The sequence below is a fragment of the Rattus norvegicus genome, chromosome 4 (genome assembly GCF_021556685.1).
Source record: "Rattus norvegicus strain SHRSP/BbbUtx chromosome 4, alternate assembly SHRSP_T2T, whole genome shotgun sequence".
In the NCBI taxonomy this organism is placed as follows: domain Eukaryota; kingdom Metazoa; phylum Chordata; class Mammalia; order Rodentia; family Muridae; genus Rattus; species Rattus norvegicus.
This window is the reverse complement of record NC_141537.1, coordinates 143,458,446-143,530,534: the sequence shown is the minus strand read 5'-3', so window position 1 is coordinate 143,530,534 and position 72,089 is coordinate 143,458,446. Positions and strand designations below refer to the sequence as shown.

At 38.3% G+C, this 72,089-nt stretch overlaps 1 pseudogene; it reads left to right on the top strand.

Moving 5' to 3' along the window:
* Window positions 1-44,890: 44,890 nt before the first annotated feature.
* On the top strand, window positions 44,891-45,099 carry LOC120102762 (U2 spliceosomal RNA; annotated as a pseudogene).
* The last annotated feature ends 26,990 nt before the right edge of the window (window positions 45,100-72,089 follow it).

Below are 72,089 nucleotides of genomic sequence, written 5' to 3'. Positions count from 1 at the left end.
GTGTGAGGTGAAATCTCAGGGTTGTTTTGATTTGCATTTCCCTTATGACTAAAGATGTTGAACATTTCTTTAGGTGTTTCTCAGCCATTTGGCATTCCTAAGTTGTGAATTCTTTGTTTAGCTCTGAACCCCATTTTTTAATAGGGTTATTTGTTCCCCTGCGGTCTAACTTCTTGAGTTCTTTGTATATTTTGGATATAAGGCCTCTATCTGTTGTAGGATTGGTAAAGATCTTTTCCCAATCTGTTGGTTGCCCTTTTGTCCTAACCACAGTGTCCTTTGCCTTACAGAAGCATTGCAGTTTTAAGAGATCCCATTTGTCGATTCTTGATCTTAGAGCGTAAGCCATTGGTGTTTTGTTCAGGAAATGTTTTCCAGTGCCCATGTGTTCCAGATGCTTCCCTAGTTTTTCTTCTATTAGTTTGAGTGTGTCTGGTTTGATGTGGAGGTCCTTGATCCACTTGGACTTAAGCTTTGTACAGGGTGATAAGCATGGATCGATCTGCATTCTTCTACATGTTGACCTCCAGTTGAACCAGCACCATTTGCTGAAAATGCTATCTTTTTTCCATTGGATGGTTTTGGCTCCTTTGTCAAAAATCAAGTGACCATAGGTGTGTGGGTTCTTTTTTGGGTCTTCAATTCTATTCCATTGGTCTATCTGTCTGTCTCTGTACCAATACCATGCAGTTTAATTTCTGTTTAATTTCTGTTTCCATGATCTGTCCATTGATGAGAGTGGGGTGTTGAAATCTCCCACTATTATTGAGTGAGGTGCAATGTGTGTTTTGAGCTTTAGTAAGGTTTCTTTTACGTATGTAGGTGCCCTTGTATTTGGGGCATAGATATTTAGGATTGAGAGTTCATCTTGATGGATTTTTCCTTTGATGAATATGAAGTGTCCTTCCTTATCTTTTTTGATGACTTTTAGTTGGAAATTGATTTTATTTGATATTAGAATGGCTACTCCAGCTTGCTTCTTCTGACCATTTGCTTGGAAAATTGTTTTCCAGCCTTTCACTCTGAGGTAATGTCTGTCTTTGTCTCTGAGGTGTGTTTCCTGTAGGCAGCAGAATGCAGGGTCCTCGTTGCGTATCCAGTTTGTTAATCTATGTCTTTTTATTGGGGAGTTGAGGCCATTGATATTGAGAGATATTAAGGAATAGTGATTATTGCTTCCCGTTATATTCATATTTGGATGTGAGGTTATGTTTGTGTGCTTTCATTCTCTTTGTTTTGTTGCCAAGACGATTAGTTTCTTGCTTCTTCTAGGGTATAGCTTGCCTCCTTATGTTGGGCTTTACCATTTATTATCCTTTGTAGTGCTGGATTTATAGAAAGATATTGTGTAAATTTGGTTTTGTCATGGAATATCTTGGTTTCTCCATCTATGTTAATTGAGAGTTTTGCAGGATACAGTAACCTGGGCTGGCATTTGTGTTCTCTTAGGGTCTGTATGACATCAGTCCAGGATCTTCTGGCCTTCATAGTTTCTGGCGAGAAGTCTGGTGTGATTCTGATAGGTCTGCCTTTATATGTTACTTGACCTTTTTCCCTTACTGCTTTTAATATTCTTTCTTTATTTTGTGCGTTTGGTGTTTTGACTATTATGTGACGGGAGGTGTTTCTTTTCTGGTCCAATCTATTTGGAGTTCTGTAGGCTTCTTGTATGTCTATGGGTATCTCTTTTTTTAGGTTAGGGAAGTTTTCTTCTATGATTTTGTTGAAGATATTTACTGGTCCTTTGAGCTGGGAGTCTTCACTCTCTTCTATACTTATTATCCTTTGGTTTGATCTTCTCATTGAGTCCTGGATTTCCTGTATGTTTTGGACCAGTAGCTTTTTCCGCTTTACATTATCTTTGACAGTTGAGTCAATGATTTCTATGGAATCTTCTGCTCCTGAGATTCTCTCTTCCATCTCTTGTATTCTGTTGGTGAAGCTTGTATCTACAGCTCCTTATCTCTTCTTTTGATTTTCTATATCCAGGGTTGTTTCCATGTGTTCTTTCTTGATTGCTTCTATTTCCATTTTTAATTCCTTCAACTGTTTGATTGTGTTTTCCTGGAATTCTTTCAGGGATTTTTGTGATTCCTCTCTGTAGGCTTCTACTTTTCTCTAAGGGAGTTCTTCACGTCTTTCTTGAAGTCCTCCAGCATCATGATCAAATATGATTTTGAAACTAGATCTTGCTTTTCTGGTGTGTTTGGATATTCCATGTTTGTTTTGGTGGGAGAATTGGGCTCCGATGATGCCATGTAGTCTTGGTTTCTGTTGCTTGGGTTCCTGCGCTTGCCTCTGGCCATCAGCTTATCTCTAGTGTTACTTTGTTCTGCTATCTGACAGTGGCTAGACTGTCCTATAAGCCTTCGTGTCAGGAGTGCTGTAGACCTGTTTTCCTCTCTTTCAGTCAGTTATGGGGACGGAGTGTTCTGCTTTCGGGCGTGTAGTTTTTCCTCTCTACAGGTCTTCAGCTGTTCCTGTGGGCCTGTGTCTTGAGTTCACCAGGCAGCTTTCTTGCAGCAGAAAAGTTGGTCTTACCTGTGGTCCCGAGGCTCAAGTTTGCTCACGGGGTGCTGCCCACGGGCTCTCTCCATATCTAACATTTTAAATTATCTTTAAAAATGTCTCTATTGTTTTAACTGGATAAACTGCTTAAGACACAGCCTTTATTTATACAAAATGCATTTATCTTTAAGCACCCATATCTATAGAACCCTGGATGATTTCCATGTTATATTTCAGGTTGGCTCATTATCCTCTATTTCAAGATAGATGGTAAAAGAAGTCGTGTAAACTCTCTGGGGCACAGTCTGCCTAGTTTAACCATCGGTAAGCAGACACCTAATGGATCTCCAACAGTAGAGGACAATGTTTCCTCTGAGCTTTCACCCATCATTCATTCCTCCTTTGGATATAGAAAATCATGAGGCTTTACTAAGGCTAATAAGATTGCCTGATCCTAGCACAGACTATCAGAGTCCACTTCCGTACAAATAGCAAGCATACCTGTCACTACTTACATTAGCAGTAATAAAGTAATATTTGGGATTCTATCTGTTTTTAATTTTTGTCTTATATATTAATTGGTACCTCAAGCCCCTAAGGTTACAACATTGAAATCCTTGTTAGATCCTAAAATGAGAATTCTGACAAGGTTGTGACACTAGAATTCAATCCAGGCTGTCACGCTACATTTCTGACAAAGTTAAACATGACAGTACAAGATTTGACAAGTCTCTAGAGGTTTGGTTTTCATAAATACGGAGGTAGTACCTAGCTCAGCATTAACCCAGCCCAGCATTAACCTTGCTTTGGCCTCCTTAGAGGAAGCAATGTCTCATGGGATATTGGGAATTGAGGATAAGACATAAGGGGCAGCTGACAGAAAAATATTAAAATTATTCTTCTATAAGTAGAATATTTTAAACCCAGAAAGTCCCAAGGAGATAACCAATCTTGTAGGTCTGCAAATGGCCAGATTTTCTGGAATGATTTTCTGTTCCAAGCAAAACTGAAACTTCACTAGTCATGTTTGATTCATTCCACCATGTTTCCTGTCAAAAGTATCAGTCTCCTTTCTTAATCAAACAACACATAAGGTAAATACCCCAATACAATAATCTAACTCCCACCTGTTCTCTGGGAGGGCTTTGTCAATAATGAAAATTGGATTTCCATCTTCTATAAAAGCATTTTTAATATCGCAAGGTAGCTACAACTTCTAGTTGAGAAGGAAGTGGCTAACACCCTCTCTGGAAATGAGAGATTTTTAATGTCAAGGATGTATTCAAGGAACCAGATGCTGAGTTTGCATTTGTTAAGATTTTCCCTTTTTTTGATGTCCCATGAAAATAAAGAGCTGGTGAGTATTTAATATTTCCTCCCATGACTTCAGTCCTTAGCATCACTATATCACAGCTCAAGTTGTTAAAGAATATAATGTTCTGATCATATACATCTCTACCTTCCACACAGCTTTCAACCACATCCATCCCTCTGTATGTATATCAGAGAGCCACGAATGCATTCCTCATGTCCCAAACAATGGCCTCCTCACCCACCTCCCCACATCTGTTTCTGTTCATTCCCCTCTCAGTCTTCACACAGATAAGAAAGCCCAGATTTAATGAATGGCTATGTGCTGTGAAAGAGATAAAAGCAACCCCTAACAGTGAGAAGCAGGCCTAGCCCTAGTAGCTTGGCTCTAACAAGTAGGACAGGGTATTTTGTGGTCCGTAAATCATCTCACAGAACATTAACATTAAATGAGGCTGCTCTACACTCATAGCTCAAGATAAGAAAAAGAAAAAGACAGTTGCCAAATCATGCCTAAACGCAGACAAAAGACCAGGATTGTCAAACCAAAATATTGCCAAAAAGCCTCCACCAAAATCTGAATAATGTAGCAGTTGTATTCTCTACCAAGGGCAACTCTAGCCACACCCCACTCCTCTTTCATTTAAAGACTTGTCTTTCAATAAAATGACCATTTTCACTATGTTAATTCTACTGATCCGCAAGCATGGGAGATCATTCCATCTTCTGATATCTTCTTTAGTTTCTTTCTTCAGAGACTTGAAGTTCTTGCCATACAGGTTTTTTGTTTGCATAGCTAAAGTTACCCCCAAATATTTTATATTATTTGTGGCTATTGTTAAGGGTGTTGTTTTCCTAATTTTTTTCTGAGCCTATTTATCATTTGTATAAAGAAAGGCTGCTGATTTTTTTTAGTTGATGTTATATCCAGCCACTTTGCTCAAGGTGTTTATCAGCAAGCAATAGGAGTTCTCTGGTAGAATTCTGGGGGGTCGTTTATGTATAGTATCATATCATCTGCAAATAGTGATGCTATGACTTCTTCCTTTCCAATTTGTATCCCCTTGATCTTCTTTTGCTGTCTTATTGCTCTGGCTAGAACTACAAGTAATATACTGAATAGATATGGAGAGAGTGGGCAACCTTGTCTTGTTCCTAATTTCAGTGGGATTGTTTCAAGTTTCTCTCCATTTAATTTGATGTTGGCTATTAGCCTGCTGTGTGTTGTTTTGACTATGTTTAGGTATGTGCCTTGAATCCCTGATGTCCCTCTAAAATGAAGGGGTGTTGGCTTTCATCAACTTTTTTTCAGCACCTAATAAGATAATCATGTGGGGTTTTTTTCTTTCAGTTTGTTTGTATTGTAGATTACATTGATGGATTTTCATATATTGAACCATTCCTGAATCACAGGAATGAAGCCTACTTTATCATGGGTTCTGTTTAAGAGAATTTTATTGAGGTTTTTTTTTTTTGCATAGATGTTCATAAGCAAAATTGGTCTGAAGTTCTGTTTGATGGGTTTTTGTGTAGTTGAGGTATCAGGGTAACTGTGGCCTCATAGAAAGAATTAGTTAGTGTTCCTTCTATTTCTACTTTGTGGAATAGTTTGAGGAATATTGGTATTAGCTCTTCTTTGAAATTCTGGTAAAATTCTTTATTGAAATGATCTAGTCCTGAAATATTTTGGGGTGTGGGGTTTAATGATGATTATATTTCCTTGGGGTTTACTGGACTGTTTAGATGCCTTACCTGTTCTTGATTTAACTTTGGTATGTGGTATCTGTGTACAAAATCATCCATTTCATTGAGATTTTACAGTTTTTCAAGTAGAGGCTTTTGAAGTAAGACCTATTTTTTCACTCATTTTCTGTTGTTATATCTCCCTTTTCGTTTCTGACTTTGTTAATTTGGTTACCACCTGAAGACCCAGCTATGCCATTCCTGGCCATATATCCAAACAATGCTTACCATACTGCAAGGTTATGCATTTCACTATGTTCATAAAGGTTTTATTCATAATAGCCATAAATTGTAAGCAACCCAGATGACCATGAATCCAGAAAACATGGTTCATTTACACAATGAAATGCTATCCAGCTATTAAAATCAAGGACATCATGAATTTTGCAGGCAAATGGATAGAACTAGAAAATTTCTTTAGTAAGATAACCCAGACCCAAAAGGTCAGGTATAGTATGTGCTTACTGATAAGCAGATATTAGTCAAAAAGTACAGCATACCCATGATACAACTCACAGACACAAAGAAAATAAACAAGAAGAAAGGTCCAAGTGAGGATGCTTGAACCTCACTTAGAAAGGGGAGGAAAATGGTCAAGAGAGGCAGAGGGTAGAAGAAACATGTGTGAGAGGGGGTAGAAGGAGAGAAATAGTGAGACAGGATCTGGTACAGGGAGAGACAGTAGAGAGGCCCAGAGGGCTGGGAGAATGAATGGAATAAATGGAAATATGGAACTGCTGAGGGTGGGAAGTGAGGGAAATCTTTCAAAAGTATCAGAAACCTGAGATGGGGGAGGCTCCTAGGAATCAGTTCGGGTGACTTTAGTAGAAATGGGGATGTGGAACCTGAAGAGACTGCCTCCAGTGGCCAGACAGGACTGATGGGGGAGCCAATCCACTTACAAGACTTTCAACCCTAAATTGGTCCTGTCTGGAAAAAAATATGCAGTGACAAAGAAAGAGTAGAGCTGAAGGAATGGCTGATCAGTGACTGGCCCAACTTGAGACCCATTCCATAGGCAGGCTCCAATCCCTGATACTATTTGAGATGGTGTGTTGTGCTCGCAGACAAGAGCCTAGCATAACTATTTTCTGAGAGGCTCTACACAGCTGACTGAGACAGATGGAGATACCCACAAACAAACATTAGACAGGGGTCTGTGACACATACAGAAGAGTTAGGAGAAGGACTGAAGGCACCGAAGGCCTTGAAGACAATAGCAACCCCATAGGAAGACCAACAGTGGTAATAAACCCGGACCCCTGGGAGCAATCAGAGACTGAGCTACCAACCAAAGAGCATACAGGGGCTGGCATAAGACCCCCAGAACATATGCAGCAGAGAACTGTCTTGTCTGGCCTCAGTGGGAGGGTACATGCCTAATTCTGCAGAAATTTGATGCTCTGGGATGAGGGGATACCCAGGAGGGCACACTTCCAGAGAAGAAGGGAAAGGGGGGTTTGCAGGAGGAACCCTCTGAGGTGGAACCAGGAGGGGGGACAGCATTTGGGATGTAAGTACATAAATAAATTTTTGTGAAAGAAAAAATAATAATAAAATAAAAATATGTGTCACAGAATTGCCCTCAGTGTATCACAATACAGAATCCAAAGTAAGTCTTATATATCCTGAGGCTACTTCCCATAACCTAGCACAAACTACTGCCTCACACCATTCACACTCCTGATAGAAACACTACCATGATTTTCCCTAGGCTTTCTTCCTTGTTACAGTTAATAAATACAGACCCAATTTGTTGCCCTACATGTTCTTGATTGTCTTGCATGCAGAGTATGGGCCACAGTTTAGTTCATGAGGGACAAAGTTGAAACAGAGCTCAGCAGCAAGGCCCCTTGTCCATCATATGCTAAGCCTGGTTCACTTGTCAATACCAAAAATAGAAAACAAACAAAACAAAACAAAAAGAACAGAAAGAGAGAGAGAGAGAAAGAGAGAGAGAGAGACAGAGAGAGAGACAGAGACAGAGACAGAGAGAGATCGATCCTAGGTTCAAATATCTCTAGCACTTAAACTTCCTAAGCCAACTTTGCTATTTTGTAACAATAGAAAAAAAATACCATTTACTTTCTCTTTTTGGAATTTCATCAGCTTTAAAATGATACATGCGGGTTGGGGATTTAGCTCAGTGGTAGAGCGCTTGCCTTGCAAGTGCAAGGCCCTGGGTTCGGTCCCCAGCTCCAAAAAAAAAAAAGAAAAAAATAATAATACATGCAATGTATTGTGAATACAATATGTTTTATTTTATATGTGTGACTTATGTGTATGTGCATGTCTATATTTCTGAATGCAGGAACATGCATGCCACGATGCATCTACAAAGGTCAAAGAATAGCCTCAGGTGTCTATAATCACCTCGTTTGTATTAAGTCTCACCACTGAATGCACCAGGTTAGGTGACCAACAAGCTTTGAGTGCATCTCTTGTCCTCATCTTCCATCTCACCATAGAGTGATGGTTTTACAGATACAGGCTACCACTTATGGCTTTATATGAGTCGTGGGATCCAAACTCAGATCCTCACATTTGTAGAGCAAGTGCTTTACCCACTGCAGTAGTATTTAATCACTCTTACTTAAAGTCACCACTATGGCTATTGAAAGGCCCAGATGCCAGCTTTTGTGAACTTCTTTAACCTCCTTCTCTGTAACATAAAGATAATAGTATCAATAATATCAAGGGTATATTAATACCAATACCGCACAGACAAGATGGACTTCATAATGTATTTGGTGTATAATTAGAGCTTATCCCAAAACCAGCACTCAGCAGACATAATAAATATTATTTTACCTTCCTTCTTAAGCACTGTGCATTCTTTCAGGCTGAAATTTATCACTAAACTGGCAGTTAAGCTGGTGTAATTCTAGCAGTGGTTGGTAGAATGGCTCAAGTAGGTACCTTGAAAATTCTGCCAGACTATAAGTTTGCACATGTTGTAAAGGATACAGACCTGTTATTATCATGTACCTCTAAAATCCACAGGAGAAACAGTATACTCAGAGTATCTCTGACAAAGAGACAATTAGGAACCTTTGCTGAATAAGTCAAGTCCTTTATTCAAAAATTTTAGTACGAAATGTGTTCCACTGAAATGAGATTTCATATACCAGTTTTATACTAAATAAATGTTATAAAACTTGAGTTTGTACATTTATAATCTTTAAATGCTAACACTTTAATTTGTAGAATGCTTTTCTAGTTTCTATAAAGTCCTGAGTTTTATCCACAGATCTTCATAAACTGGGTGTATCAAAATATTCCTGAAATCCTAGCAGTTGGAAGAAAGAGTAAGGAAGACCAGAGTTCAAAGTCATCCTAGGCTACTTAGTGAGTTGGAGGCTAGTCTGTGTGACAGGAGAAGCTCGAGAAGTCAAAGTGTATGTTTTATATGTTACAGTTCCAAAGGTGTCTTCCGGGGACAAAAACATAAAACCGCTACAACTCTAAGAGTTAATATTCAACTTGATTGGATCATCTCTAAACAGCTTTTGATTTGAGATACAGGCGAGTTTGTTATCTTGTAGCATTACATGATGACAAGAAAGTCACTGAATATCCTGTGTCATTTCAACAGAAATGTCATTTACTACAGGAGTGGAAAATTGCTACTTCTCAACAAGTAGGTTTTTTTTTCTCCTGCACAGGCAGGAAAACAATTTTCGTTTTGGGTGAAAAAAAATACATTGTCATTCTGTTTCACTCACAGATGGGGGGACACACATCAGCACACTCACAGAGCAGAGGCAATGAGTGCAGCCCTACTGCTGATGGCCTCCTGAATCTGTGCATAGTGAAGTGTACTTGCAGGATAGTGTATCGCTTCTAGATACATCAGTAACAACTCTGCAGCCTGCCTGAATAATGCTGCGGAGTTTTCTAAACCATTTCATTCAACAATCAGAGTTCCATGTAGAAAACTTTCAATGAGAAACCATTCAGCAAACCACTGATTGCATTTACCAAGATGCTCAAATACCTTGACATGAACTGTTTGGGAAGTAGTGGTTGATAACAGGACTCATCTTTGAAGGGATGATAAGTGTACTTCAAATCATGGATTTCTGAGCAATCAAACAGTGTCAGAGTCTTCATGATGATTCAAACCAACCCTGAGGAACAAAACTAAGGCCACTGAGAACAGAGAAAGGAAAGACTATACATATCTAAATAAATATCAGTATGCTAAAAATACTAGATTCAAATCGTGGCCTACTAGGCCACTCTTTATAAAATAGATATTCAATATTTCTTATTTTAATCATGATCTAATTGATTTGCAAAGGTACAATTTATAGACGGAATATTACTACTGAAAAATAACCCAAACCATAAACAAACACTTGAATATTATAAATGCAAATGACCCAGAAGTAAAAGTAAATAAGAAATACTAAAGCTAAAATGAAGGTAGCAAACTGAAACCAGTTGTTAACATAAGGGTAATTATTCTATCTGATAAAAGCAGTCATAACAGTCTAAATTCTTGCTGTGCTCAAGAGGCAACTTCAAGGACACCAAAAGTTTTGCACTAGATTTCTTTCATAAAGCCAGGGACTGCCTCCCCTGCAAGTCTATATCTTAGTAAAGATATGCACATATACATAAATATGCAAATATCTTTTATATATATGTGTGTGTATACAATATATAATTTTCCATATACATGTGTGTGTCTTCATTGTCTGAAGTCCAACTATAATAATTCTCACAAAACTTCAAGTCACAAACATAGTTTAACTTGTTCTTATTTTGCTAATATCTCTAGCCACCAGGCAGAAGCAAAGGAAACAAAGGCAGACCCCATTCTCATCCTCAGTTCTGAATAATCCCCATAGAATCTGAATCTTCCAATCAGTAAAGTTTCATATCAAGGAGCAAATCAATACTCAGAGGTCATTACTAATCCTTTCTCCCTGCTTTCTAACATTTAATTTCCTTCATATATCCTTTGACTCAACCAAATTTACACCAAATATTTATATCTTGCCTTCAGCTATCAGAAATTCAACTCTCTCCTTCATCAATGGATTTCTCCTTTGGTAATTCTAGTCAAACTGAGAATTTAAAAAACTCAACACAAAAAATCAGTACGTGCAGAATAGAGGTATCCATTCAAATCATTCTAACCAGAGAAGTTTAAAAAGAAGAAAACAATACTCAGATGTTGCACTCCGCAATACTGAGAACAATAAAGGCCAGGGTACATCAAGTTATGTAACAGATAGCTGCAGAAAGCTGGAAGCTGGTGTGGTTGCAAAAGACCTCTGAAGCTGAACAAAAAGTCCTTCTTTCCCAAGGGGAATGCAGATGGCAGAATCTCCAAAAGGAAGAAATCGATGTTCAGAAGTGAATATCTTCTCTACCTATTTCCCCCACCCCCACATGAACTGAGGAACAAAGACTAGACCCACCATTCTCAAGATCTGTATTCCTCATTGAGGAGAAATAGTTTGCTAAGACTGAGGTCTTAGACTTCCTCTAAGGGTGATGACTGACTGCAGCAGCTCCAGCAATGGATTGACAATCAACATTGATAGGGATATTTGGACAACATCAGAATCTGTGTTTTGACGTAAACTCTAAAATTGTTGCTGATCCCTGATGCATTAAAAAATAGACATGGTCATTCTTCTACTTTGATCAAAGAAAACTGGAGAGCAGATTGTAATGTGTGTAGCTATGATGGAGAACCAAGTCTATACGGGTACCTCTGAAACAATAGTAGAAGAACTAAAAGATATGAGACTAAAAACAGATATAGGGATTGAAAGTGGCTCAGCAGTTTTGAACTCTTGCTCTTCCATAGAACCTGCTTTCCACATCAGAATGTTCACAACTGCCTGTAAGTCTACTTCCAGGGAATCTGAAACTCCCTAGCCTCTGTGGGTACCTGCACACATGGGGACACACCCATACACACAGACACAGACACACACACAGACACACACACATATAATTATAATTAAAACTTAAACTTTAAAATTCAAAGAGAAGTAATCACATCTTTGCCACTTGTTAAGTAACTTCCCTAAATAAATCACTTCTCCTTCACTGGGCTTAATTTCATCATCTCTATAATGAGAAGGAAGATTGGTGGTACTGTCCAGCTGTATAATAATTTCTAATCATCTTCCCTGTGGTTTTAAGAGTGTCTAGAAGCATCACTGATGAATTAAATTAACTCCCAGTCTCAGAAAAATATTCTTCCACCAGGATATGTTGAAGATGTAGTGAGGCTCATCCAGCATCCTCTTGTGACCAACAAATACAAGTACTTATTCGGGAAATGATGGTGAATCAATGACATGAAAGATGGAATGAAAACTGAGAGGGAGGGGCCAGTGCTCAAAACTCAAGTCCACTATTTACAATATTCTTTTTACCCTAAGCCTCACAATAAAACCCAAGGCCTTAGACCTATCGCATGGCTTTAGGTAAATAGCAACTGGTTGGGAACAAATAATCATTGTCTGAAGCTCCTGAGTTTGTGGGTTGCTCCTCATTCACCCAGTGAAACCAAGCTGACTCACTGGCTGTGAGAATGTCTTACTGGCTGGTAATGTCTTTATGCATGGTATGTTCTCACTAAGAAGTGGATATTACAAAAAAACAAAAAAAGTACAGAATACCCAAGATAAAGTCCATAGAACTCAAAAAGGTCAACAAGCTAAAGGGCGCAAGCGAGGACATCTCAGTCCCACTTGGGAGGGAGAAGAAAGCAACCACAAGGTAGTGGGGAGGGACAGGAGAAGGAAAGAGGATGGGGGTGGGAGGAGAAGGGAACATGATCTGGTATTGGGTGGGGGAAAAAGACTGAAGCCCTGAGGGCCAGCAGAAAAAAAATGGAAACAGGCGACCTCCAGAGGAAAGAGTTTGGGAGGAAGTTCCAGAATGTATCAGAGACCTGGGAAATAAGAGACCCTCCACTCAAAGAGAGGGAGGGACACTAGATGAAATGCCCTAGAGTGGGGAGAGGGAACTTATTGAACCCACCTCCAGCAGAAAGACAGGGCATCAAGTGAGAGATGGGGTTGCTATCCCACAGCCAAAGCTCTGACCCCTAATTCTTCCTGTCTGAAAGAAATGCATGGATGGAAATGGAGAAAAGCATGAAGAAAAAAAGGTCCAGTGACAGGCCCAAAGTAGGATCCAGCTCAAGGGGATGTCCCAAGACCTGATACCATTATGAAGGCTATGCAGCACTCACAAAAAGGGGCCTATCATGACTGCCCTCTGAAAGACTCAACAAGCAGCTGAAAGAGTCAGATGCATATATGTGTACCCATCCAATGAACAGAAGTTGCTGATCCCTCTGGCTCAATGAGAGAAAAGCTGGGGGAAGCTGAGGAGGAGGTCGACCCTGTAGAAAGACCAGCAGTCTCAATTAACCTGGACCCCCAAGATCTCTCAGACACTGGATCACCAACCAGGCAGCATACACCAGCTGAGATGAGGTCTACAAGACATATACTGCAGAGGACACCCAGGGCTGGGTTCAGTCAGAGAAGATGCAGCTAAACCTCAAGAGACTGGCGCCAGGAAGTTTAGAGGTCTGGTGCAGTGGGTGGATTGGGGACATCTTTATGGAGACGGGGGGAGGATGGGGAGGAGGTACAGGATGTGGAACACTTGGAGGTGGACCAGGAAGGGAATAAAATCTGGAATGTAAAATTAAATAAATAAATAAATAAATAAATAAATAAATAAATAAATTTTTAAAAAGTAAGTTGGAAATGCTATTACCTATGATACATTGTTGCTTAAAATTCATTAGAGAAATATCATCTTCAAACTGTTCATGAATTCAAATCTCACTTTGCATATTTGATTACTGATTTTTATATGGAAAATATAAGCTAATCTTATTGCTCATTTATAAAGTTGACCTATGATGTCTAAAAAAAAAAAAAAGAAATACCTGGTAATGCCTTTAAGAAAATGAGACTTTACAGCACAAATCTGAACCCTTGTGATCCAAACTCCCTCCAAGAAAGAAATATGTCTCCTCTAGAGATATGGCCTATCCTTGTACAATGTTTATTATGACTGCTTAGAATAACCCCTTTCAGTGAAGAGGCCGTAAGGTACCTGCCTCAACCCTACCAAAGGATGTCATAAAAACTCCAGGTTCTTAGGTCATCCCCAACTTAATAAAGCAGAACTGAACTCAAATAGCTTTGACTCTCCTAAATCCTGTAGTCTCATAACCTTTATACTTGAGGTGTGGTTTTGAAATTATAGTGAATAATAATCAATGGACTTGTTAGTGCACAGATTTCTGTCAGAATACAAAGTCTCTGATACAGAAACTCTGGGTGGAACCTGAGCACTGATTGACACATCTGTGTAATCATCAAGGAAACAGAACACACATGACTGATTCCCCCTTCATATATTCTGACATTATTAGTCTAGGTAATGGACTGGGCGTTGAGATTGTTCAGAATAATGCAGATGATTTTCAGAACGGCCAATGTTGTTGCCTCACCCTAACATCCATCACAGCTTGTGGAGTTCCTGCCCAATAAACTTGCTCACTCTACCCAAAACAGAAAGGACTTCCAGAAAATCATTAGCAAGCATGCAGGTTTTACTCTGGGCTTTTGAATCCATTGAAAATTCAGAGGCATTGCCTCCAGGCATCAGCCCTGGTTCCCTGCTTCCATTTTAATAAGACCACATTCTCTTTCATCATTTCCTATATTGTTCTTCCTGGTAAGGTTTCATTTGTGGAACGAGTCCCTTGACTAAAAGAAATATTTGAAAACCACTATTATAAGAGAAAGGGCACTCAACTGAAAATCAGCAGGTCTCTTTGCCAGCAAGAGTCATTTAGCCTTTCTGACCTTCAACTTCTCACTTGATCATCTCTAGGAAAAAAACAAATTCTGTATGTGTAGGATTTTCAAGTTATAAATGATAGTTTTCAATAGTGGGCGATTTGCTTCACATGCTGTGTTAGCTTTCCATCATCATAACAAATACCTGAGATATATCAGCTTGTGAAGAAAAGGTTTATTTTAATCCATAACTTTAGTACTACATCCTTCCAAAAAATCTTTAACAGGTTTAAAATTACCTCCTTGTACTGGCAAGAAAGGCACTTCCCAGGCCTGAGGATCTGAATTTAATCTCTGGGCTCTACACAGTGAAATAAGAGGACAACTCATTCAAGCTCTCCCTTGACTTCCACAAACACACCACTCCCCATCACTACTGCGCACACAGGAAATAAATGAATAAACAAATAACTGTTGCTAAGGGGTCTCCTCCTCTGCCTCTAATTCCTAGCATACTCCTCTCACATCTAACTCCACTATCCCTGTCAACACTATGCCCCAAGCATCTTGCCAATCATCCCTGACTCCATTCTGTCACTGCCACCACTGTCTGCACCTCTGCTCCACCGTTTGTTGTGTTTCCATAGCTTGGTACACTGTACCCTACCCCAGTTTATTCATTCAGCTCCTGGTTAAGGAATGCTTTCCTCCAGGAAGCCTACATTCGTGTGTGTGTGTGTGTGTGTGTGTGTGTGTGTGTGTGTGTGTGTGTGTGTGTACTCATTTAATCTAATACTATCTTTATTTTCTTTTTTATTAATTTTTTTCTTTTAAACAATCCAGATTTTATTTCCCTCCCTGTCCACCTTCCAACTGTTCTACATTCCATACCTCTTCCCTCTCCCCCTGCACTCCAGTCTCCATGAGTATGTTCCCACCTCACTCATCTCACCAGACCTCTAAACTTCCTGGGGCCTGCAGTCTCCTGAGGGTTAGGTGCATGTTCTCTGACTGAACCCAGACCTGGCAGTCCTCTGCTATATATGTGTTGGGAGTCTCATATCAGCTGGTGTCTGCTGCCTGGTTGGTCACCTTTCACAAAACTCAAGTCCAAGTGGATCAAGGACCTCAACATAAAACCGGATACACTCAATCTAATAGAAGAGAAAGTGGGAAAGAGCCTTGAACTCATTGGCACAGGGGGAAATTTCCTAAACAGAACTCCAATGGCTTTATGATCAAGAACTGATAAATGGAATTTCATGAAATAAGAAAGTTTTTGTAAGGCAAAAGACACTGTCAATAAGACAAATCAGCAACCTACAGATTGGGAAAAAATCTTCACAAATCCCACATTTGATAGAGGGCTAATATCCAAAATACATAAATTCACAATGGGAGAATCTCAAATGGCTGAAAAGCACCTAAAGAAATGTTCAAATGTTCCTCAGTGATCAGAGAAATGAAAATCAAAATGACCATGAGATTTCACCTTACATCAATCAGAATGACTAAGATAAAAACCTCAGGTGACAACACATGTTGACAAGGATGTGGAAAAAGAAGAACATTCCTGCATTGCTGGTGAGATTGCAAGCTGGTACAACCAATCTGGAAGCCTACTTAGACGCCTGCTTCCATCCCAAGCCACCTCCCTGGCCATTCCTCTTCTCTTGACTGGCCTGAATTGTGAACTGCTCTGCCCTCGCTCTCTTCAGACACCTTGCTATGACCTTATCCTGATTCTCTATATTCAACCAGTGATTCACTGTCTCTCTGTAATTAGAGTCTAAACTCCTACGAAGCACAATTATGTAGCACACAGGCAGAAATATTTATTTATAGTAATGACTACCTTCCTTGGTTCTGGTAATTTACCTCCTGAAACACCCAAATATTGACAATTCCTGCGGTATCCAAAGTCATCCTAAACCTATACACATATGAACGATTAACACTTAATCACTGGCATATTCATTCACCCATACTCACCATACCTAACAATTTTTCTTGGCAACAATTAAAGGAGGATATTTGTCCTGTCACATAAAATAATCATTCCATGGCTCCCTTCTGAGAACAGTACCACATAACTTGGTATGATTTCCCCCTCAAATGTGATCTAAAATTCTACAACACACTTGCTATGGGACGTACAAATTCACCTTCTGTTCATGTGTAAAACCATTTCTATGTATACTTGGCAAAGACCCACACTAGAAAGAAAAAAACTCAAGTACACATACCATGAACTAGACAAAATTCAAGCGCCTATCAGTAACAGAATATATAACAAATAATAATATAATCACTCAAATGAACACCAGTCTTTCTTTGCTTTCTGGTCTAACCCAATATGAAGAGTCTCTACCATGTGCTTCCAACTCAGTAGTCTGCACTATTTCACCCATGCTATCACCACCAATATAGGGCTAAGACTTCTGAAACCATCTTTCTTATGTGTTTGTTTGTTCCTTTGTTTACTTACTTACATTGGTTATTTTTTATTTACATTTCAAAAGTTATCACTCTTCCCAGTTTCCCCTCTGCATAGCTCCTATACCATCCCTCTTCTCCCTGATTTATGAGGGTGCTCCCCCACCCACTCCCACCTCACTACCCTAGCATTCACCTCCATTGGTGCATAAGTCTTAACAGGACCAAGGGCCTCCCCTCCCATCGATGCTAGATTAGGCCATGCATTGCTACACACGCAGCTGGAGCCATGGGTCTCTCCCTGTGTACTCTTTGGTTGGTAATTTAGTCTCTGGGAGTTCTGGGGGGTGGGTCTGGTTGGTTGATATTGTTGTTCTTCCTATGGGGTTGTAAAATCCTTCAGCTCCTTCAGTCCTTTCTCTAACTCCTCCATTGGGATCCCTTTGATAAGTCCAATGGTTGGAATGCAAGAATCCATATTGTATTGGTCAGGATCTGGCAGAGCCTCTCAAGAGACACCTATATCGGGCTCCTGACAGCAAGCACTTCTTGGCATCAGCAATAATGTCTGGCTTTGGTGGCTACTTATGGGATAGATCCCCATGTGGGGAAGTTTCTGGATGTCATTTTCTTCTGTCTCTGCTCCACTCTTTGTCCCTGTATTTCCTTTAGACATGAGCAATTCTGGATTAAAATTTTGGAGATGGATAGGTGGCCTCATCCCTCAAATGGGGGCCATGCCTAACCTCTAGATATGGTCTTTAAAAGTTCTCTTTCCCCTTTGTGGGGTACTTCAGCTTATGTCATCTGCTTTCATGGCATCTGGGACTTTCTGGTGGCTACCTCCAGTTCCCTATCCCCCATTGCTACACACCTCTGTTCAATTTCCTGAACATCTGTCCATCTCCCTTGTCTTCTCTCACATATGATCCTGACCCACTTTTACCCTCTCCTTCCTCCCTTCATACCAAGTCCCTCCCACTATCTATACCTCATGATTATTTTGTCCTCCCTTCTATATAGGATTGAAACATCCACCCTTTGGTTTTCCTTCTTCTTGAGGTTCATAAGGTCTGTAAATTGTATCATGGGTATTCCAAGTTTTTTCCCTAATATCCACTTATCAGTGAGTACTTACCATGTGTGTTCTTTGTGACTGGGTAACCTCACTCAGGATATTTTCTAGTTCCCTCTATTTGCTTAAGAATTTCATGAAATCGTTGCTTTTAATGGCGGAGTAGTACTCCATTGTGTAAATGTACCACATTTTCTGTATCTGCTTCTCTGTTGAAGGACATCTGGGTTCTTTCCAGTTTCTGGCTATTATAAATAAGGCTGCTAAGAACATAGTGAAACATGTGTCCTTGTTATATGTTGGAGCATCTTTTGGTTATATGCCCAGGAGTGGTATAGCTGGGTCCTCAGGTAGTACTATGTCCAATTTTCTGAGGAACCTGGCAGAATGATTTCCAGAGTGGTTGTACCAGCTTGCTGTCGTAGCAACAATAGAGGAGTGTTCCTCTTTCTCCATATCCTTGCCAGCATCTGCTGTCACAGGAGTTGTTGATCTTAGCCATTCTGACTGGTATGAGGTAGAATCTCAGGGTCGTTTTGATTTGCATTTCCCTGATGACTAGGGATGTTGAAGATTTCTTTAGGTGCCTCTTAGCCATTCAATATTCCTCAGTTGAGAATTCTCTGCTTAGCTCTGTGCCCCATTTTAATAGGGTTATCTGGTTCCCTGGCATCTAACTTCTTGAGTTATTTGTTTATATTGGATATTAGCCCTGTATTGAATGTAGGATTATGAGTTTTTTCTCCTTTTAGTTTCCATTATACATTTTAGTCACAGGGATGTGATCTAGACTAGCAAGTTATTTTTCATTGACAGGGTCCTAAGGGTAAAGAAGGTGAAGAAGATAAATAACTGAGACCAGAAGATATTACATACTGTGTTTTATGTCAAGCAAGCTTATTAATAAAACCAGCATCTTAAATACAGCTTTCTATCATATGATTTGAAACTATCATACAATGGACAAAGCAGCAAGAAGCTATTTAAGTAAAGTTTCACAAAGGTATCTCAAGTGGGTCACAGAGAGAACACACAACAGCCTTGGCAGAGATAACTCCAATCTCTTCGGTGTGAAAAGCCAAGTTCCCAATAACTGATGTTTATTTTCTTTAAGTTCCAGTCCTCAGCCTGAGACTGGACCAGACCAAATCTTCCCCTGAGTAAGGACATAGAACAAGGTTCCTTTTCTCCTTTCACCAGGGCCACTGAGAAAGTCTTAGAGTGGCTCATGTCTCAACAGGAATGGGTCATAATGAAAATACACAGAAACTATTAGCAAACAAAAGCAAAAATTAAAAGAGTACTATATATACTCTATGCATATCTATGGAACAGTTCAATAGCACATGGAATTGGTTAATAGCATTAGAACTCAGAGCAGCTGGCTGCTAAGGACTGAAAGAAGAGCTGAAGGAATTCTTAGATAAGAGTAGTATTGTTTCTTTATGTAGGTATCATGTGTACTTTTATTTTGAAATGAATTGATAAATGATAATTTAATACATATTCTTTTCTATAGGTGTATTAGAGCAAAATGACCCAGAACTACACAGAGAAATGAGTCAATCTAGAAAGAGAAAACCTCATTTGAGGAATTGTCTCTATCAAATCATCCTGTGGGAATGTCTGTGCATTGTGGGGTGGTGAGCTGTGAAAGGTACCCTGATTCCTGGTCAAGACAGGTCAAATCCATGGGGACCCTAAAAGGGATGGCAGGCACATTCCTAGCATCCTAAATTAGGGCCTCACTAGCTACAGCTCCCCACAAATCCCTGTAGAGAGGTTCAGGACAGACCAGTCACATAGAGCAATGTCCCAAGGCCCTCCTCCACAGGTAAGGACATAACCACAGGTTACATAGGCTCAAGACAGATCAGTCACAGAGGACAATGCCCCAAACCCTTCCTCCACAGGTGAGGACATGACCACAGGTTACATAGGCTCAAGACAATGCCCCAAGCCTCTCCTGCATAGGTGAAGATATGACCACAGGTCACATAGGCTCTAGACAGATCAGACTTCGAATTAGGGCCACGCCCCCAAATATGTAGATGAGGTCTTCCCAAGTTCTCAGGCCAAACCAATAGAAAGCACCTACTGTCAGACACTGACCCATCCAAAAAAACTGTATTTAAGTGTCATGTTCAGAATTAAAGGTGTTCATGAATTATTTCATCGTCTGAGAGCTTCTGTCATAAGACCGCTGCTTGAGGAAGAGATCTGCTCTCCCCGAAATCGCTCCCCTGCACCCTTTGCCAGCTAGTCAGTTTCCGCTGGCTCGGCTCTACCCAAGCAACCAAGGCAATGTGGCAGCTGCAGAAACAGAGGTGGAGCAGGACCAGCAGCGGAGGTGGGGGTGGCAGAAGCAGTCCCCTCTCCCTGACTGAGTTCTCTCCCCCTTACCTGAACCCACGCACCTTGCCAGGTCAGAAATGCTGTGAAGAGCAGCAGAGGCTAGAGCCCTACAGTGCATCACTTTCTTAACTGCTACTTGATGCAGGACCACCTAGATAGAATACTGTGACCAGTGCCATTTCTAAGAAAATAGGCCTGTATAAAAAAATTAAGAAAAATTAATTTTTTTAAAAAAGAGCTGAGCAAGCCCATAGCCAACATTTCTCTGTAGTCTCTGCTTCAGTTCTAGCCCACAGTGATGGCCTATAATGTTGAAATATAAGCCCAATAAATTCTTTTCCCCACAATTTGCTTTTGGTCAGTGTTTCAACACTGCTCTAAAGAGGCAAATATAAGCTTTCTTTTATATGAATAATCTAAATTTGTATGTATATATGTGTGTGTGTGTGTGTGTGTGTGTGTGTGTGTGTGTGTGTGTAAGTCTGTAGAGAGAGGAAGTGTTCAATCTAAGAAGATCTATCATTCTGTTGCCCTTCAGTACTATGTAAACTCCTTAAAATGCATGTTTTTTTTTTTCTGGAAATTGGGTGGAAGCCAACAGTACACATAGTCATTGATTCGGCTTATGATAACTATCACTAACTATCATTAATTCTATAAATTCTGAACATTATGGAAGGATGAGATTGATAAGCTCTATCAATACATAGAGCATCAAGATTTCGCTCGTACCAATATGAAAAGACTGGAAACAAGAGAGCATTCAGGAAAAGAGAAGTCAATAAATCATGATGTCTGTGTCAGCCATGCTCAGCAATCCAGTCTACCCAGTGTGCTATTTACAAACTTATATGAAAGCTTGTGGAATTTCAAAAATCATACAACCTTGTAAATAATGCATCTTGTTCTGTGAAAATCATACAGTGAATAATACATCTGACTCAAGGGATCTGAAATCCAGAACAAAGAATGAGACTGTGGAGAATGTCAGGTGACCTGAACTATGTACTCAAAGCTATGCAATATTACTAACATTAGTGCTGCCTAAGTACACATGGTATTCTTTTTAAAGAAGAAGAAATTAAAACAATGGAGGGGAAATGCTTAGAATTATAGAGAACATCAGAATCTTTCAGATGGGGCATGAAAGGATGTGAGAGAAGACATCACACACACACACACACACACACACACACACACACACACATATATATATATATATATATATATATATATATATATATATATATATATATAGAGAGAGAGAGAGAGAGGTAGCTGGTTTAACAGAGCCCAGAAGATCCCAGGACAGATGAGGAATGCCACTAGAGGCAGCATATGGTTTAAGGGTAAAAAGGGGGAGGGGGATTGTCTTCTAAGCACTTTGAATGACTTATCAAAGTGGACCTCAAGTCTCAGGGCCCAGCTCAAGTCACAATTCACTAATGGCAGTATACTGGATTTTACTGACAAGGAATCAAGTTAGAAAGAATAAAAAGAACAATGTTGCCATGGTTTCTGTAGATATATTCCTTGCCTACATTTGGAAATCCTGGTTGACTAGATAGAATGGATCATAAGTTGATAACGTCACAGGCTTTCTGACAGTCTGCGATTCTGTTTACAGAATTAGCTTCTGGCCTTTGAAGTGGCATGTATTTCATGTGAAGCCAATGAAGTCACAGCCTTCATTATTCTGTATAAAATGACTAACCTTCTGAGAGAAGGACAACTCACAGGGCTTCCTTCCTCTTTCAGCAAAATGACATTGCAAAAATAAGTATTTATTTTTCTATAAAGGTCACTAAACTGAGGCTATTTGAATCTGATACTATTTAAAGCTAAGGAGTGGTGTTTTTTTACTAGAATCCAGACAAAATGACAGAGAGACGGGAAATGGGAAGAAACAACAACTTACTTGAAACCCTTGATCCAGCCATGATCAAGGAAGTTATACAACCTCAACTTTCCAGTTTAACTTTTCTTTTGTTGCCTTGTGGTGTTTTTTTCCTATCAATCTAGTTTCAATGGAAATGTCTAACAGACTGTTAACTGGGAAGTTTATATTAGAGATGTACGTGGGTCTATTTTTTTTCTGGATACTGATGTATCAGTCATAGACTTAGGGAGAAGATCTAGATTATCAAATGGCAGATTACACTAAGCTACTAAAAAAATCTCAAGGAAATTTTTGAAGGAAAGGTTTTACCTGCATTGCAACTTTATCAACCCCCGGAAGAAAGGACATCAATTTGTTTTCAATCCGCTACCCCATCTTTACATAGCACAAATCATAGTTTGAATGAGAAAATGTTCCCTATAGGCTCATATATTTGAACACTTGCTCTCCAGTTTGCAACAATTTTTAAGATCATGGAACATATAGGAGGTGGAGCCTTTCGGGAGGAAGAATGCCACTGGGAGTGGGATTTGAGGATTCACACCATGCTCCCCCAGATATTCATACACACATACATATGCACACATTCATATATACAAACATACACATACACATACATACATACATACACACACATACATATGCACACATTTTATATACAAACATACACACACATACATACATACATACACACACATTCATATATACAAACATACACACACATACATACATACATACACACATACATACACATTCATATATACAAACATACACACACATACATACATATACACACATTCATATATACAAACATACACACACATACATACACACACATTCATATATACAAACATACACACACATACATACATACATACACACACACATATACATGTCTCCTGTCTAGTTTTATGACACAAGCTAGAATAATTGGAGAGAAGGGAACTTCTGTCCCAAAAATGCCTAAAAGGATTCAGCTATAGGAAGGCATGTAGAGCATTTTCTTAATTAATGATTGATATAAGAGTGTCCAGCCCATTGTGGGTGAGGCCACTGCTGGGCATGTTGTCCTGAACTCTATAAGAGAACAAGCTGAGCAAGACATGGATAACAAGCCAGTAAGCAGCATCAGCTACATGGCCTCTATATCACCTCCTGCTTCCATGTACTGTTTGAGTACCTGTCCTAAAGTCTTTTGAGGTAGATCAAGATGTGAAAGTACAAGTCAAAGAAGCCCTTTCCTCCCCGACTTGCTTTTGGGCATGGTGCTTTATAGCACCAATAATGACACAAACAAAGACAAACTGGTACCAGTATAATAGAATATTGCTGTGACAGACCTGACCATGTTTGAGGGAAGAATGTGGAAGGACTTTGGAACTTTGCTCTAGAAAAACCATTGCGAGTCGAGAGCTCGATGGGAAGTTCTGTGACAGCTTGAGAGATAAGAAATGTTGAGAGCAATGCAGAAGACGGAGTCCTGGTTTGTGAAGTTTCAGAGGGAAGTTTGAGAAACCCTTAAGATGTCTATCAGAGCCATTTCCTATTTTGAGTTAAGAATCTGTGGCTCTTGTCAGCCGGGTCTTAAGAATCAACTGTGATTAATAAGAAGCAATAAACTGAAACCTTTTCTTTGTGGGGAATATCCGATGCTGGTCAACTGGAACTGAGATTAGTGGTCATTAAGAGAACAGCATCATTGAGGTGAAATCTTCAGGGAACTATTTCCTCTGAGTCCACACAAAGAAAGAAACGTGTATTCCAGAGGTGGGATAGCTTGTACCTTGCTTTGGCAGCTGAACTTGGTGGTTTGGGAGGCATGAAAGGTTCATAGAGAGCAGCTGAGACTTGACACTGTGAGAGGCAGCACTGGAGAAGGTGCAGCAGCAGTAGCACTTGAAGGCCCACTAGTAAAAGTGTCACGCAAAGAAGTTGACGCTTGGCCCCATAAAGAGAGGCCAGAAGAGGCTTGTGGTGAAAGTGTAGTCTGGTTGCAGCAAAAGACTCCAGTATTTCAAGGATGGCCGTAGAATAACGGTTTGACCACCAAGGACAGCAGCAGTAATGGAGTGGAGCTGGCCTAAGTCTAGAAGACAAGCTGAGTGTGCTGCAGAGAAAGGAACTGGAGAAGTACCCCAAAGATTTTAGAGGAGCCCAGAAGATTGGGAGTGGATTCCAGATAATTGTATGTTTCAATATTAGAATTTTGGTTTTTGCTTTATTCAGATTGTGTCTGTGCCTTGGTTCTTTCCTCTTGAAGTAAGAAAGTGTTTAATTTATTTTTGATTTGACAGGAGTCCATAGTTGAGAGACTCTGAATTTTAAATGACTTTGGATTTTTAAAGGAATGGCTATTTTTAAAGAACCTGAATTTTTAGATGTTTGAATTTTTAAAGACTGTGGGACTTTTAAATTTTGGAATATTTTATATTGTAATGTTCCTATTAATGTTAGATCTTGGGGATGAATAAGAACAGAGAGTTTGTGGCTTACTAGTGATTTGTGTTTCAGGCGGACAGTGAATCCGTTGTGCTGGCTGGTTTTATGTACAAGCTAGAGTCACTGTGGAGGAGGGAAGCTCAGTGGAGGAAATATATCAATCATATATAACTGTAAGCAAGTCTGTAGGGAATTTTCTTAATTAGTGACTGATTTGGGGAGGGTCCAGCCCATTATAGGCATGAAAACCCCTGAACAGGTAGTCATGAATCCTATAAAGAATGTAGGCTGAAGATGCCATGGGGAAGCAAATCAGGAAGCCGCACTCCTCCATAGCCTCTATATTAGCTCCTATATCCAGGTTCCTGACCTGGCTAGTTTTGAATCCCTCTTCTGACTTCCTTTAGTGATAAATAGTCAAATAAACCCTTATCTCTCCACCTTGTTTTTGGACATGGTGTTTCATCACAGCAACAGTAACCCTAAGTAAGACTGCCCATTTCTATCATCAGTCATTTGGATGATGTTTAAATACGTATTTATTTTTATTTTATCTGCATATACCTTTTGGCAACATGTATGCCTGTGTACAGTGTGTCCCTGGTACATGCAAATGCCAGAAGAGGTTAGTGAATTCCCTTGGAACTGGTATTATGAATGATTGTGAACCACAATATCAATGCTGGGGATTGAAACTGGGTCTTTTAAAAGAACAGCAAGTGATCATAACTGCTGATCCAGCCCCTGGTCATAATGTTTAACCACATCAACAAAAAGTAACTAAAACACAAAGATATCAAATCATTATAAGGAGAATCCTCCTCAAAAGAGTGAAGATAGAACCACAATATTACCCAGCCACTGACTTCTGATTATATAACCAATATCAATTAAACCAATGATCGGCAAGACACTTGCACATCCATGTTAACTGCAGCTCCTTACAATAGCTAAAATATAGGGCCAAACTATATATTGATCAGTGGATGAATGGATAAATAAAATGTAGTGCATATGTACAATGGAATATTATCCAGCCATAAGAAAAAAATGTATTTCCATCACATGCTGCAAAATGGATGAACTGGAGGATATTATAGTAAGAGACATAAAGCAGAGTGAGAAATGGAAGTATGACCAATTAGCTCTTTGATCTAACATCAAAACAAAAGTTTGGAAGTAATTGAGACAGTACTAGACATTGGGAAGGTTATAAAGATGGGATAGAAATGGAGTGGTTAGATTTAATCTGATTATGATTAATACATATATAAAACTAAAACTCTGAACTCATTAATATGCATAATTAGTACATATTGAAAAGGATGAAACAAGAAATGAAGGAGGGAGTAAAAGATGGAGAAAAGGAGGGAGGGAAGGAGGAAGGCAGAGAGTAAGGAAAGGAAGGAAGAAGGAAGGAAGGAAGGGAGGAAGGAAGGAAGGAAGGAAGGAAGGAAGGAAGGAAGGAAGGAAGGAAGGAAGGAAGAAAACAGAGGCACAGAAACTTGAACTGCCCGGTGTCACTTGATTTGTAAGTGACACAGCCAAAGTTTCATATAGGTTTAAAAGTTATAAAATATTTGCCTTTAAGTACTTGCATGTCAGTATGCATAAGATATAACTAACACCATTGGGATTTGAATCCACACTAGAGTATATCAAATTACTTTCACTCCACTTTGCTCCCAAAAGTTAGCACTTGTGTAATCCATTTTGGATGCATCTCCAATTTATACTAATCTGATTTATGCTTCTATAAAATCCTTTTAGAGCATAAGTACCTAGCATTGTCATACACACCATAAGTTTAAAATCATTGTATACTATACAGTTTCTTGACTTCAAACAATTCTACTTTTCAGAGAACCGCACATCCAAGCAGCACTGCCACAACCCTGAGCACAAATGGGCCTCATTTCAGAAATCCACATGCTCCAACCTATAGACCCTCCAAGCTATAGACCCATTTATTTATTATTCCTTTGTTCTTGCATCTGCTTTGCTTCCATAAGTATTTACCAATCGCTGCATCTCATGTCTTAGTCATTGCTCTGTTACTGTAAATAGCCACCAAGACCAAGGCAAATCTTATAATAGAAAGCATTTAATAGGTGGCTCGCTTATAGTTTCAGAGGTGTAGGGAATTAACATCATGTTAAGAAACATGGCAGCAGGCATGGCAGGCATGGTGCTGGAGAAATAGGTGAGAGGTACATCCTGGTCCACAGGCAGAGAGAAAAAAAGAAACAATGGGCAGAGTGACACAATTCCTACCACAAAATCACACTTCCTAATTCTTCTAATCCCATCACATATTTCCACTGCCAAGCAACTAAGCATTCAAACATATGGGCCTATGTGGATCATTCTTGTTGAAACCACTACACACATCTATTCACCAATGATGAGCTGCCTCTCATTTCTGCAGCTAACAACCCCATTCTTGTGGGTCTCTGCCAGCATAATTCTCTGTCTCATTCCTATACTGTTACAAAAGCTACCTAATCAGCCATTCTTCCTCCAAATGGATGCCTTCATTCAGAGCATAGATTCATTCATTAGTTCACATACTCACCTAGTGTTTGTATTCCTACTATAATGACACATTCTCTACAGAGTGCCAAAGATACAAGGCTGAGTATTACAAGAAAGTAGTTGTTCTCCTTATTTCATCTCTCTTCCTAAATCCCACCTGATAATATGTGCTGTGTGCCAAGCCCACCCAAGGTAGAATGAGAGGACTGGAGAAGAAAATGTAAAAAGCAAGAATTTTTATTGAGTATTTTGCACTGATATTCATAAGCAAAATTGGTCAAGTTCTCTTTTTTTGTTGTGTCTTTGTGTGGTTTAGGTATCAGAGTAATTGGGCTTTATGGAGTGAACTAGGTAGCATTCCTTTTGTTTCTAGTTTATGGAATAGTTTGAGAAGTGTTGGTATTAGCTCTTCTTTGAAAGTCTGGTAGAATTCTGCACTCAAGCCGTCTGGCCCTGAGCACTTTTTGGTTGGGAGATTTTAATGACTCCTTCTATTTCCTTGGGGGATATGGGCTAGTTTATCTGCTCTTGATTTAAATTTGGTATGTGATATTTGTCTAAAGAATCATCCATTTCATCTAAATTTTCCAGTTTTGTTGAGTATATACTTTAGGAGTAGAATCTGATGATTTTTTGAATTTCCTCAGTTTCTATTGTTGTCTGCCTTTTCATTTCCAACTTTGTTAATTTGGATACTGGCTCTGTGTGATTAATTAGTTTGGATAGGGGTTGATCTACCTTGTTGATTTTCTCAAAGAACCAGCTTTTAGTTTTGTTGATTCTTTGTATCTTTCTCTCTTTCTATTTGGTTGATTTCGGCCCTGAGTTTGACTATTTCCTGCTATTTGACTATTTCCTGCTGTCTACTCCCCTTGGGAGAGTTTGCTTCTTTTTCTTCTAGGGCTTTCGGGTGTGCTGTTACCTCTCCAATTTCCTTACCAGGGCACTTAGTGCTATGAGTTTTCCTCTTAGCACTGCTTTCATTATGTCCCCTAAATTTGGGTATGCTGTGTCATCATGTTCATTGAATTCCAGGAAGTCTTTAATTTCTTTTATTTCTTCCCTGACCAAGTTATCAAATACACCATGGCCTAGATCCTGTTCAGTGTTTTGCCTCATAAACTAAACCATATGTCTTTTTGTATAGACATGATACAGACAACCTAATCTCGGGGAATCAGGGACAGAAAGAAGTCAGAGGAGGACCATCATCAATGAGAATAAGACAATACCTTGCTTATCTCTAGACCTACATGTGTTAGTGACCAAGGAATCAACAGTCATTGGACAAAAGAAAACTGCACTTATATCCCTGACATGTAGTTTGTAGGCTGTGGTCTTTTCACCATGACTTTTAGTACCTCCTTCCAGAAAAGGCATTTACATAAACTCCTCTCTTTTAAAAGGTCAACTTCATTTACATAGAAGATTATTTTGAAACTTAACAAGCTTCTATAATTTAACTAAAGTAGCTCAGCACTGGGCCTTGGGAATCAACTTTTGTCTCTACAAGTAAATAATCTTGCTGTAAATCAGATGCATAGAAACATATTACCATAATATAATAATTATATGACCAATACAGTCTGAAATTTGGTTATTTTCCAAATATAGACTCAGGTAAGCCCCATTTTGCCAACCAATATTGATTGAAAATGAATCGAAGTATCATACTAGCAGCCCCAAATCCAACCGAAGGCATTATACCTAGACAAGAGAGACCTAGGGTCAAACATTTTCCAAGTTTTAAAGCATTGTTGGGGTCAGTTCACAAAGACACATTAGACTTCAGGCTGACATGAATGTAAAGCTATGGCAATATTTTACAACAACTTTCATCGATATTTATCTCACCTACCCCAAACAGATTTTACTAGGAATACTAAGTGTTCCATGTTTATGATTAAGTTCACAGACTTAAGGAAATATTTTGAAAATAAGTGTCTGCTTTGGAAGGCCTTGCTATTTGTGAATTCACACTCCTATGTGACACCATGCATTTTCTGAAATAAACTAGAAAATAGATGAAAAGGTGCTGGAAATAAAATGAATGCTGTGAATTCTCTTGGATGTTTCAACCTTGCTTCCAGTAAGTGGCAATAATACTTCCAACATTATTCTGGGCTTTAATATTTTGCATTTCTAGTCCTCCTGACAGTTTCATGCACGACTGTTAAACTGAGTAGAGTACTAGCGTTTCAGATAGATAATGTTGCCAGGGTAACAGTCTACCTAACTTCCCAGCATGCTGGTACACCAGATGATTGTGCATGCATGCAGTGCTAGTTCAGAACAAAACACAGCTGGAAAACTGCCCTCAAAGATCTTACAGTTGCGAAGTCCTATAGAGAAGATGTATTTTTACAATCCAGAAACCCACCCAGCCAGGTATTTTCCTAGAATTTTACAGAGTAGGAAATACCAATAGAACAGCTGCAGAGTGGGGAAGAGGTCAAAGGAAGCATGAACAGCAAGCATTGGGAAAACTTAAGAGATCTTTATTGACTCTTCCCTGGAAACTGCCAATTCTACATTCTACCTGGTGCTTAAATTTATCTACTCAGTCAGATGGAAATAAAATAAATGTTTCTAAAAGGATAAGTCATGTCTCCGCTGGAAATGGTATATTCCACAAACGACATCACTTGGCTTGGTCTAGAGAAAGTTTTGATGGAGAGGTGCTTGTGGCCATAGATAGGGATGCTGGTCACCATCCTATAATATATAAACTCCAACCAACTGACCAATGTATTCCCAATACCCCAGAGGTCAAGAAGCCTAAGCAAGAAAAAAATGGAAGTAGAGAAAGATGAATAGTCTTTTTTTTTTTCAAAAAATAATTTCTGCAGGATTTTATGAGAGCCATAATAAGGACACAGGAGGCACTGCTTATTTCAGACCTAAGTATGGTTTTGGCAGACTTTCTCCTGTTATTATTAAAGGAGCTCTTCTAAATTCTCAGACACCACCACCACCTTCCCTCTATCAACATCCCTCTCTGTGTACTCATCCTATGAAATGATCACTTAATCCAGCTATAGCCGAAACTCCAATGGACCAATAGTTAGGAGTTGTTTTTTTTTTTAATCTACTTGTTGTAGCCATGAGTAATTCATTTCCAGATACTGGTTAGAAGTACATTTAGGGATATCATAGTTTACTATTTCCAGAAAGCTTTGCGTATGTGGCTTTTCTTCTTAGGATCCAGTATGTTTCCACAGCCTGAACTCTAATCACCACTACATTAAGGAGACTGAGCCTAGGAAGCATAGAAATGTGGACTCTGAAGTCAAAACATGAGATTATGCCTTCACTTTGCTACTCACAAGCCATTTGCCCTTTTAGAACTCCTTCCTACCTCTCAGTGGGTCAGCCTCTTCATCTGCTGCACAGAAACAGTAACAGCGCCTAGCCCCTAGTGTGGTAAAGGTTTCAAATGGATTACGTACGTAGCACCTAGATTATTATTGGAGATGTTGGCTACCTTTATTATTATGGCCACCATCCTCCTCTCAGGTGTGCAAGAAGAATTACATAAAACATGTAAGACATCACATCAAATAAGTAAGATTAGTGTATTAGCTGTCAGGCAAAGAGAAAGGCATCCACTTTTAAATCTGTGTGACGGTTTTTAACTTAAATTTGAATCAAGCATATGTTTGCTCATTATCCTCTTTCATGTTTGTAGAATGCTAGCTCATATGTCAATATTATTTTAGAAGTACTTCTCCTTCTGTTCACTCTAAATTGGTGGGGTAGGGAAATTAAAAGCCTCCGTTAAAATGCCAAAATGCCAAAACAACAGAACGGCCCTTGTTTAGAAAGGTTTGAAGGAATTAGAGAGATTCCCAAGCTCATCGTAACTGTCCACATCAGAAAATTCAAACACTTTGGTCAAGCGTTCTACCATCTGGCCCACCTGCTGCATAAGCATACAGCCTGCTAGCCCCTGGCCAAAACTAAGTTTCTTCTCAAATTGCAATGGTACTATTTACCTTCCCTCAGCTACTTAACTCATCTAAGGCACCCATATGTCTACCTCATATAAATTCGATCAAACCTCACTCTTCCTTTCTGATAATGTTTGAGCCTAGAATGTTCTCCAACTGCCTCTTCATTCAAAAGACTTGGTTCCCAGGTTGATAATATTGAAAGGTGGGGCCTAGTAGAGTAGATCAGCTAATGCCAGGAAAGGCATGTGGAACTCTGGTCTCTAGCTGTCCCAGCATGCTCAGCTACATATTGCTGCTGTGACGTTCCACCCCCTCCAACCAGTATCCTATTCACAAACCCCAGAACTGGAAGCCAAAACGAAAATCCTCTCCAGAAATTGATTTATCTCAGTGATTTGCTACAGTAAGAGAAAGCTGAGTAGCATACTGTCAAACACCATCTCTGCGTGAGGACTTCTCAGAGTCCCCCTCACCCCTTCTTTAAGAAAACAGCATCTTCTGAGTTTCCACGATCTTCGATTTACACCTTGCAGGTGCTGCTATGCCCGTGACTCTAACAACGCTGTGCAGGATATATGGAAATAGCTCCCATTTGAGCTAGGAAAAGGATTCCTGCCACTCCCTCACTGCTCTAATGTACAGAACACGGAAGAGTAAGAAATCTATTTCGGAGTTTGTAATCTGGGCCTGGCGAATCCAAACAACCCCCCTCTGATCAATGGCTGAATCACACCATTCATCTCAGAAATTAAGCATGTATGTCCTGTCCTCTTCGAATGAGAAAAGAAGTAAACGTCTGCCAGTAACTTTAGACTCCTGGAATCAAAGACTCAGCAGGCTTGAAAATTATGAAGTATCTCCAATTATTTAGATTAACTGTCATTACCTGCTGATCAGGAATCCTTTTCCCTTCAAGCTAAGGTAAAATGTTCGCACCTGAACTCTGCCCAGTTCCGGTTTGTTTCTATTTTCTGTTGGCTTCCTCCGTCTGCCTCATTACCCAATCTGCCTTTCCTTCCCCCCATTACTCACCTTAAATATGAGTTGCTCTGAAGATCATTGGTAATTCACATAAAATATGGTCCTGTTACTTTTCTTTTCTTTAAAAGGACCGTGATAATTACAAACTGCAACAAACGGAGCTGAAAATAACTCCCCAGGCCGTTGTGCATTAGGAATTAGATTAAAATGAGCCCAATTTATTTTTAAATGACCTGGTAATTTGTAGGAAAGATTTAAGCTACTTAAATTTTCATCAGTGGAAAAAGTAGAAGGCTCAGAAAATCAACTGCTGGTCACTGCAGTGGGGGAACAGAGCCTTTCCTGGCAGCCTCAGAGGTGGTGTTGATGGACTCTTGTTTAAAGATTTAGATTCAAACAGCAACAAGGGAGAAAAAAGACCTAATTTAATATAAGTTTAATCTGCTCTAAAAGCCTCAAATAAAGGAAGCTAACCTCAGCACATGATTATATGTGACAAAAATCTGTACTGGGAACTAATTTTCTGATTAGAGTTTGAAATCAAACCCTTAGGATTTTTTTTTTTTGAGATACATTTATAGCATGAAGGATTTGATGCTTTATCCACTAGGGTAAGGCAATATCAAATGTCTGTGCTCATTGCAAAGTGGAGACAGGGTTGGGGTACTGAGGCAGGAGTTTCACCATCACTGCACAGTCATAGTCTCTCTGCTATGTTGGAACACCGATGGCATGTGCAGGCATAGTGGCAATAACAAGGAGGCTTCTTGCATTTAAAAGAAAGGCTTCTGTTATTCACCACCTATCAATGTTTGTAAACAACCAACCCCAGTACTAACACAGCATATACACAAGCTGAATTTGAACTTTAATACAAAGGTTACTACAGCTATAAATAAAAATGGCCCTTCTCTTTCCATGGGAGGATACCACTGCCATTATTCTAATCATAGTATATGCAAATGTAGCACTCTTTATATTCAATATAGTATTACAAACCTTTTCTTGATATAAAACTAATCTTCCTTCTCTTGTTCAACATCAACTATTTCTCTGGGTCTTATATCACTATGACATATTGAGCAAGAGATATACATATTAACATACATATGTACATTTATATACATATGTGTGTGTGTGTGTTTATGTGTGTATTCTCACAAACATATATCCTACAAGGGAAAACTCCATAATGGTTTGACGTATATCAAAGCTAAAGGCATAAACATACAATACTTTAAATTTTAATGGTGTCCATAGTAAGATACATTCCAGATATATGAAGGATTTGGAAAGAGGAGTACGCTGCCCACATAGGATATTTTGCTTCTCTTTTCTACTGTAAAAATGCTTTCTTTTCTAGTTTGTGCTGTCCATGAAACACTAACATACTTGTATTTCATTGAAGAAATGAAATACTTTCTTCCTTCCCCTATATTTGGCACTAAGAGCTCCAGAATAATGCCATAGAATAGTAGTGTGTTCACTGATGTGATGGTTAATTTTTGATGGGACACAAAAATGTTAATAATGGTCTCCCATGGAAGGGACAAAGGCTTCTGGGAAGCCTTCAAGATTATTTCAGTAAGGCTAATCAAGGTGGGAACACCCACTTGCTGGGAGGGCACCATTCCTTCAGCTAAGCCTCTAGACTGTTGTTAAAAATGAGAAAGAAAGCTGAGCATAAGCATTCATCATTCTCAGCTTCTTGACTAAAGCTGCAATGTGATTGGCTACCTCAAGCACCTTATGCTATCCTCAACATGAGAGGCTGTAACCTTAAACTATAACCCAAAATAAACCTTCCTTCAAGTTGTATTTTCTCATAGCCATAGGAAAATAGCTAAGATCTACAATTTACTCACTAAACAGTCACCCTGGGAGAATTATTATTTATCAAGACATCACTGGACCTCTGAAGTCTGCCTTATTTCATAGGTCTCTCAAATTGGATCTTTAAAATGTCTGCCTAATTCCTACCCTTGTAGGAACTGGGAAAACTCCTTTCTTTGGACTCACATTCCCTCTGTATCTCTTATGATTTTTTCCTCTGTAATTGGTCTTTCTATAAATAAACTCTCATGAAATGATCCCTCTCTATGTAAACCATCTGTTTCCTCCTGTGGAATTCTTGCATTCCCAGATTTTCTGGTCTGCTTAAGGAAACATGCCTATAACCTAGCACTATTATGAGTTTGATACAAAGACATGCATTCAAAGAGGAGAAAAGGTGGCTTAGATCTATCTCGAACAGTGGTTCTCAACCTGAAGATCACTACCACTTTGGCGACCAAATGACCTTTCACAGGAGTCACAATTGGAAAACACTAATATTTACATTATGATTCATAATAGTAGCAAAAATGCAGTTATGAATTAGCAACAAAAATAATTTTATGATTGGGGAGCATCACAACATAACATTAAATGGTCACAGCCTTAGGAAGGCTAGGAACCACTGATCTAGAAAGTTGTATGAAAACAACAAGGCATTTTGAAATGAAGCATTGATGATTCTGAAGTAACATGGAATGGAGATAGAATTCTCACTGCAAGAAGAAGGGGAGATAAGACCCAAGTGTGAAAGAACAAACTGCAGGTGGGTTTCAGAGGCAATGATACATCCATTATGTATAAAGGATGGTGACGGTATTGTGGGAAAAAAGCTTAATCTATGTAATCATGGTCTTCACACTAAAAGTCCCTTAAAAATGATTATGTAGAAAATCAAAAGCAGATAATAACTCTTGTGAAGAAGAGAGATAAACAAGTTATTAATTAATGTGTGTATGTGCATTTGTGTGTATGTATGTAGGCATGTATGTGTGTATGTATGTGTGTATGTATGTATGTATGTATGTATGTATGTATGTATGTATGTATTTGTTCACTAAGCTTCAGGTTCTTTTACAGAGATTGTTTAACCCAAGACATTAGCTCTACAGCCCCTCAGTATCTATAGCCTACCATTCAGCACTGCCTCTTATGTCTGCAGGTCATGCCTATTTTAGGAAAAAAAGGGAGGAGTCCCTTAGACAGGACTTAATACCAAGGGAAAAAAGAACATTTTACTGCAGTAGCTTTCAACACTACATAAGTCAATAGCTGATTTTTGTCTCTGCCACAGTGTGAAGCACTTTGGCTTCCCTGACTGGGAACTCATCTTATAGAGCTGCATATACAGCTCAGGCACACCCTTCACAAACAGACTACAACCTACCCACTTGGCACCCTCTCACCAATGCCTGTGAGAAGTTCTCTCCCCACCCGAGTTAGACCACAGAGCCCGGAAGAAGCAAATAGTCCACACCAAACAAGCATCTCCTCAACAGCTTTAGGAACATTAGAAATGTAGGAAGCATGGCACGCCCAAAGAAGCAAACAGAAATACTTGGCTAGCTTTGAAGCAATGAGTCTCTCTGATGTTACAGAGAGAAATTCTAAGAAGGGATGTGAAGGATCTCAGTGAGATGAAAACAAAGCAAAACAGCCCAAAAGCAGGAAAGAAATATTTGAGCTAAATTGAAATATCCAACCACGTGAAAACTATGTCAACGCGATAAACACAGATTGTAGAACTAAAGTATAGTGTGACTGAGGTTAAAAATTCAATACAGAATCCAACAGAAGAATCAATCAAACAAAAGAAAGAATTAAAGGAAGAATTGACAGACAATTCAAAGGCAAAAGGTGTTTCTTTGTTTGTCTGTTTGTTTCCAATTATCCAATCAGATAAGAAAAAATATAAAACCTGAAAAGGAATAAAGAATGAAGAACTCATGGGACATCAGTCAGTCAGTGAACTAATACATAGACTATGGGAATTTCAGAATGAGATCAGAAATGTAAGGGAAGAGAGCCTGTTAAAGAGGTGACTCTAAAAACAAGTTTAAAGAACAAATGTCTGGTAACTTCAGAAAATCTGACAAAAGTGTTTTAGTAAATACCAAGGAACAGGAAGTCCTTGAGTTGTCAATGAGTTTTACACAGGTAAAATCATACCCAGAGATACTATAATGAAAATATAACTCTCAAAAGCAGTCTTGAAAACAGGAACAGACAAAAACAATTCCTTACACTACATAAAACTTACAAAAGGCTATTAAGAAATCTCTCAGCGGAGGCTTTGAAGGCCAAGGAGGGATGGGGGTGATATAGACAAAGCACTGAAAGAAAAGCACTTCAAGCAAAGCATCATCGTACCAGTGAAGCAGGAACCAGAAGGCAGGAACCAGAGCCGATGAAATGGAATGCCTCTTACTGGCTTGCTCTCCATGGTATGTTCAGCTTGCTTTCTTATTACTCCCAGGACAAACTGTCCAGGATTAGTACCACACAAAGTGAGCTAGAACCTCAAAAATCAATTAATAAATCAAAAAAATTAATGAATCAAAAATATCCCCACATAGACTCACCTATAGGCCAATCTGATGAAAGAATTTTCTTAATTGAGGCCCATCTTCCCAAACATCCCAGTTTGAGTCAAGCTGACCAAAACACTAACCAACCTTAACTGGACTCTTTTTAATGTATTTATTAGGTTACATGGTGAAATATGTAATCAAAGAAAAACTTAAAAATATCTGTAAATTAAGAAACACATTGATACACAAATCAATACAATTACAAAACAAATAAGAGCAAATCAAACATGTATAAATATGGGAAAACAGCACATAAAAACATAAGAAATGTACCAAAAATCACTCTAGGAGAAAAATGTATACAAATAAATTATCTATATTACCATAGAGGACAATATAGAATATCAACTACTTAGCATTAACTTTAAGAAGTTAGAAATTTAAAACATACTTAAGACCAAATATATACTACAAAAAGAAATGGTAATAACCAGACCAAAAACAAATAAAATTCAATATATAAAAATTAAAGTTCCAAATTAAGAGTTGACTTTTGAAACAGTAAAATTAACAAACTTTAGCTACTCTTAAAATGACAGAATCAAAGAAGTCAAAGATATGTACCCTGAAAAATCATAGACCATTAATGAGAGAAATTCATATGCAAATTTTAAAACAAATCTCATTCCCATAGATTCTAGGAATTAATTTTGTTAAAATGCCTATGTTGCCAAAAAGTAATCTACAGAGTAAAGTAATCTTGAACATATTTTAATAGTAATTTATAAAAAAATAATCCTAATATTCATATGGAGCCACAAGTCCCAGATATTTAAAAAAAATTAGGGGAAAGATTGCTGAAAGTATTATACCACCAAATGTCAAAGTACACTAAAAACTAAAGTAATAATAAACTGTAGTACTTAGTGGAGCATGTATAACCCAGTCACAAAAGAGCACACATGGTATACATTCACTGGTAAGTGGATATTAGTCCAAAAGCTCAGAATACCTAAGAAAAAGATCACAGATCACATGAAACTCAAGAAGGAGGAAGATCAAAATGTGGATGTTTCAGTCAGCGAGAACAAAATACTCACAGGAGGAAATACAGGGACAAAGAATTGAGCAGAGACTGAAGGAAAGGCCATCCAGGGGATCCATGCCATATGCAGCCACCAAACCCAGTCACTATTGCTGATGACAAGTTCTTGCTGACAGGAGCCTGATGGGGATGTCTTTTGAGAGGCTCTGCCAGGGCCCTACTGATACAGATGAGGATGCTTGCAACTAACCATCAGACGGAGCACAGGGACCCCAATGGAGGAGTTAGAGAAAAGACTGAAGGAGCCTAAGATGTTTGCAACCCCATAGGAAGAACAACAATATCAACCGACCACACCCCACCAGAGCTCCCAGGGACTAAACCACCAACCAAAGAGTACACATGCAGGAACCCAGGACTCAAGCCACATGTGTAGCAGAGGATGGCATTGTCCAGCATCAGCAGAAGGAGAAGCCCTTGGTTCTGTAAAGGTTCATTTCCTCAACGTAGGGGAATGCCAGTGTGTCGAGGTAGGAGTAGGTGGGTGGGTAGGAGTGGGAGCATCTCATGGAAGCAGGGGAAGAAGGAGTGGGCATGGGAGAGAGGGAAAAGGGTATAACATTTGAAATGTAAATACAAATAAAACAAGAAAAATAAAATTAAAAAATAAAATAAAAAGAAAGTATGGTACTCATATAGAAAACACATAAATCCATGAAATAAATGAGAGTCCCAGAAATTAACTCTCACATGTTTTCAATCAATTACCAATAATTTAATAAACAATACACAGCAATAATAAACAATAATGACAGTATGTTCACTTATTGCAGCTAGAAAAACTGGATATCTACCTGCAAGAAAAAACATAGTACTAAAGGTCTCTACCTTACATTATATATGTTATCATGTAAAAATAAATTAAAAATTTAAGCATTCAAGATTTAAACCATGAAAATAGTAGAAGACAGGAGAATCTTTAACATTTAATTTGACAAAGATTTTACACATATAATTCCAAGTTCACAGACAACAAAGGAAAAAGGACCAAGTGAAAATGCACTGCATTTAAGTTTCTGCACAACAAAAAGAACACTCAACAAAAGTAATGGACAACTATAGAGTACCAGAAAACATGTTGAATTTGCCCATTGGCTAGGGGACTAATATGTAAATATATAAGGAACTTGTTCAATGACGCAGCAAAAAGCAAATAATTAAGAATGGACAATGGAATGGAATAGACACTTGCCAAGAAAGACAGACAGCCAACAAAAATATGAAAATGTACCAAGCTCAACACCATTGATTATAAGACCTTTGAAAAGTACAAATCAAAATAATAGCCATATATAGCATGGATTTAACCCTAAATCAGAGAGATAGCAAGTTGAGAGCATTGCTGTATAAAGACATAAGCCAGAGACTATGAAAATCTGACATGTTCATACTTAAGTATAGGAACTACATTAATCTCAGAGATAGTAAAATAGTTGTCACAAGACTGAGTTAGTGAGGCCTGGAAAGATAGATTGGTCAAAACATATAAACCTCTAGTTAGACTAAGAAAACTCCCAAGAGATCTACCACAGATAGTATGGTGACTATGATTATACACTTGAAAATCATTAACATGGATTTTAAATGTTCTTATCAGTCACGAGCCCCACAGACACATGGGATTAACTGAAGTAATGCATATTACAACCTTCTTTAGAGTGGTTTTCCCACTTTTGTTACAAAATACACCTTTTTTTAAACAGGAAAATAAGTAACATTATCACCATTCCTTGGTTACAAAATTTAGCTTTTATTCTGAATTTTTTCTGAATTGTAAGTCTTATATAACTTAATTCATTCTCAAAGCAGTTCCATAATTTGATGTTATAATTTGTTACTTACATACAATAACTTGTCTCAAAAAAAAAAAAGATCTGGATAAAATACATGTGATCACTAAAGACATGGCTCAGCAGTTAAGGTCACTTACTACTCCTGCAGAGGACCCAGGTCTGTCCCCAACATCCATCACAACCACCTGTAACTCCAGTTTCAGGAGATCCAATTACCTCTGAATTCCATGGGCACTGCACACATGTGATGTGCATAAACTCATGCAGGCATATATACATATGCAAAATTAGTAAATAAACCTTTTACATGTAAAAACTTCAAAATAAAAAAAATAAAATAATGGGCCCATTTCTAATCACCAGCCAACTCTAACTTGAATAGAAATGAGATAAAGTCCAGTGATCCCAGCATTCTCTAAGGGAGGGTCAAAGTATTAAGTATCAAAGTTACCTTAGTTAACAATGTTTATACATACCAAATACAGTCAATGTTTATATTTTGTACTTCCCATTCCCTCCCTCGATAGTTCTTTAAAAACCTAATCTCTACTAAGTAATTAAATCCACACTCAAAGAAGCCCTCCTACTATAATTTATATGCACTACGATATTAATGCGTCCTTTCCTATCAGGACTTCCCCCCCAGGCAAAATGAAGCAAGTACAACATATTTTAAAATCATTTCACAGATCATGTCACTCAGAGATATGATACAATTAGTCTTATGACAGTACCCATTTAATTAAATTATGGAGGAACAATTAATTAAATGACAAAATGATGAAAACATCAAAAATTAACATCCCATTGACATCAATATGTCAAAACGAGAATGTCATTATAGATACAAATATTTAAATTGATGGGCTCTCATAAAGAATGAAATCCCACTGTTGCAAGCATTTTGATTATGACAGAGTTAAGTACTCGTTTTAACATAAGAGAATAGAACGATGTATTTCCCACAGCCTAGGCAAAACAACTTGGAAGGCAAATTTATCAAGAAAATCTTTATAATCTTAAACTTGGTCAGTGGTGGTTGGTGTTTCTGTTGTTTGCTCTGGTACATTTTCTTCTGTAAAACTTCTGTGTTTTTAAGATACAGCTTCTTTCTCTGTATGAATTGAGTCCTTCAAGCCACAATTTTACCAACTGTCATGGAGCTCTGCTATCTAGTATTACTGAGGAGCCTTAGAGTGCTAAACTTACAATGACTTGTAATCTCACCTAACATGTATTCAAGGAGTAAAACAGATCAGAGCAGAAAACTTTGGCATCTTCTCTTGCTAATCTGATCCCAATGGAGGAGGTACCTTGAGAGACCCCAACTATTAAAACCATAAAAGCTTTTCTATTGGTGTCCTGTTGATCCCAACAATGATACCTTGAACATGTTTCCTTTTCATGGGATTACCAGTAGGTCCAATGAGAGGAACCCACATATTTCTACAAAGAGAAGGTCTTTCAAGAACATAAATAGGATAAATAGGACATAAAAGCAAAAGTTAAGACACTGCTAAAGAACAAAGTTCTCAAGTAATAGTAACAGGAAAATTATCCTAAAAGCAATGGAAAGTAGTGACAAACACCACAGGGGACTTCTTTAACTGCGTGCTTCCAGGGATTTATAGAATTGGGTGCCAGGCATTAAGTATGAACTGGAAAAAGAAAACACTTACAGCCACAAGACATAATCACCACATTCTCTCCTAAAAAGTAATCCGGATGAAAACATGACAAGATCTGCAGAAGCAAGTTAGCCAAATACAAACACCAAGAAGCAGAGTCTGGTTTGATATCAAAAAATGGGGTACAAGCCAAAAGTGCTCAGTATAGCAATCATGGGTGACCTGTTATAGAAAAAAAATTTGTTTTCTTTTTAATCAAAGATAAATTCTTCTCTCATACAATACATCCCAACCACAATTTCCTCTCCCTTCACTCCTTTGGGATCCTCCCTGTGTCCCCTGTCTCCAGATCCACTCCCCATTCATTTCCTCTTCAGAAAAAAAGCAGGCTTGCAAGACTAGCCAGTCAAACAAGACAGCACAAGATACAGTAAGAGAAGGCAAAGGCCTTCTCTTATTATTGAGATTATTATTATATTGAGGTTGGACAAGGCAACACAACAGGAGCAACAGAATCCCAAGAGGAGACAAAATAATCAGAGATATACCTGTTCTCACTGTTAGAAGTCCCACAAGAACACTAAGCTAATGGCCATAACACATTCACAGATCATCTGGTGCAGACCCATGCAATCCAATACTCGCCAGCGTCAGTATCTGTGAGCTTATGTGAGTCCTGCTTAGTTGATTCAGTGGATCATGTTCTCTTTGTGTCTTCCATCCCTTTTAACTTCTACAATGTTTCCTCCCCCTCCTCAGCATGGTTCCCTCATCCTGAGAGGAGGGACCCAAAAAGACTTCTAATTTAAGTTCTTTCTTTCTACGCATATTGTCTGGATGTTAGTCTTCCCACCCACTCCCATCATCTGCTAGAGGAAGCCTCTTTGACAAGGCACTGGACTATTAGTATAGCAGAGTATCATTAGGAATCATTTCATTGTTAGATTTTTGGGTTTTGTTTTTGTTTTTGTTTTTTTGTTAGCCATCTTTGGCTCTATCCTGGGTCTCTGAATACAATTCTTAATAAAATCATAGTGGTTATAATTCCATTTGAACTGAAAAGCGGAGTGGCTTCTCATGAACTGGATGTGGTAAAGTAGAAATCAGTAAACAAAACACAGTTAAAGATAGAATTTAATTAAGCTTTGTCAAAAAAAATCTAAGAATACCTTAGCAATTAATAAGATATATATTTTATAAGCATCCACTATTAAGTCAAACAGGAACTATGCCTATTCTTCAAACAGTAGAACTGACATCATCTTAAATTTTGAAAAGGTGAAAAATAAAGCAAGCAAGAATTCTTCTCTCATCAAACATTAATACCTCTTTTCACTTTAATAATGTTTAATTTATCCTAGTACATCCAGCTGACTAACATTTTGACAGGTAGTTGTATACAAATTGCTAATGAGACATGCTCACATTGTTTTTCTCTCTTGGAGTCCTTGACGCTCAGAACATACTTTATAACTGTGGATCACTCTGCCAGGATTTGTTTCCAAGGGAGATGAGAGGATACAGCAAGGACAGTGGAGGCCTGCTCTTCAGAAGCCCTTTATTCACGACGAAATGGCAGTTTTCTGGCCTCGTCTAACTTTATGTACCTATTTAATAGCATTTATTAATTATACAACGTAACAAAATTCACACTAATATCTCATTACACAATAGCGGTCTCATGTACTTTGAATGTATTGAGCCCACTACTACCTTTCCTCAGCCTCCATATCTCTCCCTCATTTCTCCTTTCCATGTTCCTAAAACTTCTCTTACATCCATGCCCTGTTCACTGCTTAAATTCCACATATGAAAAAAAGCATATATATATATGTATATATATATATATATATATATAAAATACTCATCACTATGAGACAGACATGCTTGTCATCATCATTATCACCACCACCACTATCACCATCACCATCATCTTGATGATGATGATTACTTTTATTATTATCATTTCTTTGACACTATCAATTGTTTTGTGCAAGCCCAAGCCAGACCAAATTCAAGCAAGTTAATGTGAGTTGAGCACACAGTCCCACCACAAGTCATGATGCTACTAGTAATTATCAGCTGCTGGGAGAGGTAGAGACAGTTTTCTCTATGAGTGTAGTGCCTGGTAAGACTATATGTCCAGAAATATTTGAGCATCACGAATTGGTCTTGAAAGATTTAGAAAATAATCATTAAATGGATGGAGAGTGGATATAATTAATAGCTTCCTACATAATTTCTGCCGTTATACTTAAAAGTATGAAATTTTATTGGTACTAACAAATGCAAATCCCTATCAGTGTCTGATACTAATTATAATAACAAAATTACTGGAAAAGGGACTTATCAAGGCACTGCATAGCCATGTGTTTTACCTGGACTCTAACACAAGAGTATGTGCCAGGTGGTTTTATTTAGATTCAGGAACAAATGAAATAATATATGACTTCTAGATTCATAAGTATATAAATAGTCCAAAACTTAAGCAACGGCCAATTATTTCCTGGAAAATATTAAAACTCATTTAGTCAAAATCTTCCTAGAAGATAATTGTTTACCTTTCTATTCCTTGGAAAAACTTGGATTGATTAAAAAAATGATTATTTTTCTGGTGTCCTGGATTAGCTCTAACTGTTAACTTATCATAACCTGAAGTCTTCTGTGAAAGGAGTTCCAGTTGAGGAGCTACACAGATCTGATTGTTTGGGGGGGGTATGTCTCTGGGGAATTGCCTTGATTGTTATTATATATAGGGGGACCTAATCTACTGTGGGGGGGCACCATTCCCCCAGACACATGATCTTGGGCTATACAAAAAAAATGTAGCATGGTTCTAAAAGTAAATCAGCATGCAATATCACTCCATGATTTCTGCTTTCAAGCTTCTGTCTGAGTTCCTGACCTGATTTCCTCCAGTGCTGGACAATGACCTGGAAGTATAAGCCAAGTAAACCCTTTCCTTCCTGTCTCAGTTACTATTCTAATGCCCTGAAGAAGCACTATGGCCAAGGCAACATTTTAAAAGAAAGTATGTATTTGGAGGCCTGCATACATTTTAGAGGTTAAGTCCATAACAATCATGTAGGAATCAAACAGGCAGAGTCCTGGAAGAGTATTTGACAGCTTTACATCCAGATCTGTAGGCATCAGCCAGAAAAAGAGACACTGGGCTTGGTTTGAGGTTTTGAAACCTCAAAGCCCATCCCACCTACACGCTTCCTCCAACAAGTCCACACGTCCTAATCTTTCTAATCCTTCTCAAATAGTTTTACTTTCTAATGACTATTCATTCAAGTATATGAGTCTATAGGGGTCGTTCTTATTCATACCACATTTCTCTAAGTTGCTTTGGTCAGAGTGTTTTATCATTGCAACAGAAAACAAATAAAAACATATGATTTACCTTTTTAAAATAAATGTAAAATTATTCATGTTTGCTTTCATTCTAATATTCTATGTGATGTAAAAGCCACTTATCTGACAAATACAGTCACATAAAGACCAGCCTTTGATCACATTTATCTCAAAAGACTTGCTGTTTCTTCTTACCGTGCTCAATAAGTCAACTTCATTTCAATATGGTAGTCTCCTAGTTTTGTAAATAAATATGAAGCATTCATCCCTCCATCATCTGGAGCTCACGTGAACCTCCCGTGCTAGATTTAGGTTTTATATCTTTAATCCTGGAGAACAGTTTAGTTTACAGAATATTCAGAATCATAAAGAGTCGAGTTTGTTAGTCTCTTCTTTAGTTGATGATGCAGAATATGTCCATTCCTTCTGCATGGGATTGCACATGCCACGGCGTGAACATGGAGGTCAAGAGTGCAAACTGCAGTATGCCCACAACATGAACCCCAAAGTTCAAATTTAGGTCATTAGGCTTTTCAGAAAATGCTTTAATATTCTGAGTCATCTTGTTTATCCATGTCCTTTTATAATATTTTTAGTTATGGATGCATCGCTTCTCGGCCTTTTGGCTAAGATCAAGTGTAGTTATGGTTGCTGCCTCCTATTTTTCACTTCTCTTTAGGTTGGATGGTGATCAACTTTACACAGTGACATGGAATTGACTGATATTACAGTGATTTAAAAATAAAACTATTTTATCCTTTTCGATTATGATTTCATATGAGAAATGGCTTTTAGACCAAGTGTCTATAAACCAGGGAACATTTGGAAAGTATTTTATCAGTTTGGGGATGGTGTTTTTGTTTCATTTGCTTTGTTTGTTTGTTGCTTTTGTTTCTTTTTGTTTTTGAAACTGTTTCACTTTGTACCTTCTCAAGTTCATTCTGTGTAAAGAAATAGATGAAGATGTGACTACTATATATGCCTCTGGCCCACTCTCCAGAAATATGAATGTGCAGAAGCATTGAAATTCACTGCACAAAATGAATAACCCTAAATGCATTCACACTGTCTAGAAAGGACCCAGAAGAAGACTGTCTTCTGAATTGCTTTTATAAAGCAAACACTTTTATGAAGTAAATGTACATGCTGCATAATAAACTCATATTACCAATACAAAAGCCTTCATAAATTATTTGGAAAGTGAACCAAAAATATGGTAAAAGAATACTTCATAAATTCAACACATCAAGGGCTGGGGATATAGCTAGGATGGGAGAATGCTTACCTAGTATGTACAAAATTCTAGGTTCAATTCTCAGCATTTATCCAAGCATAAATTAGATGTAGTTGTACTAGTAATTATATAAACACTGTGGAGGCAGAAGCCATAGAAATTCAAGGTCAACATTTACTACAGAGATTAGTCATCCTGTGCTACATGAGACCTTGTTTAAAAAAAAAAGATCAATATTCTTAGAAAGAAAATCTAATGATCTAGGAAGATTTGCATATATATTTTATGTAATTTTGTTGAGTTTCACAATGAGCCACTATCAATAAATCACAATAACATAAGAAAGTAATTTTTAATTGACACAGGGTTACCCATATTCACCACCCTGATTTGATGCTGGAGATTTACATTAGACAAGGAAAAGGAATTGTAATAATAAAGGCTGTCATTATTTTTAGAAAATATGACTTTATGATTCTATTTTGAGTTGTGAATTTCAAAGCACAACAACAAAAAAAAATAGTAAATTCAGCAAGCTAATGGATATGATATTTACCAATTACTCTCACACATAAAAACAACCAGGTCCATTTGGTTGATATTGTTGTTCTTAATATGAGGTTGCAAACCTCTTCAGCTCCTTAAGTCCTTTCTCTAACTCTTCCATTCGGGTCCCTGTGCTCAGCCCAATGGTTAGCTGCAAACATCTTCATCTGTATCAGTAAGGCTCTGGTAGAGCCTCTCAGGAGACATCAATATCTGCCTCATGCCTGGCATAAGCAAAAGAGACTGGGTTTGGTTGGCTGCAAATGGGATAAATCCCCAGATGGGGCAGTCTCTGAATGACCTTTTCTTCGGTCCCAGCTGCACTCTTTGTCCCTGTATTTCCTCCCATGCGTATTGTGTTTTAAGAAGGGATGAAGCACCCACAGTTTGGTCTTCCTTCTTCTTAAGCTTCATGTGATCTGTGAATTGTATTTTAGGTATTCTGTGCTTTTGGGCTAATATCCACTTATCAGTGGGTGCATACCATGTGTGTTCTTTTGTGACTGGTTACCTCACTAAGGATATTTTCTAGTTCTATCCACTTGCCTAAGAATTTCATGAAGTCATTGTTTTTAATAGCCGAGTAGTACTATGTTGTGTAAATGTACATTTCCTATATCGATTCCTCTGTTTAAGGACATCTGGGTTTTTTCCAGCTTCTGGTTATTATAAATAATGCTTCTAAAAACATATGAGAGCATGCGTCCTTGTTATATGTTGAAACACCTTTGGGGTATATGCACAGGAGTGGTATAGCTGGATCCTCAGGTAGTACTATGCCCAATTTTCTGAGGAGCTGCCAGACTGATTTCCAGTGTGATTGTGCCAGCTTGCAATCCCACCAAAAATGGAGAAGTGCTCCTATTTCTCCTCATCCTTGTCAGCATCTATTGACACATGAGCTTTTGATCTTAGCTATTCTGACTGATGTGAGGTAGAATCTCTCAGGGTTGTTTTGATTTGCATTTCCCTGATGACTAAGGAGAGCTCTCCTCCCAGGGACTAAACTACCAACCAGTGAGTACACATGGAGGGACCCATGAGTCCAGCTGCTTATGTAGCAGAAGATGTAGAGAAGCTCCTGGTCCTGTGAAGGTTTGTTTCTCCAATGTAGGGGAATGCCAAAGCCTTGAGGTGAGAGTGGATGGGTGAGAGTGGGAGAATCTCATAGAAGTAGGGGGGAGGGGATATGGAAGAGGGGAGAAAAGGGATAACATTTGAAATATAAATACATAAAATATCCAAGAAAAATAAAATTTAAGAAAAAGGAAATGTAATACTATAAAATATTTCATAACAACAGCGTAAAGATAAAATACCTAAAAATGAAACCAATAATAAGTATAACAGGGCCTTCCTGTGCCACAGCCCTCTATACCCAAATCCTACCGGGAGTGAGCTGGTTTCCCAGGAGTGTTGACAAATCTGAGCGCACAGGTTAGACCACCAGTTCTGCTCAGAGGGACACACCTGGAGCCCACAGGACACAGGAGGTACTGAGGAGCAGTCTGGGACAGGATCTTTCCAGTTTCCATCTGTGTCAAGAGCTGACACTGTGCCACAGCTTTCTGTACCCAAATCCCTCCAGGAAAGAACTGATCTAAAAGTGCTGACACAGGCATATAGGCATGTCAAGCCACTGTCACAGACAGGAAGAACAGCTTACACCAGATGGCAAGAAGCAAGTGCAATAACCTAAACAACAGAAAAAACCAAGGCCACTTGGCATCATCAGAACCCAGTTCTCCTAACATAGCAAGTCCTAGACACCCAAACTAACCAGATAGCAGGATTCTGATTTAAAAATCACATCTCATAATGATGATGATAGAGGATTTAAGAAGGACATAAATAACTCCTTTAAAGAAATACAGGACAATAGAGGTAAACAGGAGGAAGCACTTAAAGAGGAAACACAAAAATCTCTTAAAGAATTACAGGAAAACACAACCAAACAGGTGAAGGAATTGTACAAAACCATTCAGGATCTAAAAATGGAAATAGAAAACAATAAAGAAATCACAAAGGGAGACAATCCTGAAGATAGAAAACCTAAGAAAGAGATTAGGATCATAGACTCAAGCATCACCAACAGAATACAAGAGATAGGAGAGAGAATTTCAGGGGCAGAAGATACCATAGAAAACATTGACACAATAGTCAAAGAAAATGCAAAAGACAAAAATCTCCTAGCCCAAATCATCCAGAAAAATCCAGAACACAAATAAAAATATCAACCCTAAAGATAATAGGTATAGAAGAGAATGAAGACTCCCATTTTAAAGGGCCAGTAAATATCTTCAACAAAATTATAAAACAAAACTTCCCTAACTTAAAGAAAGATATGCTCATGAATAAAAAGCCTACAGAATTCCAAATAGATTGGACCAGAAAAGAAATTCCTCCTGTCACATAATAGTCAAAACACCAGATGCATAAAACAAAGAAAGACTATTAAAAGCAGTAAGGGAGAAAAGTCAAGTAACATATTAAGGTAGACCTATCATAATTATACCAGACTTCTCAACAAAGAGTAGAAAGATCCTGGGCAGATGTCATACAGACCATAAGAAAATACAAATGGCAGCCTAGGCTACTATATTAATCAAAATTCTCAATTAACATACATGGAGAAGCCAAGATATTCCATGACAAGAGCAAATTTATACAATATCTTTCCATAAATCCAAGCCTACAAAAGATAATAGATGGAACTCCAAAACAAGGAGAAAATAGACTTTCAACCAAAAGTTATCAAAAAAGGCAAGTAAGGACACTTTATACACTATATAAGTGAAGTAAAAATCTACCAAGATGAACTCTCAGATCTCAACATCTATTCTCCAAATACAAGAGAACCTGCATTCATAGAATAACTTTATTAAAGCTCAAAGCACACATTGTACCTCACATAATAATAGTGGGAGACTATAACATCCCACTCTCACCAATGAACAGATCATGGAAACAGAAAAAACAGAGACACAGTGAAACTAAAGGAAGTTATGAACTGAATGGATTTAACAGCTATCTGTACAATATTTCATCCTAAAACAAAAGAGCATACGTTCTTCTCAGCAACTCATGGTACCTTCTCCAAAATTGACCACATAATTGGTCAAAAAACATGCCTCAACAGATACAAGAAGATTGAAATAATTCCATGCATCCTATCAAATCACCACAGGTAAATGCTGGTATTCAATAAAAACAAAAATAACAGAAAGCAAACATACATATGGAAGCTGAACAATGCTCTACTCAAAGAAACCTTGGTCAAGGAAAAATAAAGAAATTAAAGAATTTTCAGAATTTAATGAAAATGAAGGCAAAACATACACAAAATTATAGAGCACAATGAAAGCAATGCTGAGAGGAAAATGTCTAGCTCTGAATGCCTCAAAAGAGAAACTGGGGACAGCATATACTAATAGCTTGACAGTATACCTGAAAGCTCTAGAACAAAATGAAACAAATACACCCTAGTGTAGTAGAAGGCAGGAAATAATAAACTCAGAGCTGAAATTAACCAAGTCGAAACAAAAAGGAATATATATATATGGAATATATATATATATATATATATATATATATATATATATATATCCAGGAGGAGCTGGTTCTTTGAGAAAATCACCAAGATAGAGAAATCTTTAGCCAGACTAACCAGAGAGCACAGAGAGTGTAACCCAATTAACATAACAAAATCAGAAAGGAAAAGAGAGACATAACAAGAGAAACTGAGGAAATTAAAAAAAATTGTCAGATCCTACTACAAAAGCCTACTCAACAAAACTGGAAAATATGGATGAAATGGAAATTTTTCTAGATAGATACAGTGTACCAAAGTTAAATCAGGATTAGATAACCCATCTAAGCAGTTCCATAACTACTAAAAAATTGAAGTAGTCATTTAAAGTCTCAAAACCAAAAAAGCCCAGAACTAGATGCGATTGGTGCTGAATTCTATCAAACCTTCAAAGAAGACATAATGCCAATTCTCTGAAAACCATTTCACAAAGTAGAAACAGGAGGAACACAATCCAGTTCATTGTATGAAGCCACAGTTATGCTAATAGCAAAACCACACAAAGACCCAACAAAGAAAGAGAACTTCAGACCACTTTGTCTTATGAATAATTGATGAAAAATTACTGAATAAAATTCTCACAAACCCAATCTAAGAAGACTTCAAAATGATCATCCATCATGATCAAGTAGGCTTCATGCCAGAGATGCAGGGATGATTCAATGTACAAAAATCTATCAACATAATCCACTATATAAAGAAACCCAAAGTAAAAAAAAACAACACCTTCATGATAAAAGTCTTGGAAAGATCAGAAATTCAAGGCCCATACATAAACATAATAAAAGCAATGTACAGCAAACCAGGAGCCAACACCAAACTAAATTGAGAGAAACTTGATGCAATCCCACTAACATCAGGGACTAGCCAAGGCTGCCCACTCTCTCCCTACCTATTCAAAATAATACTTCAAGTTCTATCTAAAGCAACTAGACAACAAAAGCAGATGAAAACTATAGAAATTGGAAAGGAATAAGTCAAAATATCATGATTTGCAGATGATACGATAGTATACTCAAGTGATTGCAAAAAAATTCCACCAGAGAACTCCTAGAGCTGATAAACAATGCAAAGTGGTTGGATATAAAATTAACTCAAACAAATCAGTAGCCTTCCTCTACTCGAAGGAGAAATCACCATCCCTGACTTTTAGCTGTGTCACAGCACAATCATGATGAAAATTGCATGGTATTGGTACAGAGACAGGCAGGTAGATGAATGGAATAGAATTGAAGACCCAGAAATAAACCCAAATAATTATTGCCACTTGATCTTTGAGAAAAGCACTAAAATTATCCAGTGGGAAAAAAGACAGCACCTTCAACAAATGGTTCTGGTTCAACTAAAGGTCAGCATGTAGAAGTTTGCAAATTGGCACATTATTACAAAGCTCACATCCAAGTGGATCAAGGACCTCCACATAAAACCAGACACACCGAATCTAACTGAAGAGAAAGTGGGGAAGAGCCTCAAACACATGATCAAAGAGGAAAATTTCCTGAACAAAACACCAATGGCTTATGCTGTGAGGTCAAGAATCGACAAATGGGACCTCATAAAATTGCAAAGCTTCTGTAAGGCAGAGAATACTGCCAATAGGACAAAACGGCAAACATCAAATTGGGAAAAGATCTTTACTAATCCTACATCTGATAGAGGACTAATATCCAATATATACAAAGAACCCAAGAATATTAAAAAACAGGGTACAGAGTGAAACAAAGAACTCTCAACTGAGGAATATGAATTGCCAAAGAGCACTCAAAGAAATGTTCAACATCTTTAGTCATAAGGGAAATGCAAATCAAAACAACCCTGAGATTCCACCTCACACCAGTGAGAATGGCTAAGATCAAAAACTCAGGTGACAGCAGATGCTGGCGAGGATGCGGAGAAAGAGGAACACTCCTCCATTGCTGGTGGGATTGCAAGCTGGTACAACCATTCTGGAAATCAGTCTGGAGGTTCCTCAGAAAATTAGACATACTTCTACCTGAGGACACAGCTATAGCACACCTGGGCGTATATCTGAAAGATGCTCCAACATACAACAAAGACACACGTTCCACTATGTTCATAGCAGCCTTCTTTATAATAGCCAGAAGCTGGAAAGAACTCAACATAGGAATGGATACAGAAAACGTGGTACATCTACACAGCTATTAAAAAATGTTTTCATGAAATTCACTCTCAAATGCATAGAACTAGAAAATGTCATCCTGAGTTGGGTAACTCATTTACAAGAGAACACACATGTTATGTACTCACTGATAAGTGGATTTTAGCCAAAGTGCTTGGAATACCCACGATACAACTCAGAGACCACATGATGCTCAAGAGGAAAAATGACCAAATGGTGGATGCTTCAGTCCTACTTAGAAGGGGGAACAAAATAATCAAGGGAAGTAGAGGGTGTGAGGGACTTGGAAGGAAAAGAAGAGAGAAGGTAAAGGGAAAAAGAATGGCAAAATCAGGTATAGAAGGAGATGGAGGACATTTACAAAGGGTCAGGAAATTGAACAGAAGCTGTAGCAGTGGGGGATGGAGAACTGGGAGTAGCAACCAGAAAATCCCAGATGCCAGGAAAGCAAGAACCTCCCAGAACGCCATGGGAATGACATTAGCTGAAATACCCCACAATGGGGAGGGAGAACCTGTGGAGACCATATTGAGAGGTTATCGATGCCCCCCCCAGTTCACCCACCCATCTCCAAAATTTTAACCCAGAATTACTCCTGTCTAAAGGAAATACAGAGACAAAGAGTAGAGCAGAGTCTGAAGGAAAAGCCCTCCAGAGACTGCCCCACCTGGGGATCCATCCCACATGCAGACACCAAACCCAGACATTATTGCTGATGCTAAGAGGTATTTTCTGGCAGGAGCCTGATACAGATGTCTCCTAGGAGGCTGTTCCACACCCTGACCAATACAGATGGGGATGTTAGAAGTCAACCATCGAACTGATCACAGGGACCCCAATTGAGGAGTTAGTGAAAGAACTGAAGGAGCTAAAGGGAAGTTATCTGGCATCAATGGGAGGGGCAGATCCTTGGTCCTGTGAAAGCTTGATGCCCCAGTGTAGAGGAATGCTAAGGCAGTGAGGCAGGAAAGGGTGGCTGGGTGACGGAGCACCTTCATAGAAGCAGGGTAAAGGGGGATGGGATAGGGTATTTGTAGAAGGGAAACCAGAAAAGGGGATAACCTTTGAAATGTAAATAAATAAAATATTCAATTTTTAAAAAAATAGATACATCAAGAAAAAAGTTTGAACATACTCAATTTTACCATACTGACAAAAAAGAAGTATAACCAATTTAAATGAAGAAAGTTTAGAACTCTTTAAAGGCTTGTTGATCCATTTCCCCCACATTGGTAGAAGTTTGTGATAAAGACATATGCACATGAACTACCCAAATTCCCATTTATCACACCATGTTTGCAATGACTGAAGGCTGAGATCATCTGCCCAAAAACAGAATGGTTAATTCCATTTGATACAAGCAACCTGTACTCTCTAGATTGATACAAACATGGACTAATTAAAAAAAACTCACTCTAATGTAATGTGAATTAAAAGATTAAAGTGTAGAAATAGTTACAGTGCCTACAGTTCTTATTGTAAGAAAAGATTACAAGAAAATGTCTTAGGCCAGGGCCCTATCCATGCCAGATAACACTCCAATTTATCAGGATCAAGAAAGTACTATAAAAACATAATCACCTGAAAGTTGAATGTTGGTGTTATGCACATGAGTACATGAAAATAATACAAAATATGAGGTGAAATTGGAATCTTTGTACTGTAATTTAATGCCTCATACTAAGTGTTTTATGAAAATGTTCTTTGTATTATTAATTATATACGTGTGTGTGTGTGTGTGTGTGTGTGTGTGTGTGTTTGTGTACGAGTACAGATGGCGATAGAAGCCAGAAGAGGATATAGTTGAAGTAACAGGAAAATGTAAGCTGCCTGACACAGACAGACTCTAAGGACCAAACTTAGCACCTTAGCAAGAGTAGCACATGCTCTTAATCTCTCTAGCTCTCACAAAGATGTTCTTAAAGACATTATAAATTGCTAAGCTTTAAGTGTCCCCTTCCAAATGCATACTGAAATTTAATTGCCTTGTGATTTACATGGAAACTGGACCATAGCTATTGCTTGGGCATTGTTTGTTGTGTCCCACACCAAAAATTCATACTGGCACTGTTGAGAACATGGAATCTGGGAATCAGGCCTAAGCAAGAGTGAACAGGTCCAGTGGCAGCCATGTCAAAGGTATTAGTGCTGATCTCATGAAGTAATTTAGTTCTCTTGAGAGTAGGTTGTTATAAAGTTAGACCACTCAGTACATTTGGCAACTATGCATACACTGACTGGCTCCTTTTCTATTTCTCTGCCATGTGATGGCGTGGAGAGAAGACACCAGCACCATATTGTTTGGACCCTGCACATACAAAATTGTGAGGCAGAAAACCTGCGTTGCTTTATAAAGCATTCTGCTTCAAGTAATTTGTAACAGCAGAGCAAGGATTACAGCAAGGGCCTTACTCCACGTATACTTTCAGTCTCAAAGCTTTTAGCCTGAAGAACTGCAAGAAATCAATTTTTTTCACAATTATTCAGTGTGAGAGCTAGAGAGACGGCTCAGCCGTTAAGACCGCACACTGCTCTTGCAGAGAACTGGAGTTCACTTCCTAGCATTCACATTAACCATCAAACAGACTGCAACTCCAGCTCTAAGGAATCCTCTTGTGGCCTCTGTGCACACAAACATGTTGGTACAGATACAAGCACACAGGCACATACATACACATAAGTTAAAATAATTTTTGTTTGTTTTTTCAGTATAAATATTTATTTTTAAAATGTATGTTTTGGAAAGTTTTACCTCAGAATAAAAGGCTGGAAAAAATGTTAAAATAATTTTTAAAGATCTTTTGACACGTTACTTTCTAATATATGCTACTTCTTCATAATAAAGTTCTGGCAATTTAAAAATTACTTAGTCTAAAGTTTTTTTTTCTTTTATTAAAAATGGGCTTTTTTCATACAATATTTTTTATTACAGCTTTCCCTCTCCCTACCCCTTCAAGTTCCTTGCCTCCAAAGAAAATGATTTACAATGTAAATGTTGTATCTATTATCATGGTCAGATTAAGCTAGGATATGGATATACTGAGGCTTGTAACCTTAAGTTTCTGAGACTTATCACTAAATATGACTCTTCCCTAATGGTCGATCTCCATGCTGGGCTGCAAGCTCTCACTTTTTAGTTTCTGGCCATTCCCTATTTAAAAGGAAAACTCCTACAGGGTTTCACACCAACCACTTAGTCTCTCCAATGATATATGCCACGTCTCAGAATTCATTTACCAGGACAAACCATACATCTGTCATTCATCCCCAAAAAAAGCATAAAGAGGGTTGCTGTGATCCACCCCACTGGATCATATTTATGACTGCAGTAATAATTTTCATAGTCATTTTAAAAAAAAAAGCTTTACAATGTGCTCTTAAAAATGCCAAAAGTATGCTTAAAAATCTATATGCATTTATCCTATTATTTAACTTCCAGAAACATATAAATAATAACTAAAGAAATTGTCTGAAGTGACAGTAACTGCATAGGAATAGTTCATCTTCATATACATTAATAAAGCAAACTTTATTAACTACATTGCTTACTGTCATTGTTCTAAGACAACTAAAAGTTTCCAACAGTGTTATTAGCCCTTAACAAAGAGAAACAAGCAGACAAACAAATGAATGAACACAGAATAAAGGGGTACAAATATATAAATATGCTAGCAAACAAGCTCAAACATGAGACAGCATTTGCTTTTAATAACTGGAGAATTAACCTGCAGTCCTGGGCATTCCAATGGTAAAATCAAATTTTGAAAGTCTTATGGAATGAAGCAAAATAAAATGTTTATATTAATGGTTCACCTTGGACCCTGGGGTGAGTGCTTTGCCATAATTTTAACATGGGTTCATTTCAATTTCAAAAGCAACAACCATTCTCATTTTGTCCAGGTTTCAGTAACAATGGAAATCAGATCATTATAGCAGATGAAAAGATATCTAAGACAAAAAGCCTAATCTCACTATAATTATAGAAATATATATACATATATATGTACTCCTTTAACAGAAAGGTCATTTAGCTAATTCTAGGCAAATTAGTACTTATCACAAGTTTTAAAGGCAATATAATGGATTCCTTAATAGCTTGGATTCTGAAATGGCTGGGTTTGAATCCTAGTTTTGTTTTTTAACACCAGTTATAGCCTGCACAGGTTCTTAAGTCTGTAATGAGTCTCTGTGTCTCTGCATATTAAATAGTGTGGTACTTACATATAACATTTTTTAAAGATCAAGTGGAAAAACTTTTACCATTTATTAATGAGACCTTTTTAAGTACCAGGACTGACCAGGGAATCAGAACCACTAAGGGTAGGTTTAGGTGGATTTGAGAGATATAGAATGTGTATGCATGTTTGTGTGTGTGTGTGTGTGTGTGTGTGTGTGTGTGTGTGTGTGTGTGTACATATACCTCATACTCATTTTACTCATAATATTTCCATTATTATAGTTCCTGACATGGATGTGTGTGGGTATACACACACACACACACACATACACACACACACACACACACACACACACGCTCATTCACTTACATATATTCAGAAAAAAAGGAAGATAAAAGAAAGAAGAAGGAATAGAAATGGAGTGATGAAAAGTGCAAGAAGAAAGAAAGACAGAGAGATCAATTAAGAAGTTGGCTGATATATTGTAGACTTTGACAACCCCAAAGACTTTCGAACCTACTATCAGGATGGAGACCAGAAGACAGCTGAGGAGCTGATGTTGCCAGCTAACACTCGAGGCAGTCTGATGGAAGAATTCCCTCTTCATGGGCAATTTCAGCCTTTTTACAGTTTACCTATTTATGGAAGGAAATCTGTCTTACTAATTTCAAATTCATACATTTAAGTGATGCCTTCATGTCAAAAATACTTTCATGTTTAGCAATGTATCTAGAGACCAAAGCCTAGTCATTGAACACATGAGACAAGACATTAGGCATCTGGATGGCATTTCATTCTTCACTTCACAGGGTATCTCTCAGGTTATTTTTCATAGTAATGAAAAACCAACAGAAAGAGACATGGCGATTAAGAAGGGGAGCTGAGGCATTAAGAAAGGGAGACTAGACAGCGGTGCTAACAGTGCTGCTGCTGCTAACACTAAAGTCAGGATGTTATGAAGAAAGAAGAGACAGAGAAATGGTGAAAGAATGGAAGGGAGAAAGTGAGGGAGGAAACAAAGAAAGAGGAGGGAGTCAAGGAAGGAAGGAAGGAAGGGTTTGCTTCTATTACATGGCAAACTCTATAGAAGATATGGAGGTCCTTATGTTCACAGATAAGCACTAGCTGAACCAAGAATAACAAACATAGGATCATCTCTTCAAAGAGAGACAAGTACAACCTGTTTAAAACCCAAACGGTTGCTAGTGGCTATGGTTATTTGTCTGGTGACCTTTGCGCTATCTGTGCAGCAAAGAGCTCACTGGATCCTCCCTCAGATCCTCACCTTGACATTGTTTGTGTCAGGCAATCTACAGGCCCAATGGTATGGAAGACGTCACTTTCACCTCACAAAGTTTCAATGCCGTCATGTCCCATGGTGGTTTTTTGTTTTTCCCTAAATTGTGCTGTGCTTCAATGTGTCTAAAATAAACTACTCTGAATAAGACTCGCTAAGTTTGAACCAACACCAGCTTTTTATCTCTCTTTTTATCTCAGCTTTTTATCTGCCTTTTTATCGCTCGTGCTATGGGTATGGTATTTGCAGAGGTCCCTGGCATACTGTGACCAAAGGAAAGAGTTTATTTAATCTTACAATTCCAAGGTGATGATCTAAGAGAAGTTAGGGAAGGAAATCAAGGCAGGATCCTGGAGGCAGGAACTGAAACAGAGACCAGAAAGAAATAGTTCATTCGTTTGTCCTTTCTGAATTGTTCATCTGACTTTCTTATATATCTCCAGGCCACCTATCCAGGGATGGCACCACTGTAAGCAGGATGGACCCTGCCACATCAGTCATTAATTCAAAAACCTGCCCTACAGACTTACCTACAAGTGATGGAAGAATTTTCTGAATTTATGTTCCCTCTTCTCAGGTGACCCTAGCTTGTATCAATTTGACAAAAACTAATCAGAACCAGAAGATAACACACATATACATATATGACAGACACTATAATATATTTTTTCATGTACTGAATGTTTTACATCCATAATCTCCTTTAATTCACATAACTGTAGGATTAATTTTTTTCTAATCACCAGTGATGAAACTTTGGTTAAAAGAAGTGACATGAATAGCCTGAAACTACAGACAATATTGTCTACTGTTCCCTGTTCATCACTGCAGTAAAGACTGAATGAAATACTCAAATCTTTGAATGTATTATAATACCACAAGATGTTTGCTTGTGTGAGCAGAACTGGTACAGCTTTAAGTCTTCTCTAATCATCTAGTTTTAAAAAAGATTTATTTACTATTATTTTATGTGTATGAGTGTTTTACATGCCTGGAGCATGAGGAAGTCAGAAGAAGGTATAAAATCCCCTGAGAGGAGATACAGATGATTATGGCCACCATGATGGTGCTGGGAATTGAACCATGGTACTCTATAAAAGCATCAATCTCTGAGCCAACTCTCCAGTTCCAAGACTCTAAACTCATAAGGTTGGTCATGTACCTTCTGTTTTGTCTACCTCTTAAAAGTTTTGTTGACCTTCCAATCTTCATCTGCCCCCAGAACCAGGAATGTTCCACAGCCCTTGGACACAAACCTACCTGCAGAGAGATGGTCTTCCTGAAGCAACTTACCTCCTAAGCCTTCAGCCCACAGATGCGACCCACTATCTCCCGATTGACTGTCCAAGGAGAGACCCTCCAGGGGGTGCACAGCAGCCTGGGGACCAGGGCCCTTCCAGTCTCTATCTGCGCCCAGAGCTAGGGATTTTCCATAGCGCTCAGACACAAAACAGGCCTGCAGAGAGGTGATCTGCCAGGAGTACTCTCCTTGCTAAGCCCTCAATCCACAGGAGAGACCTCAATTTCTCCCCACTGACTGTCCAAGGAGACATACCCCAGGAGCACACCAGATGCAGGAGCCACAGGGCGGCCTAAGACAGGACCCTGCCTGTCTCCATGTGCACCCAGAGGAGGGGCTGTCCCACAACTCTAAGACCCAAAACGAGCCAAAAGAGAGTTGGTCTGCCAGGAGAGCTCTAACTCCAAAGATAGCAGGCTCACAGGCTCCAGGCCCATGGGAGAAAAAAGCTCCAGTCAGAGACAGCAATACCAACTAAAATCAGAGAAAAACAGATGGCAAGCGGCAAGCTCAGGAACCTAAGCAACAGAACCAAGACTATTTGAGATCATCAGAACCAGGCCTACCACCACAACAAATACTAGATATCCTAACAATACAGAAATGCAAGATTAGGATTTAAAATCACAACTTATGATTTTAAAATCACAAATAATGAGGACTTTAAGAAGGACATTAAATAACTCCCTTAAAAATATACAGGCCAACACAGGTAAACAAGGTGAAGCTCATAAAGAGGAAACACAAAAATCTCCAAAAGAATTAGAGGAAAACACAACAAAACAGAAGAAGAAATTTAATAAAACCATCCAGGGTCTAAACATGGAAATAGAAAAAATAAAGAAATCACAAAGGGAGAGACAAACCTGGAGATAAAAAACCTAGGAAAGAGTTCAAGAGTCATAGACACAAGCATTACCAACAGAATACAGACATTGAAGAGAGAATCACAGGGACAGAAGATTCAATAGAAAACATTGACATAATAGTCAAAGAAAACTCAAAATGCAAAGACATTCAGGAAACCAAACCATTCAGGAAATCCAAGACACAATGAGACCACACCTAAGAATAATAGGTATAGAAAAGAATGAAGATTCCCAACTTAAAGGGTCAGTAAATAGTTTCAACAAAATTATAGAAGAAAACTTCCCTAACCTAGAAAAAGAGATGCCCATGAACATCAAACAGATTGGACCAAAAAAGGAAATTAATCAGTCACATAATAGTCAAAACACCAAATGCACTAAACACAGAAAGAATATTAAAAGTGGTAGGAGAAAAAGGTCAAGTAACATATAAGGGCAGACATATCAGAATGACACTAGATTTCTCAACAGAGACTATGAAAGCTAGAAGATCCTGGGCAAATGTCATACAGACCCAAGGTGAACACACATACCAACCCAGGCTACTCTATCCAGCAAAACTTTCAATTATCATAGATAGAAAAACCAAGATATTCCATAACAAAATCAAATTTACAAAATATCTTTCCACAAATCCAGCTCTACAGAGGATAATAGATGGAAAACTCCAACACAAGGAGGGAAACTACACTCTAGAAAAAGAAAAAAAAACAAACAAGTAATCTTCTTAATCCTCTTGCAACAAACCCAAAAGAAGAGATACACACAAACATAATTCCACCTCTAACAACAGGAAATGACAATGACAATCACTATTCCTTAATATCTCTTAACATCAGTGAACTCAAGTCCCCAGTAAAAAGACATAAACTAACTGACTGTATATGTAAACAGAACCCAGCATTTTGCTACATGCAGGAAACACACCTCAGTGACAAAAATAGACACTGTCTAAGAGCAAAAGGCTGGAAAAAAATTTCAAGCAAATGGTTCCAAGAAACAAGCTGGAGTGGCAGTTCTAATATCAAATAATATCGACTTTCACCCAAAAGTTATCAAAAAAAGATAAGGAAGGACAGTTCATATGCATCAAAGAAAAAATTTACCAAGATAAACTCAATTCTGAAAATCTATGCTCCAAATGCAAGGGCACCCACATTCAGTAAAGAAACTTTACTAAAGCTCAAAGCATACATTACATCACACACAATAATAGTAGGAGACTTCACACTACTCTCATCAATGGACAGATCGTGGAGATAGAAACTCAATGCAGACAGAATGAAACTAACAGAAGTTATGAACCAAATGGATTTAACAAACATATGTAGAACATTTCATCCTAAAACAAAAGTATATACTCCTTTCTCAGCACCTCACGGTACCTTCTCAAAAATTGGCTATATAATTGATCACAAAACAGGCCTCAATAGATACAAGGAAATTGAAATATTCCATGCATACTATCAGATCACCATGGCCTAAGGCTGGTCTTCAAGAACAACAGAAACATCAGAAAGCCCACATACACATGGAAACTGTACAACAAGCTACTCAACAATAACTTGGTCAAGAAAGAAATTAAAGCCTTTTTAGAATTTAATGAAAATGAAGGCACAATATACCCAAACTTATGGGATACATGAAAGGAGTTCTAAGAGGAAAACTCATATCTCTGAGTGCCTCCAAAAGAAAATTGGAAGCAGCATACACTAACAGCTTGACAGCACAGCTGAAATCTCTAGAACAAAAAGATGCAAATTCACCTAAGAGGAGTAGATGCCAGGAAATAATCAAACTCAGAGCTGAAGTCCACCAAGTAGAAACAAAAAGAACTATACAAAGAATCAACAAAACCAGGAGAAAACCTTGTTTCTTTGAGAAAATCAACAAGATAGAAAAACCCTTAGCCAGACTAATCAGAAGACACAAAGACAGTATCCAAATTAACAAAATCAGAAATGAAAAGGGAGAAATAACAATAGAAATGGAGGAAAATTTAAAAAAAAATCAGATCCTACTACCAAAGCCTATATTCTTTGGATCAGATCCTTCCCTGACTCCAAAATTATACTATTATATATCTAAAAACCAATGATTCCCTATTATACTTATCCAGTTTTATGGTTGAAAAGGTTGGGTTGTCCTAAACCTGCAACAACCTTGGATTCCAGGAGCAACAAGGACTGGAAAGCAGAAAAGACCATCATGAGAACATATCTAGAAGGGAAAAGCTCACCTTAGAAAGTAGATCATCTCATAGGAACCAAGATGGTCTCCTAAGAGTAATGGGAGGAACAGATTATAGATCCTTATTAAGACTAGTTTGAGGAACGAGAGGCAGAAGTTTGGCAGCAGAAGCCCTGTGCAGTTCTGTGTACTCATCCTCTTGCCCTATTGTCCTAATTCTCTTTAAACCTACTGCTCAGACCAGCACGATGAAGGTATATTTAGAGAGCCACTCTACCTTTTATCAGTTCCTCCTATTAGTGTCCATAGATTAACTCTCCTTTCTCCTTATTTTTTTATTTTTTTAACCAATCCTTATCTTTTTAGCTGGCACACTGGACTAATTGGCTATACCTATTGAGGCTCATAAATCTGGGGTTTTTTCCATAAAATTGCAATTTTATTGTCACTTTGGGACATGCTTGAAATTTTCTGTAGTGAAAACAGACACAGAGAAGTGTCCTGGGGGAGATAGCACAGTCAGGAAAATGGTTGCAAAACAAGCACGGGTCCTGATCTTGATCTCCAGAGCTCATGTTTAAAATTTAAAAATCTCAATATAGTAGTGTGTGTTTTGCAATCCTAGTGCTGAGGACTGGATAACAAAGGTAGATCCCTGAGGTTTTCTGGCCAGAGAGCCTAACCAAACCCAAGAGTTCCAAAGCCAGGAGAAACCCTAGCTCAAGTAAAACAAGGTAGACAGTCCCTGAGGGATGACACTGAAGGTTGACAGTTAGGCTTTACATACAAGTGCATGCATACAGGTGCATGCAAACACCTGTGCAAACACACATGAACACACACACACACACACACACACACACACACACACACACACACTGAGAAATAAAACACAAAAGAAAGACTATGGAAAGTATTCTCAGCAAAGTTGCTAAAGTGTTGTCTGTTGCTAAGCAAGATGGAAACTGTCTTATGCTCAACTTCCATAGCAGCTGTCTCCTTAAACAACTGAAAAGAACTTGACAGGTAAGAACTATTCAGAAAAGCATAGGAGAAAAAACCCTCCTGGTTTTCTGTCACTTCCAAGGCACATTCCCTTCCCAGGTCATTCTCTTTCCCATCCCTTCTAATGTCAGTGTCACTCTGCCCCACGGTTGTTCCTACCATCTTCTAGCTGACTCATTCTTCTACCCTGTTCTCTCTCCTCTACCCATATTCTTCCAATACCTTCATAGATTGAAGCCTTGTCAAGGAGCACCAAGAAACCATATAAATGTCCAGGGAACTGACAGCAGTCCAAGTGCCCATGGGCATACATATGCTCTTACATTCTCTGCCCACAAATCCATACTAACAGAGGTATTCTTTTCATCCTCATCCTCATCCAGCATCCCTGCTTCCTGATTATGTTTCCCTTACATTGTTACTATGCCTACGGAGGGCAGTAATAGGAATCCAAAATCATCTGTCAAACTCAATAGAAATAGCTTCCTAATACTCACCTTCATTTAGCCAGGCAATGTTTTCTGTTAATAAACAATGTTGTGCTGGGGAGATGGCTCAGAGGTAAAATGTGCTTGCTACTCTCCCAGAAGTCCTGAATTCAATTCCCAGCATCCACTCTAACACCTCTCAAGGGCCTCTAACTCTAGCTCTAGTGGCCTCTACAAGCCAATGTACTCATGCAGTTTTTATTCAAATAGATGCATATGCATATAAACAAAAACAAAAGAAGTAAATATTTTACAACAACAGAAAGATGAATGAAAGGAACTCAATGTTTTCTCTCAAATGACCACTATTCAGAACCAATTAAAACATACATTTTCAAATGACTTTAATATCCCAAAGTGACTTAAAATAGTTTTGCTGTAAAACTTGAGCAAATGAACACAAATCAAGCCTATAATTATGAGAATTTTCCTGATAGTACAGAATAGAAATTATCTGTAGACATAAACAAATGTCTTTCAGAACTTCTTACTCAGAAACTTGAGTTTTAATTTTGTGCTCAAGGTAAAAACAAATTATGTTTTTAAAATCAGTTACCTTCACTATGAAGTTAAATGAAATCGGTTGTCTCAAATGTAGCTCACACCAGTTGCATTTAAACCCGAGGAATAGAATCAATTACCAAAAGCAAACATGAAAGTTTCCTTTTCAAATGCATTTTAGTACATTTCTGGTTAAATTCACAATGAAGAGAACTATATGGAATCATCTAAACTGACTAAGATAAAGATAACTAAGATTGTTGTGTATAGGTGGGGTTGATATACCCAATATATTTTTAAAGACTATTTCTGATGCTGCCGTGTAATGTTAAACTTAAGAAAAAGATTGTTACCCCCAGGTAGATCTCTTCCAAAAAACATCAAATGGAGGCCACTCAAAGAGGTTAACACAGGTACTCTCAAAACAAAAGATCATAGAGGATGATCTCCTCAAATTCCTTGAAATGGTTAAATATATTATCTTTAAAAGATGCAACCAAGTATTATATTAGAAGCAATATTATAACTCTAAGCTGTCTCAGTCAAGCTTGCCTCTACTCACCATCAATGTACCACAAAGTGCTTTCAGAAAAGAATGTTGTTAAAGGAACCAGAAAGTCAAGTTCCATCAACTTTATAGTCTGCATGTGTTTACTTTGACAATCTTTCTTGAGCATGTAAAGTTTTCATAGCAACACCCCTGAGTCCTCCACCTTCAACTTGATGGAGGTCCTTCTCACACAAAACTTTACAAGCCTAGTGTCCTATTCCTTTAAGTTCTACTTGTGAAAAATCTGAAGCATCATCTATGGGAAGCTGAAATATTTGCTGCTCCTGCATCACAGGTAAGAGCAAACTAAAGTGTAAAGAAAGACAAAAACTAAGAGTATGTCTAGTCCAAAGCTTAGATCCATACATAGAAATTATAGCGTGATATATCTACACATAAAACTTCATTAGCCTCTCTCATCTATAATCTAAAATGATCTCTGGAATCTAAAACAATTTCCAGTCCAAATAATTTAGGATCTGATAACTATTATTAAGACATGGACTAAAAGAGGAAAAGAAGGTTCTTGATTAGAATCATGACATAGACAAGATGCAAACATCTTCAATATCCCTTCCTTCTCTCCCCAACATCTCCATCTGGAGACTATCCTGAGATAACTCTTCCAATGATATCCTGAGGTCCAGACTTTCCCAACCTGCAGTTTCTTTGATTTGATTAAAATAAATAAGTAAATTTATTAATTAATTTAAAAATTATCATCAACTCCTGATCTATTTCAAATAAATAGGTCCAGCCAGCTGATTATCTATGGAAATCACAAGTAATCAATATTTTTATTATGATTCATAGAGGACCCGGAGAGATGTCTCAGTGGTTAAGAGCACTAGCCACTATAGCAGATGATCTGGGCTTAGTTCCCACCATCTATCTGCATGGTAGCTAACAACCAGCCCTGACACCAATTGCAGGGGAGTCAATACCTTCTTCTGGTCTCCTTGGGAACAAAGCAGGCCTGTGGTATACAGACATAGAGGTGGAGAAAACACCATACATATACAACAAACAATAATAAAATATTTTTTAATTCATGAAGATTATGAGAAATGTAAATGAATGTATTCCTTTCCACCAAAGGGTTAAATGAGACAAAGAAAGTTCCATCTTTAAGAGGACATCTGCCAAAAATCCCTCCTGCCAGCATTTTTTAAGATCCAAGTATGTGCTCAAGTTACAAACACAAAAGTAGCTCTTTGCCTATCAATCAGCAGTTTAAGATTGTGAGGAGCACTCTGAGGACTCAGAGCGAGGCTCAGGAACCATTTACATTAGGAATAAAAACCCAGCAGGACCTCACTGTGAATTCAAGCTTGCTTGCTGGATTTTGAATGACTCTGCACCCATCTGCAAAAGGTTAACTTTGGCTCTGTCAAACTCCCTAAGGTTGTGTTTTCTTGGTTTCTTATCTAATGCTATCACAGAACACCTATTGCTGGGGCCTAATGAAAAGATCATGTTTATTGACTTAGGTTTTTAGGGGCTAAAGTCTGACTTTTCACTCTCCCAGTGACAGGCCCTTGGATTGTGTTATGACATGGTAGGCAACCGGTCTTGTGCTGAAAGAGCCAAGTGTGTGGTGTAGCCATATTTTATCATACCCTACTTGAGGGCATCTAAATCTAAGACCAATGTTCATTTTTTTCATAGGTGTTCCTTGTGATTTAATTAGCTAAAATGCTACAAGAAGATTTCAGAAATCATTAGAGGTCAATGAAGTGGTTTTCAAGCACAAGTATTAGAACCTTGACAAACTGGATAAATTCATACACAGTTTAATAAATACAAAAGCAGTACTCAGTGTGTATGACACGGGAATCTATAGTCTGCAACATACCAGGTGATCACTCACGAGTACTCAGTGAGGCCAGGGCAATGGTCCTCAGACTCACTTAGCCATGTTCAGAATTATCTGGCATTTGGTTCCAACAGAATCCACGGATATCTGAGTTCTATGCTCCCAGAGTGTCTGATGGAGATCTGGCTTGGGATCTGTGTTCTTTGGTAATGCTGATGCTACCTGTAGGTGTGGGCACCACAGTTGGCTTCCTAGGACTCTTCCTTATCTATCCAGATTCTGTCCTCTGCTAACAAACAATGGGGGCTGGGAAGTAACTCAGTAACTAAAACTAAGAATATGAGGCAAGGAGTATCTCACACCAGAAAAGACCAACTTTCCAGGCTCTTCTCCCCAGCCCTAGCACACTCTGCACAATATGTTCATTCTAGCCACTAATCACCTAGATTGCATTCTGAGGTAAGGTGGCAGAGCTTAGTCTATATATAAACTGCTTCCGGTACCCACCCCCCTCTGGATCAGAATTTTCTCAGTCCACAGGAAGTCAGCTAAGAATTCCTCAAAGGACAAGGAACCTAATTATTGGCATTTTATTGGCATTTTTATTGGCATTTGTACTAGAGCTAGAACAGTAGGAAACTGCTAATATGTGTTAAATATATAACAGACAGTCCAAGCTGAAAGCCTCAGATTTTCCTTGTCAAATATTCGAATGCATACTCTTTAGAGTATGTCTCTAATGTGCCACTATCTTACGACAGTTCATACGGTTAAGGAAAAAGGTTTTCCCACAAAATAGATTTGTTTAATTTCAGCTTTAAGTTTTAAAGATATATCTTTTTTCTTTTTTTTCTCTTTTTTTCTTTTTCTTTATTAATGACTATTTCTTATTTACATTTCGATTGTTATTCCCCTTCCCGGTTTCCGGGCCAACATCCCCCTAACCCCTTTCCCTCCCCTGCTATATGGGTGTTCCCCTCCCCATTCTCCCCCCATTACCACCCTCCCCCCAACAATCATGTTCACTGGGGGTTCAGTCTTGGCAGGACCAAGGGCTTCCCCTTCCACTGGTGCTCTTACTAGGATATTCATTGCTACCTATGAGGTATATCAAAATAAAATTTAGAGTCAAAAGCTATACTTACAATATCAGGAGTCACTACCACTAGTCAAAGCTTCCTACACAGTTATGATATACAATATATTCCTACAGTTCTGTGAATACACAGGTCCAATTCCAGTCATCCATGAATTCTATACATGAGAACCCATCAACTTCCTAAGCTTATATGTGACTCTAGAGTCAATCTTTTTAATATTTACAGTCATTCTAAGACAGAACAAGGAAAGGCTCAAGCAATCTACATAAACTCCACAGCCCAGGCCAAAAAGTCACCATGCCTAGTGTCCCCTTATTATCTCAGTCTTCTCAGAAACAAGTACCCTGAGATCTGCACTTTTATGATCTTTGTTGATGTTTTTCCTGATTAGAGGTGCAAAAATATGGCTGAATTGCTAGTGTCTCTGTCATAAGAAGGGTGCCCTAGACTTAAGGAAAAGCTTCAGTCAGGCATGAGCCATTGAGCATGAGTCCAATGTTAATGAACTAATAATACACACGAGAAGGCTACTTTAAAAAGAAATGCATGGAACAAAGTTATGCATTGATTAGTTGGATGAAAAGGTGATAGGCACTACCTCACAGACAACATTTTATATTTCTGATCCGAACAATAGTTCAGTGTTTCCTAATTCAGCATTCAAAGTGACTTTAAAGCAAGGCTCCACCTGCCTATGGAGCAGAGGATTCTATAAATAGCATCAATGGGAGGGGAGGACCTTGGTCCTGTGGAGGCTTGATGACCCAGGGTAGGGGGATGCTAGAGCAGTGAGGCAGGAGTGGGTGGGTGTGGGGGGAGCACCCTCACAGAGGCAGGAAGAGGAGAAAGGGATAGGGGGTTTGTGGAGGGGAAACTGGGAAGGAGGACAACATTTGCAATGTAAATAAATAAAATAACCAATTTAAAAAGAAGAATATGACAGCCACAGATGATAAAAGTCAAAGGTATTAATGACAACACTGATGTTACAACTTTTCTATTCTTTTTAAAAATAGGTTTTTTTAAAAAAAAACTGAAGCTTTAAAATATGTTGCCATTAATTATTAGAGTCTATATTTAGAGAGCTCCAAAGCCTGCGTTCAAGCATCCTATCCTACCACGTATTAGTTCAAAGGAACTGTATGTCACACTGGCATGAACTTGAGGTTCAGAGCCAGGGTCAACCCTGTTAATACTAGGCCTTTATCTTCCTCTACCAAAATATCTTTGGCATTAAAACAAAGGTATCCATAGCACATAAATAACTTGATATGTGCAATATACTTAAAACATAACCTAAATTAATTTGAAAGGTAAACATTTATAGGATCGAGATCTTACTTTACAGTGAGACCTGTCAAGTGTGTATCTCTCTCTCTCTCCATCCCTACGCCCAGCCACTGGATTCTTAGATAAACATGGAGGGTGGGCAACACAGCCTATGTACAAGCTGCTTCATGTAACCACCTGAGACCTGAGGAAATTGGTATCATAGGTAAGAAAATGCCAGCCCCAGCTGGTACAACACCACCTTCGAAGGTATAGCAAACAGAATTGCATTCCTCCAATACACATCCACACAAATATCAGACCAGAATGGAGAAGTTACAATTTTTGCTTACCGTGATACATACCGTCTCTCATGCTGTTGCATGGCAGGAAGCACTCTGTGCATGATTAACGAGCCCATTCCCTCCATAATAACCAGGCTCAGAATAATTCTATTTGTCAATTCTTTTAGATCTACGGCTTCGAAATATCACTAAGAAAGTATCTGTTTCCTCATCCCTTCCTGGGTAGAGAGTAAGGTTTGACTTCCACCTCCTGGATTAAAAATATAACACTCTAAACATTCAAGAAGGGTTCACATAAAAACAGAGGCTTGGATTTTTTCTCCTGTTTTCTGAAATATACAAATGGCTTTCTTCAGCTTTAAGTGTCATTGAGCAGATTTAATAAGGTAATACATTTGAAGCACTCAGCAAGTGCCTAGTCTGGACAAGACCAAGGTATGCACTGAGAACTATCACAGCAGCATATTTCATACATTATTTAAATCTCTGGGTAGCATCTATTTAGAACAGATGCTAAAGGATACATACAGATAAATTCCCTGCAACCCACATCTAGCTCTTACTGCCCTTTCCACAAATTTAGTCTAGAGCTGGGCTTATCAACATAGCAGTATTAACATTTGTGACTTGATAATTATTTGTTGATAGAGGAAGTCAAAATGTCTAGCCCATTAGAGAATGTATGTTCAAAATCCTAGCCTCTACATTCTAGAGGTTACTGTCTTCTCCAATCAGTTGAGAAAATCAAAACTGTCCTAGAGATTCCCAGTATCCCCTCTGACTAAACGTTCATAACCAAATTAATCCTTCAGTTGAGTGTGTCTGTTGTAGAGACAATCAAGTGGACCCAGTATGGACAGTTGTACTGTATGATCTGCACCCATGGCCTATCCATGCAATATTTCTAATAAAAGCCTATGAAGCGGGGAGTTAAGCCTTTTGTATGATCAACTTCCAGAATGAAAGCTTATGTACATATGAGGAGATGCTTCTGTGTACGGTATCAGAGGCGTAGCCCATATATCACTAGTGATGGGTGAAAGATCTACCCATTTAACTTCAGTGTCGTTCCTACTACCTCCAAGGTGTACACCAGATTTGACAATAGCACCCAGAACACAGAAAGTTTGATGCATACCAGACCTCATTATTGTTAATACACCTGTAGTTATATATGATTTTAAAATTCCGGTACTTTAAATTTTTCAGAGCTGTGGTATTTGTTATTGTTTAACCATTTATGAAAACAAGAGCCAAATATCACTCTCATCATCTTTTTTGTTCTGCATATGAAGTGCTTCCTACATTTACACATCACCAAATATATGCAGTACTCCCCCCCCCCCCCAGAGGCCAGAAGAAAGTTCAGATTCTCCTAATACTGGAGTTATAAGTGATTCTGAGACACCTTTTACATGCTAGGAACCAAACCTGTGTCCTCTGTAGGACCAGCAAGTTCTCTTAACCACTAAAGCCTATCTCCAGACCCTTTGCATCTTTTCATATAAAAACCCTGGTTAGGAGACAGATGTCTCTTGGGAAATGTGGTGGCAAAGTCTCTTTTCATTTATACACTTTTCTCGTCTGTGTAGTCACAAACACAGGATGCAGATCCATTCGAGGTCTATTCCAGTAATGATTTCACACATATACCATTCCACTCTTAATAAACAGCGCCTAAGAAAGTTGGATTAGAATACAAAGCTGATACAGTGTCCTTTTCTATGCTTTTTGTTGACTCAAAAAAACTCAAAGCATAAATGCCTTCTCTATAAATAACAGCAAATGCGTGCCATATGGCTTAACAGTTGTGGTAGGGCTGCATATCACATCATTAGCCCTTGTGTTAAGCACGCTGATTAACAAGGGAACAGTGCTGCCTACACGTCAGAATTTGAGCTGCAAGTGTCAGCAATGCAGCCACAAGTTGTAGCAACACCAGAAATGGAACAAGTCAAAAATTACCACCCCCAATAGTTTAATGCCTGCCCATGCAAAAATCTATCAACAGTATTGTTCCCAGCTTCAGCTAAAACTCCTAAAGTTCTGCCAACATTGTCATCTACTCAACTGTTCATTTACCTCCGGGGAGGATGAGCCCTCTCAGAAGGGGGGGGTAACAGCTGTGCTGATTCTTCTCTGGAATGACATTAACTTTCTTTCGTTATATTTAGCTAACGTCTTAAATAAAATCACCTTTGCTGGAGAAAAAGAAATAAACCCAAGAGATTAAGGTTCAGTCATATGAAAAGAGACAGCTGGCACAGTGGGAAGCAAAGGTCTGTTTTAATAGCAGCCAGCCTCCATGTGGATGGCATGTTTGGGAGTGGGGTGTGTGCCTGAAGCTGTTTAACCATTGATGCACTCAATCTGCCCATCCCAGGCAATCTAAGGCTTGCAGTGTAATACACACACACACCCATTCCATGTGTAAGAAAGCAAGACTTCCATGATTTGAGAGACTTGGGCAAAACTGGAGTCTAAATGAAGAAGTGCCAAATGAAGTTCCTGTATTAACTACAGCAGAACATTGAATAATGGATAACTTTATTAGATGAAGAAATAATTCACATAGAAATTCCACATGCGTGTACAACGTAGGAAAGTATTGTTTACAGAAAAAATTATATAGGACTCTTCATGGTACTTAATTTTACTGAACGTCAAAATACCTGCTGCATAAATATTTTGTGCATGATTTACTTGAAAGGGAACAAAATTGAGCACAAAAAAAAAAAAACAACTAAACTATGCATGCCTTAATACATACATACCAAGAGGTAGGGATGGAGAAATAGTTATATGATTTTATAAAAATTTTATCCTATATAAATATATATGACTAGATGTCTGTACATAAAAACAAGTACATATATATACATATATATGTGTGTGTGTATGTATGTATATATATAACATATATGACATATATATTGCTTATCATTTTAAAACTTTAGATCAGAAAGAAATAAAGAGAAACATTAATGGTTATCTTGCCATAGTACTTTCGTGTTTCAGATGTTCTGCATAGAACAGATGCTATGCTCTCATTAAAACCACGGACAAAAAAATGTTTATATATAATATTTGCTATATGCCGCTAGCATAATGATTCCTAATCTGTAAACCCTTTTATTCTGAAATCAGTGTCAGGGTAATATTGAGCTCACAGACACCCCATTTTACCATGAGCAGTGGGAAGAAGCTGCACCCTCATTATGATGCTGTTTCCATTCTCAGACTTCTCAAGGTGTTACCAGAAATGATACAATCTCCCCAGGGGGAGAAGTCATTTAACTGAACTGGCAAAGAACTGACATATTCCGCCCTGGGATTGTACACAGTTCAAACTGGCCTGGCGCTTGAAGGAACTTCTATTTGCAGGAACTGTGCCTGGATCATTATCAGAAAGTGGTTTATTCTATACT